This window comes from Barbus barbus (genome assembly GCF_936440315.1).
Source record: "Barbus barbus genome assembly, chromosome: 26".
NCBI lineage: Eukaryota > Metazoa > Chordata > Actinopteri > Cypriniformes > Cyprinidae > Barbus > Barbus barbus.
In genome coordinates, this window is record NC_136754.1 from 29375887 (window position 1) to 29426790 (window position 50904).

The window sequence follows — 50904 nt, forward strand, 5'->3', positions numbered from 1 at the left end:
AACCAAATAGCAAAAATATGTGCAGTGCCACAATGCCAAATATGTAAACCAGAGAAGCACACAGCTAAGAAGCAATGTAAATGCAAAACAGAACAGAGATAATAAGAATTTATTTATAGTTATTGAATCAGAATCAGAATCAGAATGAGCTTTATTGGCCAAGTATGTTTACACATACAAGGAATTTGTTGTAGTGACAGAAGCTCCACAGTGCAACAGAAAGACAGTAACAGGACAGGACACAGGTAATAAAAACAAAATAACAAGAAATAGCCAATAACCAATGTACAAAGCAGCAAAAAAAAAAATAATACACAATATATAATATAGGCGACTATGTATGTACAGGAAAGCGCTCATACAGGAGGTGTGCGTCATGGCTCAGAGGGTTTTTGTTGAAGGCTCAAAAATCATTCCACCATTTAATGTCACTTACTAGAAATGACTGTGGGAGTGTAAATTTTCTAATAAGTGACATTAAATCTGGTCATACAGTTCACTGAGCCCAGAGAGCCTGTTAGACGGTCCAGAATCAGTCCAGAATGCAAGCGTCAAGAGTCTGGAATTTGTCAAGGGAAGCTATAGATATCCAATGGAGAGAAACCACTGCTGAGGCTTAATTGTGAGGAAGGGCTTGAATATAATCCTTATAGGTCAAGAGCAAGTGGAGGTGGATTCGCAGATGTGGGATGAAGTCGATTATGACTTTACAAGACTGCTTACTAGGGATGCACCAATGTATCGGCCAATAATCGGTATCAGTAATCAAAACTCTTCTGCTGTCAGTCCTCTGTCGAGTGTGTCATGTGTTCACGCCTCTTGTGTCCATATTTGCTTTGTTTCCTGTCCTTGTGATGTGATTATTAGTAATTCTTGTCCAGCTGTGTTCGTCTCATTATCTATGATTATCCTGTGTATTTATAGTCCTGTTCAGTTTGAGTTCGTCTGGTCTACTCGTTACTCCCCGGTGTTCCTGTCTGGGTCTGCTTTGCCTTGTCTTGCCCTGCCTTATTTGTAGTAAAGACTGTTATTTTGAGTTACATCCTCATCTGCGTGTTCCTCGTTCCTCCCTGCTGTGTGCATCGTGACATCTGCGCTATCAGAAATCCAATAAAAACAGTCATGATCCGGACTAATTATATGCTGTCAAAAGAACAACAAAAGAGCACAGAAAAACCTGTCGGCCTGCAAATGCCTCTAATGTAGACTGTAGGGCTGTCGATTAAAAAAAACACAATCCTATTTTTTTTTAAATAGTGTTGTCAACGCTAGTTCTATTTGACCCTATAATCACCCTTAGTTCAAGCCGGGGTTGCCATGTCCATGGTTTCTCCCTTCACCAAATATTATTTGTAGCATCTCTCATCCAATAATCACAAAAAGCTTTGTTACTTCTCATAAGAAATACAGTCTTAGCTCTCAAATAATGTCTATTACTGTATCGCAAAATTCAAACAATAAATCCAGTTTTTGCTTCAGTTAAAGCAGCAGTCTCTTCCATGTTAATTCAAGTTACAGCACAAAATAAACATGAATGAACATCAGAAGATAAAGTTCAACTTACTGAAATGTATCAGGTCTATGTAATCGCTCAATCAGCATTTCAACCACAGAAAGATGCTTACAAAACAGCTTGTGAACAATCTGCATTCATGGCCATAGCCAGGGTTTGAAAATTAGTGAGGTCTGGGGTGGGGTTAAGCTAATCTTACATCTACAAATACAGCTCATTATATACACCAAACACTTTAAAAGAGACAGAGATGTAGATGTTTGTGAAAGATGTTTTCTCTGTTTTGGAGGGATGAACAAATTAAATTATACCATAGTTATTGTGTAAAAATTTGTGAATATTTTACTACAGGTTAGGGGTGGATAATTTTATCAGCTATTTATTAATCATGCAACAATATACTACTATACTTTAATACTATATTGAATGAAATGGACTTCTTCATGGCTAGTGTTTGCATATAGTTCATTTAATTCTGTAACTTGATAACGACAGATAATATCATGATATTTTTTGTGTTTGCCTTACCGAATGTGCTATCCTGTCAGCAATAACCTGTCCGTGGGCTTTTTTGATTACTGTCAGTTGAACTGTCAATGATGCAGTGTTGCCAGATATTGCTATAAAAATGAATAAAAACAAAAAATAATAATAATAAACCAAAATTATTTAAAATCCTTTGCAAATAAGATAAAGATATCGCTGACCCTAAACTGAAACGTCCCACTTTATTAACTTTCTAAAGTGTCAAATTAAGAGTAAAAGAAAATTCTCTGAAGCCTTGTTCGCTCCGGCAGCATCTGGCAAAGATCATTTCATACCGCGGACACTAAACATTCTCGCAAACTGTCTAAACTGAATTATACATGCAGACACTCATATGAGGACTTTTAATGAGCAAACTAGTCATTCAGAGAACAAATGTTATTTTTGAATGTGCTGCATTTACCACAATTCGTTAGTTAGCGATAAAAAACAGAGGGAGCCTATTTATTGATATTTATATATGTATATATACAAACATTTAAGTTTTTATTTGATTATATCTGAAAATAAACAGCAGTTGAATAAAACAGTTAAGGCTTTGTTTTAAATTTTAACATCTTATATTATAGCAGTGTGCCAAATGATAGGGTTCCATGCCCAGTATTAGCTGCGAGAGATTTTTAGAGTTAGAAATATGTCAGACTACTGAAGTAAAGTCGGCAGCAACTTCCAGTTCACCTGGACTTTAAGAAAACCAGGGCATGGGTATCGGCAGATGTTATTCTGAATAATCGGTTATCGGCTGATAAATGTAGTATCGGTGCATCCCGAGTGCTTACAGACTCTGAGGAACCCTCATATCCAACGGAGCATAAACTTCCGTCTCTCTGGCCGCTCCTGCCATCACCCTTCTGGCTGGATACACCGCCCGTCTAACCTCGTGAACCTCAGTGGACTGCATTATTTCAGGGTTAACCATTTGGGTGGATGGATGGAGTGCCTGTTTAACCCTTTGAGCCTCCATGGACTGCATTATTTCAGTGTTAACCATCTGGGTGGATGGATGGAGTGCCTGTTTAACCCCTTGAGCCTCCATGGACTGCATTATTTCAGTGTTAACCATCTGCATCGCTCCTTGAGTTTGCAAAGACCCTTTTGGAGGCTGCTTCTCAACAAGAACCACACTCTGGTAGTGCTGCGTTTCATGTTTGGCAGAAGCACCAGAGCTCTTCTCCTCTATAAACCGGTTCTCCTGAAGGCCTAGGACTGGGCCGGACGTCACCAGCAGAGTAGGCTGGGCTTCCATCACATAAACGGGGGTGGTCGGGGAATAGTACAGCGTAGGCTGCTGGACTAACAGGGTTTGGTCAGGAACCACTACTTTATCTTGGACATAGACTCCTGTTGAAGACATACTGCTGGTCTGCTGCGCTCCTGCGGTGTGAATGACGGCGGACGAACTTGCTTTCTGCTGAGACTGTAAATGACTAGCTGTCCCTAGTATGGTGACATCTTTGTGTGTGGCGGACAGGACCGGTTTGGAGGTCACAGGGACAGTCGTGCTGATTTCAGCCTCTATTGTAGAACCACTACAGATCTCAGCCAGAGTCTTGAACTTCAGATCAAGGTCATCAAGAAAAGAAAAGTCATTGTCTTCGTGTAAGAGACCGCAGATATCTTCAAATGAGCCCTTGTATGATTCCTGACCCTCGTAGTCGTAGATCTTTAGACTGTCTCCCTTGTCTTGCTTCTTAGCCACATGAATTGCTCTCTGTAGTAACACAGGAAATTATGTTGCATTTATTGATTTAGAAACCCTTGACCCATTCATATACACCAGTGACCCAAAAATACATAAAAAATATATTTTTAAAAAATATTTCTAACCGTACATACTGTATTACATAATTTTCTATTTGTGTTTTACTGGTTTTTTTTTGTTTGTTTTTTTAAGTTTAAACGTCAAGTTTAAACATATCATTCTGGTCTTTAATCTTCATAATGCATTCAAAATCTGTCTATTTTCACATTACGTTTCCGTTTGGACCTGAAGAATTGTTATAAATGGGTTATAAAATAGTCATAGTATTTTCCAATGAAAACCATATTGTACCTGATTAGCAACTTGTAATTAATGAGTGAATGTGGAAAAAAAAATCTGTTTTGAATGTTACCATGTTATTACTGCATTTACCTATATATATTATATAAACAGTATTACTGTGGATTAGAATTAATACAATTGAATTAAATTCCTTTGAATTTATAACTCATGATTGCTCAAAACATTCAAAAATAAATAAATAAATATTAGACTGAAAAGTATTCAAACAAAATAAATTAATTTTACTTCCATAAACTTTTACTTTCAGATGACAGAATTGTTCATGCTACAATGGTTCATCAATTGGCATAAATATTCATATACATATGCATGTGTACATATTTAAAATTCAGTTCCAAAAGTGTGTGAGATATGGGGAAAAACATATTTTACACTAATATAACTTCATACATAATTTTACAAAAAAAAAGATTTGACACCTAATGGTGCTCCATACATACCTGGGTCCAACATTACCTGCATATGAAACATGTAGCTTTTGTGTGTGTGTGTGTGTGTGTTGGAATGGTTATATATTTTAAGAGATAACTGTCAAAAAGTTTTGGTCGCTTACTAAAAGTTATGTATGATTTAGAAATATTTTTAATAATCCAGGTCAAAATGAACTTAAATGCATTATGAGAGTTAAAGCGTTCTGTTCTAGTGCTTTTTTATGGCATGGTATCCAAAAGCATGTTATGTGCACCTGGTATTTGGAGTCTTCCATATGCATTTTGCAATATTAATATTAATACACAGTCGATTCATTTATTTTGATTAATGATCGATTAATTGTTAGTTTGCATTTAGCTATGAAGACTTGTGCTGTGTGAAACTGATACTTACTTGAGAATAGTAGTTGCCTAAGAAAGCCTCAGACAGTGCAAGCCCATCAAATGTATAGTCTTCAAATCTGCCACGTTCTTCTATTCTTTGTCCATACCTGTACCGCCCGTCAATCTGACTCCTGTGGTGATGAAATGCACTGTCATGCTGGTTGTAGAACGAGGTCCAGTGTGAGCCTTCTGCTCCAACTCCACCATCCTTTACTCCACCCCACACCTGAGCTCCTCCTACAGCGCCCACATTACTGCGCTTGTTGTCCTCCAGCTCCTTTGTCATCTGTAAAAGAGCCATATCCTGGGGGACAGAGTACAGCATGTTTTTATGTCTGCAGGGCCATAGACTAATGCTCAGTCAAGTGCAAAATACATGTAATCATCTTTGGAAAGTAAATAATTTTAGCAAATTACTTCAACTTGAAAAGCAACTGCAACACGATACATTAAAATTCAGCAGTAAGAATGATAGTTTGACCAATACAGATTTAAACAACATGATAGAAATGAAAGACAATAAAACTACTACTATCTACCAAAAAAATCAAGACTTTAGACCATCAGAACCAAAAAGCACATTAGTGATATGTTTTTCCAGAACAGCATCTAGGGCCTGTTTCATAAAGCAATTTTACCAAATAAGCCAAGCTTATTTCAGTTAGTCTGACTTATTTTGAACCAAATCAACTGACAATAAGTCAGACTAATTGAAATAAGCTTGGTTTATTTGGTAAACTTGTTTTAAGAAACAGGCCCCTGGTCACACATGTGCAAGAATCCTTACATAAAGCCACCACAATGGAAGAAAATCTGAACATCAACAGAACGTCTGTGGAGGTAACCGAAGAAAACTCATGCTTCTTGAGCACCTTTTTATCCCCCAAAAGATTTACATCACCAACAGAAACTGTGTTTTGATTATAAAGTCTCTGAACACAGACATTTGTGACCCTGGACCAGTCTTAAGTCGCTGGGGTATATTTGTAGCAATAGCCAAAAATACATTGTATGGGTCAAAATTATCCACTTTTCTTTTATGCCAAAAATCATTAGGATATTAAGTAAAGATCATGTTCCATGAAGATATTTTGTAAATTTCTTACTGTAAATATATGAAAAGTTAATTTTTGATTAGTAATATGCAGACAAATATTGTCCTATCCTAACAAACCATACATCAATGGAAAGCTCATTTATTCAGCTTTCAGATCCAGGGTCACATTTGGTTAATTGTCCTTGCGATGAACCTCAACATTGCAGCTGAAAAATACCTATAGAAATTTGCTTTAAATATTTGAATAAAGACTATTTGCATAAATTTGTCTGAGTGCCATTTAATTAAAAAATATATATGTGTCAAAGACGAGACGTGTATTGAATTACATTTTATACAAAAGTGATTTTATATACATAGAAAACATTAAATTCAAGTAATGTTTCAGGGTCCCACTTTATATTAGGTGGCCTTGACTACTATATACTTACATTTAAATTAATAATTTGGTACAATGCACTTATTGTGTACATAAATGTTTTTACATTGTACTTATATTGTTAAAAATACCTATATGTAGGTACATCTGTCATTAATTTCTGTAATTACATTTATAATTACACTGTTGACCCATCCCTTACACCTTAACCCACTCTTAAACCGACCCATACCACCAAACCTGTCCCTAACCTCACCCGTATCCCACCTCAATAACAGCAAAAGTGTTTTACAATACAATATGAACACAATAAATACATTGTACTTATTTTTTGTTGCAAGTACATAGTAGTTAAGGCCACCTAATATAAAGTCTGACCTGTTTCAGTAATGTTTCAAATAACTTTAAAATAAAATGCATATACATACATAACAAGTGATTGTACTAAATGTTATGGTATTTTAAATTATTAAAACATCTTGCTGATAAATGGGTAAATGTGGTTTGAAGGACAGTGACAAAGATTAATGGAAAAAAGACTGATGCGGGAAAAAAATTAAAGCAGCATTAACCTTTAATAGTTTTGATACTTAAAAACTCATTTTTGTCTTGGTCCCATAAATAAATACACAGCCTATAGGCAGGTGTGTAATAATAGTTGTAGCAGTTTGTGTGCTTGACAGTGTAGTTTTCTGCAGCACTCTTTACTCGTCTAACACAAAAACACACAAGAAATGTAAACATAATATAATAAATAATAAATGAGTGTAATAATTATGTCACGAATCCGGTCTGTGGCCTTCTGCCCGATAGCCACCAGAGGTAGCCTCTCCATCATATTGACTCTCACACCACGCAGCACACTGAACTACAATTCCCATCATCCATTGCACTGACGACACATATACAGCTGATTGCACTAATCACGCTCACACCTGCGAACTATCACACAATCACACACTCTACTTAAACCATGGACTTCCGTATGCTGTTCACCCTTCTGTGTTTTGTAAGTCTAAGTTTAGTTTGTTTTGTTTATAGTCTTGTTTCCTGTTTTCTGCCCGTGTTTCCTGGGTTAACCCTTTGCTTTGGACTCTGTTTGTACCCCTCTGGACTACTGCTCGTGTACCTGGATTATCTCTCTGCCTTGCCCCTTTGGACTCTGTTTGTATAATTAAAAGTTTGCACATGGATCCGCACGTCTCACGTCTTGTTCACATCATTACAAAATAATAAACAACAACAGTTAAAAGGGTCCAAGTTTAGAATTTGCCAAAACTGAAAATACAAATGCTGCTGATTCTGTCTGTTAAATATAAACAGAGTTAAAACGTTTCAAAATTTTCAGTAACATTTGAAATATTTGATATTTTCCATGTGTCCTCAGAATGCTTGTGTTGTTTTGATGCTGTACTGACAAGATACAGGCTAATTAGTCGTTATGGGCCACGTCCAAAAACAAACTGATAAAGATTTAAATGCATCCAAATTCCTTAGAAAATATTTTGCCAGAGGCATTTCTAGATGATACACACCAAAATACATGTAGATCAGAAAAAGGATGACAATCATGTTCTGGCATAAATGGAAATTAGCATTTGATTTGGGAGAACTGAAGTATTCAGAGGAAAAAATTATTTCTATTCTACCCTGTACAGTTCAAAAGAATTGTAAAACTTTAAATTAGCCTTTTATAGTGCTAACGTGCCCAATTATCACAAAATTTGGTACACAGCCTACACTCTAAGAAATGCTGGGTTAAATACAACCCAGCGCTGGGTAAAATATGGTCAAACCCAGCTATTGGTTTGTTTTGACCCAGCGGTTGGGTTACTATCAAGAAGGTTGTGTTAAACATTTAACCAACCGCTGGGTCAAAACAAACCAATAGCTGGGTTTGTCCATATTTGACCCAGCGCTGGGTTGTATTTAACCCAGCATTTCTTAGAGTGTAATGTACACATTCTAGGTATCCACCATAATGACCAGCTATTAAAAATTCAAAAGTTTAGGCACTTTAGCTACTAAACTTTAGCTTCTAGACTGCTGCTCTTCAAAAACACTCTAAGAACACAATAGGCAAAGCTAAAAGAAGAAAGAAAGGGCCTCTGGAAGATGTGACATATAACATAATATCAGATTCTGAACTTCCAAATCTGTTAAATTCTGCCTTGTACTGTAGTGTCACATACCTTGTCCTCCCCCTGTCCTTCAGTGTTATATGCGATGAGATGCTCTTTAGTATCAAACTGTATGACCTTGAAATCTCCCGCAACTCCTCCTCCACAAAGACAGAAGAGCAGCAGAAGCAGCAACACTGCAAACACAGTCAACATTCATTCAGCATAAACACCTTCCACAACCGCACACGATTCATATAAAGCCATGCAACAGCAGTCAACAGTAATTCAAACATACTAACATGCTTTACTTGTAATATGTAAACTGTATCGATATGTATATTTAGATTTCAAAATCCATAATCCTTACATGGAGGACCAGATCTAATCAGTATTTTGAGCTTATTACTCAAAGCAATGTCTGCATAATGAAGATAATACTATACAGTATATATTTCTCTGGGGAAAAAATAAATATTTTAAATACATGTTGTAAACAATTAAGTTATTTTTTTTTTTTTTTACTGGGTTTCAACCTTCATATACCAGAATGCATTTCAAAATTTATTTCAGGGGCAAGAAAATACATTTTTAATCTTACAGCAGAATACATTTGGGCTGAAATTAGATTTTTAATGATTCATTACTGTTAATTCATTTTTTTTTATAAAATTCTTCAAATGTGTTACACTGTATGTTCACACGTTATAGAAATTTTTTTTTTTTTCTTCAAATGTGAAATATATTTCCTTGTTTGGAAATATATTGAGGGCAAAATACATTTTAAATGCTTTTAAAGAAAATAAGCTTAAGTCGCTGGGGTATATTTGTAGCAATAGCCAAAAATACACTGTAAAATTATAGATTTTTCTTTTATGCCAAAAATCATTAGGATATTAAGTAAAGATCATGTTCCATGAAGATATTTAGTAAATTTCCTACCATAAATATATTAAAACTTAATTTTTGATCAGTAATATGCATTGCTAAGAACTTAATTTGAACAACTTTAAAGGAGATTTTCTCAATATTTAGATTTTTTTGCACCCTCAGATTCCAGATTTTCAAATAGTTGTATCTCCGACAAATATTGTCCTATCATAACAAACCATACATCAATGGAAAGATTATTTATTCAGCTGTCAGATGATGTATAAATCTCAATTTAAAAAAAAATTTACCCTTAATACTGGTTTTGTGCTCCAGGGTCACATATTTCAATAAATATATTTTCAAAAATATACAAAATGGCCAAAAATATATTGGTGAAAAATACATTCATGCAAATATATTTAAAATTATATTTTATAAAAAAAAATGTTTGTTTTTTTTGTTAGTTTTTTTTACAATTTTTTTGAAAATGTATTTTACAGTAAAATATATATTTATAATATACAATATAAATGCAACACTTTTGTTTTTGCCCCCATTTTTCATGAGCTGAACTCAAAGATCTAAGACTTTTTCTATGTACACAAAAGGCCTATTTCTCTCAAATATTGTTCACAGATCTGTGTAAATCTGTGTTAGTGAGCACTTCTCCTTTGCCGAGATAATCCATCCTGACTCGAATTGAGGGGGGGTGGCATCCCCCTGGTCGAAAAAAAAATTACTAAAAGCATCCCCTCTGTAAAACCACCATCCCCCTCACCATCCACTTTGGATTATTAATTTTGTGTATTACGTAAAACTTACCATGCACATGAAATGTTAAAAATTCTCTACTTATGATCATTTACGAACTAATTAATGGCGATTGGCCAATCAGAACTTGGTACTATAACAAGCTGCGCACAAGTGGAAGCAATTTCTTTATTTTTCACGCAAAATGGTTCAAGCGCAACTTTTGAAGTTTTTGAAGACAACAAGGTATGATTTTTCCTTGATTAGAATTTAAAGACATTCTCCTGACATAATGTATGTGTGACTGTGAGGGACTGAGAGACGATAGGAGAGCTGACATTATCCAACTTTTAAAAAAAAAAAAACGCGTCTTGAGAGTCCAAAAAGCATTCACTGCACGATGAAGCCCATTAGAATTCAGTTAGAATGCCCTTATAATTCCAGCAATGAAACAATGTATGTATGTATGAGTTTTTAAGTTTTTATATTCATTGCACAAGCAATATACTTTTCTGTATATCACCACATGTGCGTGAGGCCGCGAGCACAAATGTGCTATTAGTTTTATACAACAGTGCATACCAACACGGTGTTTCATTCCATGAATGAATCAGTTTTTGAACGAATCGAGTGAGCCAGTGATTCAACGATCCATTCAGATGGTCTGTGTCCCAATATGCATACTATACTATGCATCCTAAATTTTATGTGATATTAGTAATTTTCAATACTATTTAGGGCGGAAGGTATGCACATTGGGACGCAGGGATGGTCTCACTTGTTTTGTTTCTATTGAATCAGCCGTTTTGAACAGATCATTTGATTTGAGTGATTCAGAAAGTCATTTATTAAAACAGGGACTTGCTGCCACCCACTGGTGGTTTTATTGTCATATTTATTTATCCATGATGGACATAAATCAGCCAAGGTGTCAGTACAAAAACTAATTCAGCAAAATATTTTTTAATTATCAATATTAAAATTCCTCTATTTCAGGCCCCAGAAGGAAAAAAAAAACTTATAAATAATAGTTCATTTAAATTGGCTGTTTTTTTTTCATGAAATAGAAACCTTTTTAAAAATTAGACACATTTTGTAATCATTGTGTAAATTTAACCAGTTACACTACTTTAAAGTATTGAAAAAGCATTTTAAGAACACACATTTGACTTTTTAATGCAAGCATTTCTATTTTGGTAAACAGCACATCCTGACAGAAAGAGAGCTTCGGTGTTTGCACTCACACAGGAGCAGCAGCAGTCCCAGCAGCATTAGAAGAACACCAGATGCTCCAAACGTGGAGGAGATCTTTTTGGGCAGGCAAACTTTAGCTGCGTCACACGTGCAGACGTCTATCTGAAGCTCCTGACCAGCGCAGATCTTCCCCTGCTGGTCCCACACGTCCACAAACACACGGTACATGCCAGGCCACAGTGTCCTCTGAGACCTAAATATCGCCGTAGTGCCTGAAAATACGATTTTAAAGATGACATAAGACTGACACATGATGAATGACCTGTTTTCAAGACATAAATCCAATCCTAAAATCGAATAGAACAATTTTTTTTTTTGACTCAACTTGCTGTAGTAACTAATTGCACAGCCTCATTAACGTTGCCATCTTAAGCCCTATTTAAGGGGTAATGTGATAATTACCAGAGCTTCTCCAGGATTGTAATACTGTCTAAAACTGTGCATTCATGTGCTCAAAGATTAGTGTATTTCACTTTCAATAAAACATCCTGAAAAAAATAACCCCAGGCTGGTAAACAATCTAAGTGGTTGATGTTCAGCCTGTCAGACCTTTAATATCTCTGTGTCTCAACTGCTCCGATTGTTTGGAGCAGAAGTTTGTAAAAAAAAGACACCAGAAAATCAAATGGGGTATAAAAATATAGTAAAGCATTAAAACGTGAATATGTTTTAAGCAAAATGCATAAAAAGTGCATTCTTATGCACTGGATGCTGAATCCAGTTACTTATTCACTAGTCTAACATGTTTCTAAACATGTATGTTACGGAAAATGCACAAAAATACTATTTTCAACTTTTACATGAAGAATATATTTTCCAAAACATATTTTACTCTAAAACTGTGAGGAAATCAAAAAGCTGTTTTCCAAATTTGAGGTTGATATCTCAAAAAATTAACTTTCAGTATGATTTTGTTTGGACAAATTAAGTAAAAAAAGGGGTTAATTGTGCATGCAAGTCATGTCGAAAAGATCAAATTTATGAACTGAACACATGAACGCCACCACAAAATTGTGAGAAAACATGTCAGACACAATTTGTTGAAAATAATTATTTTGTTGTTGCTGTTATTGTTTGGGGCAGAAGTTGGTAAAAGAAAAGACACCAGAAAATGAAATGGGGTATAAAAATATAGAAAAGCATTAAAACATGAGTATGTTATCAGCAAAATGCATTAAAAGGGCATTCTTATGCTATGCTAATTTCTCTATATTTGTCACGAATCTGGTCCATGCTCTTCCGGACAATCACCACCAGATGTCACTCACTCACCACATTGACTCTCACACCACACTTCTCTGGACTGCAATACCCACAATCCATTGCACTGACGACACGCAGCTGATTACACTGATCACACAGCTGAATTCACTGATCACCCCATCACACACACTATTTAACCTGGGACTTGCTCTAGCTCAGGGCCGAGTATTGTTAGCGGTTATCACTCACCAAGCGATAGCAACTTTACAGAGCCATAGTCATTGTCACAGTCTTAGTCTTGCCTTGTGTTCCTGCCGTGTCTGACCCTGCCCTTGTTTACTGGATTTATCCTTTGCCTCTGCCGTTTGGACTCTGTTCGCTCCCCGTTTGGACTATTGCTCCCATTTCTGGATTATCTCTCTGCCTTGCCCCTTTGGATACTGTTCGCTGATCGTCGACCCTCGCTTGTTCCACGGATTGCTCTGTCTTGCCCTTGCCATACCTGTTTGCCGATGTCTGACCCTGCCTGTTTCTGACCATGTTTTATAATAAAGCCTTGCACATGGATCCGCACGTCTCACGTCTCGTCAGCCCCGTAACAGAATACTCGGCCACACAAGGATCCAGCGGCTTTTCAAGAGGACATTGGCCAGGTATGGACTCTGCACGACTGTTATTAACCCTCGAGCAGGGCACGCGACCGCTCGAGGATTATATTCAGGAGTACTTAGACCTCGCCTATTTTTCTGATTTGCCGGACTTTGCACTCATAGACTTTTTTTGTGAGGGCATTAATCAGCCGCTCAAGTCTCAGTTAATCCGCGAGGGTCCCCGTTCATCTCTCAGTAAATTTATGGACTATGCTTTGCTGTGTGTGGGCTCTCCGTTCACTGTGGGTGTCGCGGAGGAACGCAGCACCTCACTCACTCACAAAATGGCGGCAGCAACAGCACCCCTTCACGTCATGCCTGCCAAGCCAGAGTCTGCTCCCGTCATGCCTGTCAAGCCAGAGTCCGCTCGCGTCGTCGCTGTCAAGCCAGAGTCCGCTCGCGTCGTCGCTGTCAAGCCAGAGTCCGCTCGCATCGTCGCTGTCAAGCCAGAGTCCGCTCGCGTCGTCGCTGTCAAGCCAGAGTCCGCTCGCGTCGTCGCTGTCAAGCCAGAGTCCGCTCGCGTCTCCGCTGCCAAGCCAGAGTCCGCTCGCGTCTCCGCTGCCAAGCCAGAGTCCGCTCGCGTCTCCGCTGCCAAGCCAGAGTCCGCTCGCGTCTCCGCTGCCAAGCCAGAGTCCGCTCGCGTCTCCGCTGCCAAGCCAGAGTCCGCTCGCGTCTCCGCTGCCAAGCCAGAGTCCGCTCGCGTCTCCGCTGCCAAGCCAGAGTCCGCTCGCGTCTCCGCTGCCAAGCCAGAGTCCGCTCGCGTCTCCGCTGCCAAGCCAGAGTCCGCTCGCGTCTCCGCTGCCAAGCCAGAGTCCGCTCGCGTCTCCGCTGCCAAGCCAGAGTCCGCTCGCGTCTCAGTGCTCCAGCCAGAGTCACAGCACGTCTCAGTGCTCCAACCAGAGTCACAGCACGCCTCCACCGAACTGCCAGAGGCTGTTACCACAGATTCAAGGTCAGTCCTTCGAGTTCTGATATCCAGTGTGATGGACCCACCACTGATGTCGGTGCGAGTAGCTGGCATTCCCAGGGCCTCAACCTTGGCTGTTACAGAGACTGTTCCCCTGACCTCAGTGCTTCCCGTTATGGCGGTTGCCATTTTGAGTGTGTGGGCTGCACACTGTGCTCCTGAGGCCTCTCCTGTCCACGAGTCTGCTCCTGAGGCCTCTCCTGTCCACGAGTCTGCTCCTGAGGCCTCTTCAGTCCACGAGTCTGCCCCAGAACCTCCAGAGGAGGCGGCGTCCACTGCAGAACCACCAGAGGTGGCAGCTTCCGCTGCAGAACCTCCCGAGGTGGTGGCGCCCACTCATGAACTCGCTGTTTGCCCTGTCACGGCCACGGAGGCCATCCCTGAACTCGCTGTTTGCCCTGTCACGGCCACGGAGGCCGTCCCTGAACTCGCTGTTTGCCCTGTCACGGCCACGGAGGCCGTTCCTGTACTCACTGTCTGCCCTGTCACGGCCACGGAGGCCGTTCCTGACCTCATGGTCTGCCCTGTCACGGCCATGGAGGCCGTTCCCGAACTCCCTGTTTACCCTGTCACGGCCATGGAGGCCGTTCCTGAACTCACTGTCTGCCCTGTCACGGCCATGGAGGCCGTTCCTGAGCTCACGCCCTGTCCTGTCACGGCTAAAGAGGCCGTCTGTGAACTCACGCCCTGTCCTGTCACGGCCAAAGAGGCCGTCTGTGAGCTCTCGCCCTGTCCTGTCACGGCTAAAGAGGCCGTCTGTGAGCTCTCGCCCTGTCCTGTCACGGCTAAAGAGGCCGTCTGTGAGCTCTCGCCCTGTCCTGTCACGGCTAAAGAGGCCGTCTGTGAGCTCTCGCCCTGTCCTGTCACGGCTAAAGATGCCGTCTGTGAGCTCACGCCTTGTCCTGTCACGGCTATAAACGCAGTCTATGAATCCTCGTCCTGCCCTGCCACGCCCCCTGAGATCATGAATGCTCTCCCTGTATTGTCTGTCTCTGCTCTCCCTGTGTTGTCTGTCTCCGTTTCCCCCAGATCTCAGACTCTGCCCTGGTTTCCTGCCCAGTCTGCTTCCTGGCGAGGGTCTTATGCTCAGGTCTGGTGGTCCTCTGCCCCGCCATGGTGGTCTTCTGCTCGGGTCTGGTGGTCGTCTGCTCCGCCGTGGTGGTCTTCTACTCTGGTCTGGTGGTCATCTACTCCGCCCTGGTGGGCTCCTGGTCCGTCTGCTCCGCCCTGGTGGGCTCTTGCTCTGTCCTGGTCTCCGGTTCCGCCGGGGTGTCCTGCTCTGCCGGTTCTGCCTCAGTCCCCAGTCTTCCCACTTCCTCACGGACCTGGCCCTCCGTCCCTCCCCCTGTTCCGCCTCCGCTCCACCGCCCTCCTGGATTATTTGGAAGCGTCTGGAAACCGCTCCTTGGGGGGGGGGCTATGTCACGAATCTGGTCCATGCTCTTCCGGACAATCACCACCAGATGTCACTCACTCACCACATTGACTCTCACACCACACTTCTCTGGACTGCAATACCCACAATCCATTGCACTGACGACACGCAGCTGATTACACTGATCACACAGCTGAATTCACTGATCACCCCATCACACACACTATTTAACCTGGGACTTGCTCTAGCTCAGGGCCGAGTATTGTTAGCGGTTATCACTCACCAAGCGATAGCAACTTTACAGAGCCATAGTCATTGTCACAGTCTTAGTCTTGCCTTGTGTTCCTGCCGTGTCTGACCCTGCCCTTGTTTACTGGATTTATCCTTTGCCTCTGCCGTTTGGACTCTGTTCGCTCCCCGTTTGGACTATTGCTCCCATTTCTGGATTATCTCTCTGCCTTGCCCCTTTGGATACTGTTCGCTGATCGTCGACCCTCGCTTGTTCCACGGATTGCTCTGTCTTGCCCTTGCCATACCTGTTTGCCGATGTCTGACCCTGCCTGTTTCTGACCATGTTTTATAATAAAGCCTTGCACATGGATCCGCACGTCTCACGTCTCGTCAGCCCCGTAACAATATTACCTTTGTTTCTGTAACTAGGAATTACACAAGCTTCAGTCTGGATACAGCCCTTACAAAGACCTGAGATGACCGAACATCTGAGAAGAGATGATGACAAACCCCACAAGACCTAAGATTATGCCAACCCTCAAACAACATACAAAACTACCAAATTTTGCATAGCATGACATTAACTAACTGCTTGATTTTTATTGTACATTTCTGCCATATGGACACCACTGATAAGTGTTACTTACTGATGCTTTCTATTACACCTAAATGCAATGCTTACGTGACACTTCCTTCATGCATCAGTATCTACAGCATTATTCTCCTGAAGAGATTATGAAGTGGTGTGTCTCGGTTAACAAACTCAATTCTGTAGCAAAATCCTAGTCCATTTTTCACTGTACCGTATTTTTATGGATCCTTGAGCTTCAAATATGGGACAAAACAGATATATGAGCCAAGCATGAATGCCAGTTATGCTTATTTCAAGTCTGTATTTCTCAGTCATTCTCTAATATATGCCATGACATATTATCACATCCCCATGAGTTCATATATCTTGGCTGAAACAGTCTATGACGTTTCCACAAGTTAATATGATGTGGCCACAAGAAGTTACAATTAATTACCGTTGAGAGACTCGATGCTCCATGACTCCTTTGTGCTTATGGTGTTCACTTTGAAACCAAAGGGTGCTCCATTGGGGAACTGATCTTTGTCCACAGCCGTGACATAAACCACCTGATCCTCATAGCACAGCGTTTGAGACTGACGGGTCAGCACAGGACAGTGGTCATTAAAGTCCTTTACTTGAATGGCAATGGTTCCTGTTGCAGTTTTAGCTGGGACATCTATAACAGAAATTGCAGCACATAAAACTATAATAGTTTGAAACTCTTTTATAAATGCTTTTAATAATAACCGTTGCAATTATAACTGATTTACATACATGTCATCAGTGCAGGGTAGATTAAGTCTGTTACTGATTACAAATTACATGATAAAAACTGTAGTTAGTAACATAATTTGGACTACACAAATGTAGTCTAACTATTTTTAGATATAACATATTGATTAAAAACAACAACAAAAAACATGACATTGCATGGCCAAAGTCTTCCAGGTCTGAAATATTTTTGTCCAGACTTTCAATATCAATAATTAGTGAAGTTATAATGAAGACAAAGTACTTCACAGCTATGCACTGGCAGTGTTTAGTAACTTATTAATAAATATTAGTGTATATAAGAGGTAGGTTCATTTAGAAAGTAAAATTTAAAAGAGAAAAAAGAACTGGGGTGAAACAGTAAATTATGAATAATTGTGTGAATAATATTTAATCATATAATCCATAAAAAGTAATTGGAATCTGATTACAAGCATTTTAAATGTAATATAATTTAATTACAAGTACTTAATTTTGGAATCTGATTACATGATCCAGATTACGTAATCAGTTACTACCAGCACTGCATATCATAAAATGTAGTATCAGCACAGGCTCACTCACCATTAGTGATGCAGATTATATGAGCATAATATGTGCCATTGATCAGAAACTTGGACTCATAATCTGGTATTTTATTGAGTCTTATATCAGCCGTCCTCTCATCTATAATCAGCCAGTTGTCAATGTCTCGTCCTTTTGCATACCTAAAATGAATTAAACAAATAGTTTTATTTCAACATCTGAACAAAACCACATTCTTGAGTATGTTTGTACAATGTCTGTAGTCTCACCTCACGTTATTAGCTATTAGTAGCGTGTCGCTGTCTATTGCTGAGTAAGTGGTTATGACTTTACTTAAAGTAGTGCTTGTGCTTTCTTCAGAGATGGTGATGACTTTGACGGCGGGTTTGAAGCGAGGGCCCTCAGGCTGGTTGACCACACTGATGTGGACGGTGTACGTCTTGCTCTCTGTTACGACGACTGAAGAGTGATACTGTGCCTTGTTAGCGACAGACACCTGCAGCTTGATTTCCTTCAGCTCTTCATAGTCCAGCTCCTGTAAAAGCAAACAAAGGGTGAGAAGCAGGAAACGGGGGATGCAGGAATGCAGGAGACTTCCTGCTGGAAGTTTGACGTATCAAACACACATTTATTCCTGTTCCTTGAGGTCCACTTATAAAGAATTTTACATCAAAAGTAATCATCATTTAGAAATAAAGGGTCATTTTCTACCCTGTTTTTGAATCTTTGTTTTGAACACTATTTAAAAGGGCATGTTACTTTTAATCCTTAAAGTAGTCATATCACCTTTCTCTTTGGAGTGTTACAAGCTGTTCGTGCATAGATAAGATCCCTGAAGTTGCAAAGACTAAAGTCTCAAAACCAAAAAGCAAATGTAAGACTCTGCAATGAAAGAAGGCGGTACTATTATTCTGGCTGTAGTATTGTTGCTGCCGCCAGCGCCATGCTCTGGAGACGCTGTGTTTCATTGTGAAAGTGAAAGTGCTTTGTTTGGGCTTCCAAAAGAGGACACAACTAGAAGAGATCAGTGGTTAAGTTGTATTTACAACACTGTTCCAGAACAGTTCAACCCAAATATTAGAGTGTGTGCAGCGCATTTAACGGAGGACTATTTCCTGAACCTAGGAGAGTAACGTTAGCCTACAATGCTGGCTTGCACAAAGGCTGTTTCTATAAAATGGGGTAATTCCAACTTTGCAAGGACAGTTTTGCTACTGACTATTCAAACGAGAGTTTTGAGCAGTGTAGAGTAGTGCTTGTTGTTGGTCGTTTCTCCGATCACAAATGCAGACATGGTAATGTTTACGCGGCTTGATGCAACACGATGCATAAAAAGACAGTATAAGTCATTATAATCAGTAATTATGTCCACACTATATGCAACAAATACCTTGTTAATAATAAGTTTTATTGTTTTTGTGTCGTCGCGCCGGGACACGGCATCACAATTCAGTAAGGGGCCTCGCTTCTCAGAAAGATGAGCTTTGTATCTATGCGTTTCAGAAAGGCAGGGCATAGAGGAGCAACAATAATGTACAGTATGTAGAAAATAATGTGTTTTTTTAACCTTAAACCGCATAAACACATTGCATTACACCAATACACAAAATAATGTTCTTTTTAGCAACGTCATATGACCCCTTTAAATATAAACGCCCACTGCAATGATTGGGTAACATGTTTGCTTATGTAATAATAAAACTATTGAAACATGATTAAGATTACAGTTTCTCAGATCAATTAATTATGATATAATACTTTCAAAAAATGCAACACGTTTAGGGCCAGATTTACTAACAGCTTGCGCCAGCGCAAACCGTCTTTTGTTGTTAAAATAGTACTGTCAGGATTTAGGCTACTAAAGACGTGCAGTGAAGAATTAGTGCTGAAAAGATGTGGACACAGTTATTTTTGCACCTGACTTTATTGAATATGCATTTGTAAGAGTTTCCCTTTCAGACACAAAATTTATAGGAAAAGATTATTAAAACGAATCAAGCAAAGCGATTTACTAACATTTGCGCTTGTGTAATTACTGGTATTTGTCATTATATAATGCCCCAAAAAACTGTCTTAAACTGTTTTGTGCTTGAAATGGCTGCATTTGTTGTTTCTAGCAGGAAGCAGAGAACAGAGAGCGTGTGGAAGAAGGAAGAGGAATTTTCCCACATGTATTAACGGAGCACATTATCCAAATCAAAACATATCCTTACGCTAATTTGCACTGTGCTTTGTAAATTGCGTTAGTCATTATTGAAATTGTCACGGTGCACACACGAGGGAGGACACAGGAACACGCATACGAGGATGTAACTTTAAATCATAGTCTTTACTAACAACATCAAGACATGGCAGGACAAGGCAAGGCTGACACAGACAGGAACACCGGGGAGTAACGAGTAGACCAGACGAAATGGCACAACACAGACAGGACTATAAATACACAGGTAAATTAACGGACACAGCTAGGCACGAATAAACTAATGATTACATCAGACAAGGACAGGAAACAAACCAAATAAGGGCACAAGAGGCAGGAAACAAACCAAATATGGGCATAGAAACACAGGGCACACGTGGAAACAAGACACACACAACAGAGGACTGACAGAAATAAGATGATGCATCTGTGTTCTTTAATTTTCGTGTTGTCAGTAAATCACCGGCAGATAATTACACGCCCATCGGCGCTGTTTTGGAATTGCACTCTCAGGCTAAATTACCCTGTTTAGTAAATCTGGCCATTAGTGTTGGACCAGGTATGGAGTACCATTAGGTATCAAAATACTTTTTGTAAAATTATCTAAAGTTATATTATTTAGTAAAGTTATATTAGTGTCAAAACCTTTGTAAAAAAGCCGCTTCCGCATATCTCACACACTTTTCAATTCAATTTAATTCAAGTTTTTGTGTATAGCGCTTTTCACGATACAAATAGTTGCAAAACAGCTTTTACAGAAAATGTTATGTTTCTACAATATATATAGGAGTAGGTTATTAGTGATGATTATGACTGAAATGTACAGTAAAAATCACGCAGTTAGTTACAAATTGCATGTACTCAAACAGATGGTGAACACTATTAACCGCAATGATTATGGGATTATGGGACTGAGTTTTGTTGATGAACATGAATATGTACGTCTATTGACAAACCACTGCAGCATGAAAAACTGAATGTTTATGCAACTATTTATTTAACTTTAATATTTCTGTTGTTTTGATAGAAATACATATATATGATTCATACATTTGGACTGTTTTTGAGCAATCGCGAATTATAAATTCAAAATGATTTAATTCAATTAAAATGGGGTTAGTACTGGTAATTTTCAGATTATATGTTCGTATGATTTATACAACAAATATTTATCATCAATATCATCTATCTATCCATTTTTTATTTAGGTTTACAGTATGTGCAACATTTAAAACTTTTCTTTTTTTTCATATTCACTCATTAATGAGAAGTTGCTGATCAGATACAATATGGTTGTAGTTGAAAAATATTAAGTTGTTACTGTTTTATAATGATTCTCTGGGTCCAAACGGACCCGGAATGCAGAAATAATACACGTTAATGAATGAACACATTATTGATTATTGATAATGAATGCATTATGAGGTTTAAGTATGTTATTTTTTTGTTGCTGTGGAACATTTTTAAAATGTGGGTACAACAGAGACTGAAAATGTCAGTGAAAACTTGTTCTAATTGCAGTCAGTATATTTGACTTCTGTGAGAATGATGCTGATTCCCTCAAAAGAACAAGAACAACAAGAAAGCAGAGGAAATATTAAGAGTAGCCTCAGGGTGGCGTTTGCTTGGATAGACACTCGTGCAGTTCTTTCAGTGCCAGGTACACAGCTGTGATAAGGACACCAGAGCAGCCAGCACAGAAGCGTTAGATATCCCAGATCAGTAGAGCAAAGCCACACGGCAGAATGAGCAAGTTCACCCTGTCCAGTATGCATGGAGAACCACAGCAGCTTCCTCCACAAGTTTCTCTGAAGCAGATTTATTTTGTGTTGGAACAAGACCAGCGTCCTCAGCTTGCGCAGATTGTTGTCCAGTGATTGAACATTTGTCAGCGGCTTATTTGGCCCCATAAGCATATTTCAAGTCTTGCACAAGCTGAGTAACTGCCACTGAAGAAAAGGCAGTGCTAACACAGCTAACTATTCAGCTTTTAGCTAATGTTAGAAAACAGTTCATTTTCAACATCCCTGACCATTTCAGTCTGCTATTAACAATCTGAGCATCTTATTTGTAAACTGGTACAGGTGTGCGTAGGAGGCAATAAATCAGATATGAAATTGAACTAATATGTATAGAAGTCTCCTCTACAAACATGCAATAATACAAATCAAAAATTCTCTTTACATCAAATAATAAATCTGTTAATCTTTTATCTTGACCTGTTGAACTGATTAAAGCTGAATAAAGAACAACATCGTTGCCTTTCACAGAGCTGCTTACAGCTGAACTGATCTTGCTTCAATTTGATGAACTTCACACAGTTACTGATCTGAACTGAACCAACACGGAGCTGATTTTAGATCAATATTGACACTGTTTTCTTTAGATCTGCTTTACAGAAGAATCTGAACGGTTGAGTTTCAATATTTGATTCTCTCAGAAGAAAAGGTACATGAAGCAATCCATGAAAGGGTACAAGAAAATAATCCACAACTGAAGTAGGTGTTACTGCATTCGAAATCAAAGGTTTTAAGTAAGAAAAAAATCCAAACAGCTTTCTGTTATGAATACACTGCACATCTCAGATTGTTTGTTTAAGTTGTCAGAATGTAATGCAGATTTTGCAGAGACACTGTTGAAGGATACTGCAGTCAGGCTATTGAACGAAGGTGCAGTTAAAACTATATTCATCTTGACAGCTGTTGTGCAAAGAAAAACAAAGCAAAATGACAGACTGATCAGTCTACCTTATTGAGAATCAGGATGCCTTCGTTGGTCTTGTTGTCTGTGGTTATGGAGAAATAACCAGCTTCGTTTCCTGACACGATTGTGAAGACGGCCAGCCAGTTTTCAGTATAGATCAGATCTGCGTCGATCACTTGAATCCTCACCACTTCCACATTTCTAGTGTTTTCCTCCACACGGCACTCATACTAAAAACCAAAGTGATTTCATATATATTAACCAGATGCACTTTCATAAACAGCTAACTTAACTATTGTCTTAAATGACAAAACATTTCATATCAATTAAATGTGCAATATCAAATAATAATGCATGTGTTTTACAAGTACTGTATGTGCATAATTATTTTTCCCAACAACTCATAATAAACTAAAGATGTGTTAAGTCTAGTGCTGTCAAATGATTAATCGCATCCAAAATAAAAGTTTTTGTTTACATAATTATATTCTTGTGTAGTGTGTATATTTATTATGTACATATAAATACACACTCATAAAGTATATATTTTGAAAATATTTATATGTATATATTTTTATGTAATTTATATTGTATATACAATATACAAATATAATATTTTTCTTAAATACGTATATACATGCATGTGTGTGTATTTATACACAGTAAACACATATATAAACTTTTATTTTGGATGCGTTTGACAGCACTAGTTAAGTCATTTGGTATGTTGGTGTGGTAATACTCAAAAAATAAAATCTTACAAAGTTTTTCTTCAAAGTAGGAATGTTGTCATTGACGTCAAGTATCTTGATGACAGCAGTTCCTGTTCCTGTATTTCCGTTCGCATGTCCATCCAAATCGGTCCCTTTAATAATCAACGTGTATGTTTCATGTTTCTGTGATGAGAAAAGCACAAATATCAGTCACACGTGGAAGTATATGTGCAATACAATTTGGATTGGTAGCACTTGCGTTTTGTGGACCAGATCTCAATATTAACTAGCATGCACATTACTAGCATATTGGCTGTTTATTAGTACTTATATAGCACATGCATTATTCTGAATGAACATATTCTAGATCCTTTAATCCTATGCCTAAATTTAACAACTACCTATAAATAAGCAGCAACAACAACCTATAAACAACGTCAACAACAACCTATAAAACATCATGCAACATCAATTATGTTTCTGTAAAAACTCGCTTTGCATTTCCTGATGGAAAAATAAATGCATGCAGTGCAGCAATGAATGAATGAATGAATTAAGGAAATAATTAAGTCAACTCTGTGGCAAAAAAACAAACAAACGTAGAAGAAATCAATGTTCAGAAAGTCAGGAAATGGGACATTTTCAATCTTTAATCAAGAGTAAATAAAAAAATAAAATAAATAATACCAAGGCTGAAATTAACTACAAAACTGATTCAAGCTAAATTAATTACTGTTTGCAAATGCAGTAATATTGAAATATTAGCGACTGCATACCTCTCTGTCGAGCGTGTTGTACATGACGTGTATCCCACCAGTTTCTCGATTAATGAAGAACATGTTCTCGGGATGCTGTTTGACAATGCTGTAGGCGATTTTTGTATGCATAGTTCCTTCTTGATCTGCGTCTGTTGCGGTGACCGTTGTTGCAAACTCGGCTGAAAAATGAAATGCGGTAGACTTAATACAAATAAACTTCATGAAATGTTTAACTGTATTCAATAGTGTCCAAACAATCTGTAGAGCTGATTTTGTCTATATATTGGGAAATGTGTTTTGTTTGTTTTCCTTTAGATTAGGAAACACATACTCATTATTAAGAGTGTTCCCTTAATAAACTCACGATTTGCTGCTTATTGAGTAAATAAGGTACATTACATGTGAAACATTGATGGACAAACCAAGCTTATTGGAAAAACTTGCCTTTACCTATATTTGTGCAAAACTTCAAAAACACACCTACACAATTCACAGCAGTTTCCATCTGAAATGAACACTAGTGGCAGTAAAACACCAACAGCATTTATTCCTATTGTCACAAATTATGATTACGGGCAGTGTTGGGTGTAACACGTTACTAAGTAACGCGTTACTGTAATTAAATTACTTATCCACTGAAAAAGTAAAGTAAGGGATTACTGTTCATTTTTAGGTAATTTAATTACAGTTACTTATAAAGTACTTGCGTTACATACAGTAAATAATTTCAACAGTTCTAAAAGCAATATTGAATTTGAAATCTAAATTTACCGTCTAAAGATATTGAATGCAGCGGCTTTAACCCTCCGCGTGCGGGTGCGTTCACTTTCAGATTTTCCTGATTCACAGAGAAACCTTAAATACTCAAATCAGGGCCGGCACCAAGAGGGGGCATTCGCGGGCAGAGTTACGGTGCCCCCCACTTTCCATCCTCTCCCCTTCTTGCTGAACGTGATCGTTTCGAAAGCGAAAGTGAAACCGGTAAAACAGCGCACATAAGAAAGCGATTGCACGCTTTAGCGAGCGTCAGAAACTGCACGCAATCACAGATTGCACGCTTCCCATCCCACCCCGAACCCCCCCACACACACACCACCACCACCACCCACCACACACACACACACAAAACGTGATTTGTGCCCCCCCCCCCCCCCCAGAAATTCAAATGCCCCACTGATGGAGGTGCCCTGGCGCCGGCTCTGACTCAGATACATATAAGACTAAAATCAATAGAATCTAAAAATCTTGAAGTGTCTACTTGACACTTGAACGAATTCAAATTAAAAACTAATGTTTCTGATTATGCAATCCGTATGAAACTAAAGCAAGGTACAGTCTTTCCCGTGTCTGAGCTCATTATATGCAGTCACCTGCGCGCATATGCCCATAGATACAAAAAAAAATGTAAAATATTAAGAAAAAAAAAATCATCTAATATTCATCATTTTTGAAAGAAGACCTGCTATGAGAAATTTACCTCATAAGAACAGCGCGATCTGACATTATGCAGCAGAGAAGATCATTTTTGTAATTTATTCTTTCCTACATTAGTTAACGTGTTATTTTGACATAAACCTGTACAGATTTTACTAGTTGGGCTTTTCCTGAACATCTTGCCAAACTGAAATGTATTGTTTAACTTTTAAGCCTTTTTGTTATTCAGATATTTTGCAGAGTATTTCTATTTGTTAACCAAAGGTGGTTACATTTTTTTTCATAAAAATGTTTAAGTATTACAGTTGTTTTAAAGCTAAAAGGCTAAACTATTCTATGTTTGACTCGAATTGAAAGAATATAGAGTTTAATTTCTATTAAGGTTTATAGGGATTTTAAGATGTAGCCTAATTAGCGATTTGAATAATTAAGTTACTTATTGAGTAACTAAGTTACTTTTCAGATAGAGTAATTAGTAAAGTAATTTAAATACAATATTGATTAAGTAATTAGTAACTGTAATTAATTACTTTTTGAAAGTAACTTACCCAACACTGATTACGGGGCAGATTATCTGATGTGTAAACTAATATATTTTGACATTTGCATCACGCTAACAGTTCTATATGTACAGTATGTGCTGTTTTGTCTGTAATCTCTCTATTCTTGTTCACCTGGAACAGCATTGCACGGGAACGAGTCACGATAAGAAAACTCATCGGCTTGTCAAAGCATGCTAAAATGGCATGTTTGCTTTAGCAAAAGTGTTTTCATCTCATTTGTTTTTTCTAACATCTATAGGTTGTGTGTTATTTTTAACGATACGATACGACACGACACGACACAATAGAGCGCCACTCACCCAACCTTTTATTATCCAAACGGCCACAATACATACAGCAACCAATCTCTCAACAATCTCTCTTCTATTCATTATTGATTCAGTATTGTCTCATGTCATCAGCACGCTATAGGTGAAATGTCCACTCCTAACAAAAACTCTGTTAAAATGTCAATTAGAAAATACACTGGAGCAGATAGGCTTCATCTTCTGTAATAATGACATACTACACTAGATTTACTACTAGGGATGTCCCGATCGGGTTTTTTTGTGCCCCTGATCCAATCCAAGTCATTGAATATTGAGTATCTGCCGAGTCCTGATCCGATACTTGTTTATTCCTAGTATTAAAAGTGGACATATGGTTAGAAAGCATGAAGCTCACAGTGTCAGAATGCCAGTCACAAAGCACAGCAACGCATTATGACAACGATGTCTCAGATAGTCTGACAGCAGATCAAAATGATAAATTAAGAGTGATCATTACAAAAGTGTGCATCAGATACATTGAACACGGAAGCACAAACATATGTGACACGCTAGAACAGACGTCACTGGTTCTCACACATGCATTTCTTCATTTAGATTTAATAGCGGCTGAATGCAAACATTTGAGCATATTCTTTTCTTTTTGATGGCGGTTGGCAAATCTATTGCAAGGCGAATACTGTCACCTACAGATCGACCCCGGTCCCGATCCTTGAGATCGGTTCAGGACATCCCTACTTAAAGGAACACTCCACTTTTATTTTGGAAATAGGTTAATTTTCCAAGTCCCCAAGAGTTGAGTTTTACCTTTTCGAATCCATTCAGCCGATGTGCATGTTTTGAACAACAGCTCACTACAGCAGATTCAAATTATAATTCATCTCACTCTACTTATATTGTTACTACTGTTCTATTTTTGTCATTGAAAACAGGAGGTTAACACTAATAGGAACTGCTTTGTTCTACCTGATTCTTATCCCTATTTGTGAATAAATATACATAGGACCTCCAGTAGAAACAAGTACATAAGGCACTGTTTTAAGATGAGTTTCATTCAATCCAATCACAAGTGGTTGGGCAACAAGACAAATTTACACTCTGTGATCAGATTTCATGAGGATGGTCTCTGGTTTCATGACTGCATGCATCATGCAATATGCTGTGTGTGTGTGATACTGTGCATTGAAAAAGTGAAAATGAAAATGAAGTGTGAAAAACGGTACTGAATTCGTCATTTCTTCCAAATACAAATTTCAACCAGATCCGATAAGCCAATGAATTTGAATGTTCTTATACGCTCTGCTTAGGCGTCTGTTGTGAATGAAAGTGCCATCGGAGCATGAAAATGTGGGCTTTATCTGTGTGACTGTCCTTACATGCCCAGAGCATGACGATTCCTGCTTTACAACCTCAAAAAATAGTTTATTCATTGTGTTTCACAGTCCATGTTCTGATGATTAACATGTACAGTACAGAACATGTGAGTAAGGCAACATGTGAGAACAGGTAAGTATCATATGTAACAAATGGCAATTACTGTTGAATATAAGCAGGATATGATTGTGTTCTGTGCTTCTGTTTAACTGTTGTATTTGTGTTTCAGTCATTTTCAGATGATTTTCTTTTTTCTTGAAAATATTCTGTTTGTCAGAATTCATGAAAATTATTAAGAAAAGTACCACTTCTCTGGCCGAAGCTAGGTTTGCCTTTGATTGCAATTAAAGACAGTTGACTAAGACCATGCATCGGCAATTGGAGGTAAAATAAACTACATTAAATTCGCCCTGCTGACCTTTGAGTTTGACTATGGAGTCAAAGTCTTCGGCCTCACTAACAGCCCGGCAGTTTTTCAAGTCCTGGTTAATGCTATTCTTGACATGCTTTACTGTTATGTACACTATGTGTGTGCCTCGATGATATCTTCATTTTTTTTCAGAGCTGAGGCTGAACATATTCAACATGTGAGAAGAGTGCAGCAATGTCTCCTAGCCGTGTCTGGAATATCCGGTTATGAGCTAAATTACACAGGTGCAACCATCAGGCTTGCACTCAATGCAACTTTTTCTTATCTGAAATTCATCATTAAAACCAAAAGATTTAACTTTTTTTTTTTTTTTTAACTAGATTTCAGTTTTGTATCAAAGAACACAAAAAGCCTGAGAGTCGCATACCACAGTTCATGAACATTCAATGCCAGTATTGCACAGGATTTTGTTATTTTTATAGCTGAGTGGTTTTTGCATTTGTTATCAGTGGTGCGAAGTGACAGCAGTGACAAATGACATGTTCTCTCCAGCACTCAGCTCTCAGAGTCGTTCTGTAATCAGCCTCAGCTCCAGACTTTTTCCAGTGTTTGGGGAGGAGAGGACGGACATTAATATGAAATGCGTGCAACTGGCACAATGAAGAGGCAGACAGACAGACTAGGGATATCAACTATTTGACATGTAACGATTTAACATGTTAATTTGGTGCAATTAATTATGAACAAACATAATGGGAAAAAAAATAATTAAAGCTGCAAGCAGCGTTGAAAGGGCCCTTGCACCCGGGCTCTCTGCCACCCGGTGGCTTTAGGAAAACAGCAAACGGTCAGCAATATGCATTTAAAGTGCATTTAAATATAGGAGAAATACATTTATATGTGCCAAACGTCCTGCTGCCAGCTGGTGGCACTATGACTGGATATGGGCATGTAGATATCTTCAAGCCAGGACTTTGATGAAACATGACGTTTGGTGCAGATTGAACATGATATGTTAGTATAAAACAAGACATTTCCTGTTGCCAACAGGTGGCGCTATGACTAAATCTAAATATTGGCACGGGAATGTGTTCAGAACAGGACTCTTATCAAACATGTGAAGTTTGGGGGAGATCGGACATTGTATGCCTGAGTTATAGCAACTTCCTATTTCATGGCGAAACATCAAAGTTCATCAGGCCGCCACAGACACAATGAAAACTTAAGATCTTCGCAATGTAACGTCACACGGGCTTTAGATTACACCGACCAAATCTGGTGTTGATCTGTTTAAATCTCTAGGAGGAGTTAATTTATATATGACGCCTGAAAATAGCAAAAACGGAAAACAAGATAATACAAAATAACAGACTTCCTGTTGAGTTTCGGACTTCATACTGGGAATTTTTTTGTAGGTATTGGTGTGTTACATGTGTCTACCGAATTTTGTAGATGTATATATGAAACACAGGAACTTCGTTGAAATTTTATAGGTGCCACTATTGAATAATAACCCACCCCAGGCCAGTTTAACTGTTGCATTGCATGCAGTTACTGATGAACATGATGCATGATGACTGATTGTGTGATAAATGCAGTTATATGCCCCTAATATTCAAGATATGAGGGCAAAAATGTCCCATGTATGAGGTTTGTCTTAAATGTATATCATATGTAGTTTTGCAATATTATTAGTGCTGCAACATGCTTTTTTGTGATATTATGTGATATTGATTTTATATAATTGTACAATAAAAAATATTTTAATATTGTTTTACTTTTTAAACACATTATTGTCTGGTTTTACTCAATTTTGCAAACGAAAATAGCCACAGCAGAACTGTTGTGCATCTATGAGCAACACAGCCGTGTTTCGTTACTGAATGAGTCTGTGGTTGATAATGAATCGAATGAGCCAATGATTCAGTGATTAATTCATAAACACATTGGGCAATGCATCTCGAACAAGCCTAAACACTTATTTTGGCTTTTTCTGAAACGGAAGTCTGCATCCTCCGGAGGTCGTATTTGTAAGCGGCATACGTCATCAAGCCTGGTTTATTTCATTAACTGACATTACATTTGCGAGCATATTACAATAATTTACACTTAACTAAGAATAATGGTCCAATTTATAACTGTTAATATTCTAAAATAAGATCTTTATGATGTATGCAGCCTACAAATGCGACCTCCGGAGGATGCAGCCTTCCGTTTGAGAAACAGCCTTTGTTTCTGAATGAATCAGGCGTTTGAACAAATGATTTGAGTGATTGAATGACTCACTCATTACGACAGTGACTTGCTACTGACTTGGTTTTAGTTTCATATTTAGAGTATCATTTAATTTTTTCATATTTCAGTATTTTAAATATTATCATTATTTATGCAATGTTGAATCAAAATATTTATTTCTAAAGCTAATTTTTGAAATGTCTATTCAATGCTTTTCTAACACAATAATGACTTTAAATGATCTTTTGGCGAGGAATTTCTCAGCCAAAATTGATGTGATTAATTTGAGATGAATTAGATGAATTAATTGCCACATCATGTAATTAATTAAATTAGATTTATTATTTTGTTGTCTATACTCTATAGTTTGTATGTCAGTGTAGTATAAGTTGTGTTCAGTAGTTGTGGGTGACTTGTCAGACGTCCAAAAAGGACAAATCATGAAAGCACGTTAAGCAGAAGCATCTGTAACCGTTACAGTCCAATTGTTAAGTGTTTTAAGAACAACAGCCTTTACGCTTATGACTGTGTACAAAAAGCTTGGCAAGCTTTCATCAGCATAAAAAAATAGTGGGCGAAAACCTAAATATTCACCTGGCAGAACCTGTTTGCACAAAGTCAACAACATACATAAAAGAGTTGCAACTGCTAAAACTGTAATCACAGACACAAAGCTGGCTTGAAAATGATCAAATCGCTTTGCATAGTTTAAAGAGATATATGTATAAACAGTATGTATGAATTGCCAATTAATGTGTTTGTGATTACGTGTGTGTGTGTGTGTGTGTGCATGTTTATGTGGTTTATGAAGACACAAATTTGTATAATGACATGCTATGACAGAGGTATTACAATATGAAGGTGGTTTATGAGGACACTGCCTATGTCCCCGTAATTCAAAAGGCTTAAAAAACATACTAAATGGTGTTTTTTTGAAAATCTAAAAATGCACAAAGTCTCCTGTGAGGGCTAAGTTTAGGTGTAGGGTTGGTGTAGGGCAATAGCACACACAGTTTGTTCAGTATAAAAACCATTACGCCTATGGAGAGTCCCCATAAACCACAAAAACCAACATGTGTGTGTGTGTGTGTGTGTGTGTGTGTGTGTGTGTGCAACACAATTACAACAACTACCCATGTAGAAATGTGGCCTCATCTGCATTTCACATGCTAATATAGAATTAACTAAAAACCCAACTTGTTCTTTGTTTTTTTTGTTTCACAGAAGACATTAAGTAATAATTTACAGTGCAAGCTGGAGAAAGTAAGTGAAGCACTGTGTGAACAAATTCTCTAAAAAATTAACCAGGAACAAGTGATTGACTGAAGGAAACGAGCGTGATAGTGAAGGTTTGACAGGTCCGCCGCCGATTAAATCGAATTAAAAAATGCATTTTACTGGAACATGTCAGGAGAGCAGACCCAACACAAGTTAATCAACTAAAGAATCACTTTACCGAAAGATTACCAAGTCAGCATCTAGATTTTAACTCGGTTTGCATGACCTGGAGAGAGCTGTGCAATCAAAATTATCCTTAAATATAGATGAACACATTTGGGTAAAACTTTAGAGTACTGTTCCATCATTACTAAATAACTACAAATGAACAAATCAAGAAGACAATAATATCATTCTAGTAACTACTATTAACTAACAAGAAACTAGTCTTTATTAGTTATTTAGTAGTTAGTAATAATTAGCTAATCAGTAACTACAATTACTAAGAAACTATACAGTTTAACTAATAACTATAACAGGTTAAAATAAACATCTTAACATTTAACCATGCACTTAATCCAGTAATATCAGATTTATGATTTGGGTAAGTGTGACATCATTATTACAAAACATTTCTAATCATCATTCATCCCAAATTCTAAAGAAATTCCTATACAACATCTTACAGAAACTTCAGTCGTTACTAGGGAGTGATCAGGTATTGTCTTTGTTATAGTGCTCTACGTAATTAGCTATTTCTTTTTAACTGTTTTTTGGACATGATTGACTCTTTTAACCTCATACAGCACATATGTAGACCTAGTCATGATGACGGGGATACCTTGAACTTAATCAGAGTGTAGGTGGAAGAAGGACATGTTACAGGTTTCATGTCACATCTTGCATGACAGCTATTTAGATGATTTATTCTTAAAGCACACAAGTAATTATAATGTTTTGTTCAATATTAATTCAACTCTTTAACGTCCTGATCTGCCTACAGAAATCAGGTTTCATATTTTGCCTGTTCGGCCACTTCTGATGTCTTTGAACAATTCACACCAATTTATCTTTAGCCTTTAGCTGAGGTAGTTGGCCAGTTGAAATTTGCAAATTTTGGTTGCAATGTTATCCCATCAAGATTAGTTAAGCAGACTTTTGATATTGTTGGTCCCAGTATACTGAATTTAATTAATATAAGTTTTAAAACAGCAGTAGTTCCAATAAGTTTTTAGCATAACATTGTACAGCTGATCCAGTAAAAATTGGATCCATTTGTTTTGTATGACTATTTTTATCCAAAATTCTAGAAAAGGCCAGACTTTTTGCAGTAAATGGTGTAAAGCAAATCATGGCACAGAAACGGCATTGTTGAACGTTTTAAATGATATTTTAATTTTGGTGCTTGGTGATTTTAGTTTTATTACACCTCAGCGCAGTGTTTGACACCACTGATCATGATATTCTTCTCTAGAAAAGACCATGAGAATTCAGGGCATGACATTTAAATGTTTCAAGTCCTTAATTTTTAATGGGACTTTCTTTATTTTGGTCAACATTACTCTAAAACGGCTCTAGGGTCTAGAAGTGTTCCACAAGGATCCATGCTTGGCCCAATCTTGTTTTCATTATATATGTGTTACATGTTGATCTGTTTTAGTTTCGTTTCTCTGTCTTCCTTTGGCCTGGTTTTCCTTAGTTGCCCTGATTAGTTAATTAGTTCCACACCTGTTTTCTGTTCCTCCCTGATTATGTTTAGTATTTAAAGGCCGCTTCTCAATACCAAGTTCGCAGAGTCTGGACTTCCGTCCTTTCGAGTTTGGACTTGCCAAGTTCGACTCGGAAGAACGAACTCTCGAGGACGGGAGGACGAACTGAAATCTGGGTTATGGCCCGTATCAAGTCCGCACAAGTCACCTCTCGATGCATCCTCGGTAAAAGGGGCGGATCAAGAACACATCCGGGGATTTGAACTGGACTTGGCTAGATGTGAACTTTGAATTGGAACAGTACTTCGGCAGCGACTGATGACGTTTCACAAGTCCACAAGAACACAAGTACAGACAAGTACGCATATTGAGAAATGGCCAAAGTCTGTGTTCATCATTCTTCCTTTGTCTGCTGTTGTTTGATTTCACGTTTTGGATTTGTGTTTGGTTGTGCCTTTCTCATCCTGTGGATTATTAAAAACTCTTACGAATATACTCCTTTGACGTGCGCTTTGTTTAGCACATAACTATGCAACCTTTAGGTTCTATAATTCATAAGCATGGAACATCTTTTAATTTTTAAGCAGATGACATTCAGGTGTACTAACCTTTGCAGAAACAAGATAAGTCACTGTTAAGGTGTTTACACAAAATGAAATCTTGGATGTCACAATTCCCTGAATTTGAATGAAAGCAAAACGGAAATAATCTGGTTTGGGGCTCCCCAGAATATTGTTTGAGGGGGCAATGTGGCTCCCTTCTGGAAATTTGTAGGTAAGAATCTAAAATTAGAATCAAATCAAAAATTTGATAATTCTCTGAAATTTCATATACAGATCAATTCAGTAGTCAAATCTTATTTTTTTTCTATCTGAAATCAATAGCAAAGGTTAATCTGTTTATGTCTTGTAATTTTGAAAAAAAAAATATTCATGCTTCTATTTCTGCAAGAACTGGACTGGATTACAATACATTCATTGTATATGGTGTTAGCCAGTTATTGGTAAATTGTCTTCAAGTGGTCCAGAATGCAAATGCCAGACAGAAACAGCATGTAACAGCTATTTTATCCTCACTTTTATTGATTGTTTTGTATAAATATCTTGCCACATTCTGTTACGTGTGTGTTCTTCCTCAGTTTCCTATTCAAGTTCAAGTTCAAGTTGAGCTTTATTGTCATTCTGCTACATGTGTGGACATATAGTGGAATGAAATGTCGTGTCTCGCAGGACCACGGTGCTACATACTAGTTAAACATAAGATAACAATGCAAGTATAAGAAAAAACAAAAAAAACAATAGAGCTTCTGACTATAGACAAAAATAGACCATCTGACTATACATATACTATAAATCCTATAACTACTATACCTAGTTGCATAGACATACACAAACTGAGACTGTTCAAGAACTTTACATAAATACTGTACATGAAATTGTGAGAAACAAAAGTTAGTTAATTAAGGCTAAGTCCGTTCACCTGTGTTTTGTCATTATCTCGTTCACTCCTTTGTTTCTGTTTTCTTTCTAAGCATTCAGTTTGGTCATTATTTTTGTTGAGTCTTAAAGTTATGTTAACATTATATGGATGTTGATTTCTTGTATTCTGAAACCCTTGATTCATTAAAAGCCTGTTTTCCCTTTACCCGCTGTCTCCCGAATCCCTTGGAGGAGCGTTTTGTAAAACATTCATATTTATTGCATATTCTTCACATACATAAACCATCCAGAACCCTCAGGTCAGAGAGTCAGATGACCTTAGACATTCTAGAATTAGATTGAAATTGACCGGGAGTTTGCAATGGCGGCTCCAAAGCATTGGAATAATTAAATGCTACATCTATAGCTCCTTCTATCTTGTTATGGTATGGTATTATCATTTAAAATTCATACTCAGTATTGTGCAAGACTTGCACAATCAGCTACAGGAAACACTGGTGTGATATGTATTAGTATTTTTTTCACACACACCTAGTTTCACTTTAAAAGTTTAGAGCTGTTTCTCAATTTTCACTTTCTCATGGAGAAACCTTGAAAGGCTACCTTGAAAGAACAAACTCGAATGGACACAGAAAGCATCTTTGTGAGAATTGAGATGCACTGTGATCTTGCTCAACTGAATGTGCGAGCAGCAGCCAATGTACAATAAATACAATATAACATCACAAACAAATGTCATAACCTATTATAACGCATTAATATTTCATCATTACGGATAAACTTTACTTTCATATTATTCATATATTTTTATTTTACACTATGTATTTGTAAAAATTAGTTTGCATATGTTACCTATGCTTTGTCAATGTTAAGATTAATTTTTAATATGTCAGTAAAAATATTGCAGACTTTCTCCAGGTCTTTATTAATTTAATTTATGCAAAATTGCCATTACGTATTTGCTTACGTATTTTATTCATCAACAGGAGGCTCTGTTTGTGTTCCACAGAAAAAATCATATACACCTGTTACGGAATGTTTAGGTGGAGTTTCCCCTTAGAGAAGCATGGCAGCAGTATCTACATGTTATTGTTTAAGGATTTTTAAATATAGTATGTTAGACATTTGTGACTTAAAAAAACAATGGGTCATTTTTTTCTGTCCATCAACAAATTTTTACACCTCTGTAAATTACAATTTAATTGACTACTTAGAATATTGACACTTTTTACAGCCTTTCATTTTGGAAAAAAATAATTTATGATGTTTTAAAACTTTTACAGCACATGCCGAATCATAATGTCAAGCCATGGAAATGTTATGGTACATGTTTGTAGTTATAGGGCCTGTTTACACCTGGTCACTTCATGCGTTTTCTCCGATCGGATAGCTGTTCGATCGTGAAAAGACCAGGTGTAAATGCACTCTGAAATATTTAGAACACACATATGCAGATTTTACTCCTCCCAAAATGTTAAATAATAAACGTGTGAGGGAACGAGTAGCTGAGTATCTCTTCAGCGAGCCGACACGCAAACTGACGCAGATGTTGTGTGCTCAACACACAATCATCTTCATTAAAAGTAGTGAGGCTGACTTATCTTTCCAGTGCTGATGCCGTGCTCTCTCCTATTGAGGTGTTTGATCTTAAAATTACTGATAATTAATAAAATGCAGCACTTATCTGTTGCATTCGTTGATGTGAACTCTGGTAAATTTGCATGCAGCGTGGGAATTGAACATTAGATTTATATCCGTTTTGCAAAGACACATTTACGTGGCCAAGTGTAAACGGAAATGTTTTAACAAATAAAATAGATATCTGGTCAGAGAAAACACATGAAGTGACCAAGTGTAAACAGGCCCATAATACCAAGCCATGGAAATGTTGTTACATATTTATACTTTAGATACTTTTTGGCTGATGATACACGGGCAACATTTTGAGCAATGTTGCCGTCAACGGGCAACTGATCTAAATTATCCAGATGGAAATTTGTTACCCATTCTCAATGGGAAAGTGCACAAGCAACATTGCTCAAAAGTTGTATCATCAGCCTAATAAATGTGTATCACTGTCCATCATGTCCTCTGAAGCTCTTGCTGTGTTTTTATTACGTTGCTTCAGATACGTACAGTACTACAGCGGTTCAGAATTCAAATGTTAGGGGAGTGTCGCTAAAAGGTTAATGATTTATTGTGTTGGAAATATCACCAAAGATTTGCAGAAATATAGGTAGTGATTGCAATGAGCCTGGGTAGGTTAATTTCATGATTGTATCAAAAGTATGATGAATGATGGCAGTACCTATTGCGCTCTTCTCATAAACAGCTCCGGTTGTCAGGTTAAACACAGGAGGACAATCGTTCTCATCCTCCACCTTGATTATCAAATCAATATCTTTCTCTGCATTATTGCCATTCCGAAACTTGGCAACCCCTCGGAGCTGGAATACAAGAAAATCACCAAACATGTCACAAATTACATAAAAGTCATAACAGCCATTTACTACTTTCAGTATAAATTCTTAAAGTCACAGCATAGATTTATATATTTTTGTATTATGTAATGTGTATTTTATGACAGATATCCATATTTCCCCTCCCTTATCCTTCTCTCATAACCCTTCATTTTCTCCTTGTGATGTTTTCTAAAACTGTATTCAAGGAGAAAAATGCAATACGAAGTACACCAAACACCCGTTCAACTAAACACAGATGGGAAATAAGTATTCCTGATAGAGAGGATAAGCCAGGCTGTGCTAGAAATATCATGAAACCATGTCAGAACTCTTCTGTACGACTCAATGCTGTTTCTCTGCTCGGTCTAAGCATGTGAACTCTGATCAACAAGCACAAACTCTCTCTATTAATTTCTGTAAGCTTGCTACACTCTTTTTAAAGTATGATAAGTTTGTTTTTGTCGTCTAGTGATGGTCATGTTCATGCAAGCCTGATCTGTGCAGGTGATATGCAAATCAACCGACATTTATGAAACATTCTGGCTCCATTTCATTTTTGGGTGAACTATTCCTTTAACACATGCCATGTTTCTAAATCCACCGAGATTTCTGAATGTGCGTGGAGCTGGTTTTAAATTTAATTTGAAATAGAGAGAAAATGTGAGTGCAAAGTTATTAATGAATCATGATTTCTCTGTGAAAACAACACACACACCAACTCAATGACATCTATTTAAGCATGTGCTATGGCTAAGAAAATACAAGTTACAGGTTTTTAGTATGAGCTGCACCTCATTTAGTAATCGAGTCATTCAGGCAGAATGTATGACATTCATGACTTCATGACAATCCCACATCCAGCTCTCCTGTGAAAAGTTGCTGCTAGATGCTATCTCGAGTTCTTACCGACTCATCGGTATACGTCCATAAGACAGACACCCATGCAATAAATGTTTATAATCGTGTGTAAAAGATGAAAGAGCTGCTCACATAATAAATGGGAGTTTTCTCTCTGTCTAACACTCCATGGATCCTGACCAAGCCAGTCTCACTATGAACAGTGAACAAGTGGATGGGTGGCTGGTCAGCACCAGATCCAGTCAGTGAATATATTATACTCGACCTGGTCTCCTCATCTGAACGGATCTGCAAACAGATACATTTTACACTTTAAAAAGAAGCATCTGTTAAACAATTTCTTTTTTTTTTAGCCATGCAGTATTACATTACTAGAGTTTATTCATACTAGCACATGATAATTCATTGCAGAAGATTGGGAAAAGTGCTTAAAATGTTTCAATCTGGAGAGATTGACTAAATATCACCTTATTTGCTCTATTTATAAATTTTCAGTTCAACTGTTCATTGAAAACATCACTCACTATTGTTCAGAAAGGTACTGTTGCGTGTAAAATAATAATAACAGTATTTAAAGTGCCCTATTATGCCATTTTTAAGGTTGCTAATATTCTTTATGAGTCTCCTAAAACAGGTTTATGCATCCAAGGTCAAAAAACAGTTTAGCTTTCTCAAAAATAGCTTTAATTTGACCTCATTTCAGAGAAAACTAAAAAATGAAGATTTTACTTTGGCTATGTATTCCTGATGTGTATAATCGTAATTTTCCCTCAGTTTGTGTGGTGGGATGATCCACTCTCTCTTCTGTCTGATTTTCTTCTGTTGTCCTTCAGATGCTGAAGTGTTCAGTATCTACACAAACACAAAAGCACTAAATAATGTGAGAGAGCAGTAAAACAGGTAATAACACTCATACAATATGTCAAATTTACAGCTTGATTGCATGATGAAATCTTCTGCTCACAAGACAATTATTACCATGACTTTCCCCCATAAATCCAGTTTCACGTTCATCTCAACCATGCTCTCGAATTACTCTGTTGTCTTCTTGTAAACAAGTAGCACTTATTTTTGAAAAAAAACAACAACAAAAAACATTGTTGGCTAAATTGTTTGCGATGTTGAAAATAAAGCCATGACTGTAGGAAAGCTGACATTTTAAAATAGACAAAAACAAAAAGAATAAAAGTGTTAATAAACTTTGTGTTAGTTTTAATAAGAATAATTCCCTGATAAATGCCTAAAGTTGAATCACCAGCATATGAAAAGAATTAGGCTATACTTTTAAGGACTTCCTCTGTAATTCCCACCCTGTAAAACTATGCTCTCTTCCTCTGGCAATCTGGTAATGCAATAATTGAACCAATAATATCTATCCATATGAAAAAGAGTCAGTATTAAGTGGCATCTAGCCTGTATATACAGTTCTTTAATTAATATGTTCCCAGAGTTGATTAAACTGCTGGCTATCACACATGAGTGTGAGCATGAGCAGCAGAGAGCGCAAACATGAACACAAAACAGCACTTTACACACCTAAAGCAGACTGAATTATCATCTTTAACACGCACTGATGAACAAGTGCTCAGAGAGGGTTTAGAAAACAATCATATGAAAGAAACTTTGAGGATGCAGACAAAAGTTTAAAGATTATATACAAGTCAATATGAACTCTGGAAACTTTTCAGTGTTTTCGCTCACCGCCAGAATCAGCGCTCCGAACAGTAAAATACCGCAGATCTTCGCCATTCTGCTGCCGTTACTCGCGGAACTCTGACACGGACTGAAGAGCGGTCAGCGGCGGGCGGAGCTTCTGAGGAGCGCGGAGGGGCGGGAGACACTGATAATAACACCACAAACAATGCACTGCATTCACGCAATGACTCTAAACCTACTATAAATACAGCCTAAAACATTTACTAGTATTTCAGAAAATAAATTAGACTTGCTGCATTACCCAGCTATACAATGAACGTTCTCAGAACTAACTGGCCCTCAAAGTTATGAAAAACGATTTTTTAATAGTCAGACTTATAGCTTTAGGCTACTAAAACATCGTTTATTAAACGTTTTATGTTTTAAACGTTTTAACGTTTAAACGTGTTCATCTAACGTTTTTGTTTCAGAAAACATTACAAAGTAACATTCCCATGTTTGCAAAATTCTAAACTGGAATGTTCTCATAACGTTCTCATTTTTGAACATTAATGGACATTTGGAATGTTCATTCAACACTGAATGGGAACGATAGCAAAACATGATCAGAACATATTTTGTTAGCTCATCTGAGTATGCAGCATTTTAAATAATTAGCCTATAAAGATTTCAGCAGGTCGTTTTATTTTTTTTTACAATTCGTCGTTTTAGTTCGGCTATTCATTGCTTTTCGTTGACATTCTTATGTCCTTGGTACTAAATCACTCAAATAAATGACTCACTTTAGGCATTAGTGTGGAATGCGGGGTTTAAGGAGAATTGGACAGTCTTTTCCCCTCATTTTTGCTTGGACATAACCTTCAGGAATGTCTAAAGCATGTGTCTGTTCTGTGTATTACTCTTCTAAAGGTTCTTCTCAGTGCTCTGATAAATCTCCAGTTCAGACTTTCTGATTGGAAAACAATAAAACTAATTCCAAGGACCTCCTGCCTAAAACATAAATGAGGATACTGTAGCCTATTCATGACTGTTTAAAAATGGTAATTAAATACTGTGAGGAAATTAGAATTTTTATTTGTCATTTTACAAGCCAAAACAAATTACTGTATGCACAAATGAAATCTTAAATATTTACTTAATATCAGTATCTTAACAGTATCTATCTTCTAGCTATATACAAATATCAGAGAAACATTTGAATGTATATTTATTTATATAGATTATTCACAATAAATATCTTTCAATATCTTATTTGTGTTTGATAATTTGCCCTTACAGACTCAAAGAAGAGGTCTGTCCTGATTTCTAAGTTGAAATTTTAAGTAGACTTCAAATTTAAAATGGAATATTTAACACCCAGAAAGTTGAAATGAACATTTCTCCAGTGTTTATATGAGAATCACCATTAACGTGCTGAATCAAGCCAGAATCATTTCTCAGGTAAACATTGCGAAAGTGTTAAATAAATGACAAACTCCTGTTTTGTAACATCAACTGAGGACACTGAATTGCTGAGAAGAGAGCTACAAAATTAGCACTGAATCAAGTTTAAAATATAAAGCATGTTCAATTTTACATTTACTGTATAATCAAATAGTGTTTATTATACACTGAGCTATTTCATAACAGTTGAAGTTTTCGATTCGCCAATCCCATCCCGTAAACCACTTACCACATGAAAGGAAGTCAAGATAAGGCATCTACTTGCTCTTAAAATATTTTTTTGGCCAGATTGACTGGAAATGAAGCCAAGGATTTTGCAAGTATGAGGGAGGAAATGAGTCAATGTGAATATTAGGAGACTATGAGGGACCGAGTTCAAGCTAAAACTGGTCACATTTTTTAAGCGAATGAGTTGCATTCCCATTTTTTATTCACTAGGCTACATAATAGACCATGAAAGCTATGTGAGGTCTGCAAATAAATGTAGAGAGACCCTCTGCGTCACAAACAATGTTTTATTTCATGAAGGGGAGGGTGTCTAGGAATTTTGACCAAATCCTGCATAAAAAAATACAAAAGTCGATGGCTGTCGTCAACTGTTTGGATACCAACACTTTTCCAAGTATCTTCTTTTGTGTTAAAAAAAAAAGAAAGAAACTCATGCAGGTTTGGAATAACATAGGGTGAATAAATGATGACAGAATTTTCATTTTTGAGTGAACTATCCCTTTAAGACCGAGTAGATCTGTGGTAAAGCATTAATCACAACACAACACAATTTTCCACTTTAGACATCCTGCTAAGTAACTTTGCAACTACATGTCAAATAGCAGCCATTAGAGTATTAGTAGACTGTCTGTTTATATCTGCTGTCATATATTTTGATGGTAACACTCAGTTTGACAGGCAACTTTGCAAGTACGTCAACTTGTTCTACTAACCCTAACCTGAGAGTCTATAGTCTAATGAGAGTTATTGACATTGTTTACACTTCTACTTCAAAATAAACTGTAACCCAATAAATCTTTGCTGCACATTTAAAAATACTGAACATCTCAAATGTTATGAAACATTATGATTTACCTTTGTTCAAACCCCCCTGCTTTTAATTAAACTTGGCATGAAATGGAAATAGTGAAAATAAGAATGGTCTTTTTTGATTTCATGCATGGTGACTTCCAGACTATGTTCCTGTACTCTCATAAAAATTCACCATGTGTTTCTTCTCTCTTTAAACAACAAGCTAATAATTCCCTCCAATCAGTTAGTGAAGATAAGAGCTCCAGCAGTAACACTGAGACTTTCAATAGCAGCTCTGTTTCTGCTCATCTTGACATTGAAATTGACATTATTTTTATACTGTTACAGATGACAAGAGTGTCATTTGTTCATGCGGATGATCAGATTCAATGCTAAACCGTCACTGAGCGAACTAACAGGCAAATAAATCCTATCAGTGTTGGGATTCCTGAATCAAGAGGTTTTAGTGCAGGGAATCCAGCAGGGTGGATGAGACGACAGGCAGATTGCACGGTGTATGAGAATGATAAGACGGTGGGAGGGTTAGTCATGAACACTTGTGTTCTGTGGAAAGGTGGGAACTCAGTTTATACGTATGTTGACATTTTGAGTTTCTTAGTTTCTATGCATGACTACGACTGTGAAGTATGAGTCATGAGGAGCTGCTACACCCAGTTCACTATAACCAATGTATATCAGACATAAAACTCTGGCAGCTGGTCATGTGCTTTTGTATTGGTTTAAGAAGAAGAGCGACGTCATGTGTTTCAAGCAATTGTGAGCGTTGCATCAAAGTTACCTTCTAACTTTCTAGCCTACACAAAAAAATGTTTTAGGATTTACTTTCTTTCACAAATAATTACAAGACTAACATGTTGAATTAAATGTGAAATTTTAAGTAGAAATAATGTTTTCTTGTATTGACCATGTAAATTGATCATCAGTTTATTTGTAACCATACACAGTTGTAATATTTAAGGAAAGAAAGAAAGAAAGAAAGAAAGAAAGAAAGAAAGAAAGAAAGAAAGAAAGAAAGAAAGAAAGAAAGAAAGAAAGAAAGAAAGAAAGACAACTGCTTTTTCAAAATATCCCATACTATGGAAGCTGCTCTCAAAGTAAAAATAATAAATAATAAAATAAGAAATAGGCTAATTGTGAGATGTAAAGTTACATTTCCGAGATATAAAGCTGTAATTGCAAGATATTAAGTTGCATTGATTGTAATGTGTCTATTTTTGATAATTGCAGCTTTATGTGCAAGAAGGTCAGAAGACATTCACGTTGGTGGAACTTGAGTAAACAATAGTCAGAAACAACTTGTGTGTGTTGTTCTGTGTGTCATGTGGAGTTTTTTCCAATTGTTTACACACTTTTGCTGAATCCTTTAGTGCACGGTCCCAAAACTCTAACCATAGCAAAAGAAATCACTGCATTCAAAACTATTTTGTTTACTGTAACATGGCAAACAATCACTACAGGTCTGTTGTATAAATACATATAAAGTATAATGTAGATGGTAGGTAGCTCATTTCTAAATGTACAGTTGATAGATGCAATTGTTAAAAAAACAACAACTTGTTTTGCCTTCTTTTTTTGTTAACTGTGGATTGCGAAACAAAATTAGTGAAGTGCATTACCACCACCTGCTGCTTGGTTGGTGCAGAAACACTGTATTTTTCTGTGTATCTGTCAGCCTCATGCATGGCATCAGATGAGTCACTCCATGTCAGCTTCACTATAGCTACAAGATATAATTGCATTGTTTAAACTATCTTTAAATAATAACGGTGTTGTGAAATTCATGATCAAAAGCGGTACAGCTGAGGAGAAAGCCACCAGGTCCCCTTGGATCACGAGACCAGAGCTTTTCAGAATTGCTGCTGGGATGCGGGCTGGAGCAACTCTGGGAGGGTTGACGAAAGATGACCTAAACACCAGAGGACACCAAGTTACATCAACGACAATGCGTCCCAGTGCATCTAACAACGTATCTTTTTCTTCTTTTTTTCTAACAATGTATCTTTGACATCTGAATGGCCACATGATGATGCTACATAACTATTTTTCCCCCTCCTCTTTGCTTCCTCTGCTGGTGACCTTTGCGAATGTTAATAAGTTGAGTAACATTTCCCCCCACACATTTTCCCATATTTGACCAGTTTCTGTCAGAGATGAACAAAGAAGATGGGGAAAAATTAATCCTTGAAAACAAAATAACTTTTAGTTAAATGAAAACAAACCCCTTTTTTTTTAAAGACAATGTAAAAATAATTGCATTTACATAACAATTCTGCTAGTCTTACTGCACAGGGGGAAAACAACAACAACAAAAAAACAATTGCAGACTGTACATAGAAATGCTTTTAATGTTGCTATGTATAATATCATCAGTTTAAACTGAAATTAAATACTACTGGTGCGGTAAAATGCCAAGTTACATAAGGTAACTGAATCAGAATATTAATTTTGCACCATGCTGCACACATGAATATGGGAAATGTAAATGCATTTTACACATGACAGTGCTATTTCGCACATTGCATTTTAACTTGAATTTAACCAACGCTAGTCAAGGCTGAGCAAATGGCATTTGGAATTCCCCCTCTGTGACCCTCAGGAACAAACCATTATTAGTAACCAGAGGTGTGTCGGTGCCCTTCTAGCGTGTATATTTAGTGTTAACCGAGGCATTATGCTTTAAATACCAAGTGCTGGATCATGCTACTGAGTTATGTTTTAAGCGTCTTGATTCTTGGTTCAGTCTTTCTGTTTTGAGTGCGATGAGGAGACGCGACGCCCCCATCTGTTCCGCGCGCAATGGATCGTTCTGATTTCGCAGCTAAGCGCGTTTGTTGTCGCTCAGTGTGTGTTTGTGTGTCGACCGTAGCGGTAATATCTACTAACGATTAACGAACATGTCTGTGGCGTTCGCACCGCACCGGCAGCGCGCTAAAGGCGATATAACTCCTGCCGGGATACAAAAGGTAATTTAATTTAATATTTTTTTTCAAGCAGAATGAAACCGAGGGTAACTGCGTTTGCATTAACGTTAGTGGGCTCGGCTAGTTAGCTGCAACGTCTCTCCCGCCAACTCTCTCATAACACCACAAACAAAACATTTTAGAGAGATGTTTGTCGTCGTGTTCAACCGCTCCTGCAGAATAAAACACGAACAGGTCGCTCTTATGATCTTGAGTCGTTGTTTAGCGTTTAAATCTGTTTAAATCGCCTCAGCTTTGCGGTGTCTTTGTTAGCCGCTACATGCTCGGCTCTCTGATGAATCACAAGAGAGGATTGTGTAAAAGCGTCGCAGTGTACACGGTCAAACACAAAGAATTGTGCCAGCGATTTATAATTATTAGTATCATTACCGTACACCTGATTTTATTATTAATCGTATGTTTTGTTACAAGCGCGTATGCTAATTGCCGACTTCTCCTTATATTGATTACGCGGGTCTGATTTGATCAGCCCACCTTTATTCTTTGGTTTTCATTATTCCTGTCAGATTTGATTAGTCAAACATTTGTTTGTCGATGTGTTTCTCTGTTTTTAATTCCTCGGTCGAGCTTTATGATTCAGTTTTGTGATTCGGGTCTGGTTTGGTCAGTGAAGCTGTATTCTTCGGTTTTCTATTAATCATGTCTGTTGATCGGTATTCCCTGCTGCTGGAATGAATAATAGGGTTTACTTTAATGAAAGGAAGTATTTAAGGTAACAGGTTAATTAATGTGTCATCCAGCGGCATACAGCACTGATTTGCAGGCACCTGATGACCAAAAACTGTTGCTCGATGTGTTGTTTTCGCGAATTTGCAGATTTTGTGTGTATGCTTGTTTCATGACCTGACTCCTGACTGATGCGTAAACCAGCACTTTGATTCTTTCAGATCAGTTTGATTCAAGTTCACACTCATGTTTTTGAGCTATTCATTTAAAGGATCAGCTGCACTGGGTTTATACATGCAGAAACAACCCGATAGAGAGGCGTTTCTTGCCATTATGGTGTTATTGCATGATACACAGTCCTTTTATTGCATTACATTCAGTACAAACTTGGCACTGAAGCTTGTCTCAGCTGCAGAGATACAGGACACATTGAAATATAGAGAACCGTAACAGGTACATTACAAAATAACATGCATCTGACATTACAAAAAAAAAGATTAATTTCCTCACAGCCACTGGAAATAGGCATGGAATAAAAGCTTGATCTTGGATTGTTTTCACAATCACAATTAATAGGAGAATCGGTATTTCTATGGAGCACTACTGCTAACGGCTTAGTTTCCCCAAGTGTTTGATGCCATGTTCTTCTTCTTTTTTTTTTACTTACTGTGTTTTCATTAATTAGGTCTGATTTGATTAGCTACGTTTTAGCTTGATTAATGATTATTGGCTCATTTTTCCTGCATTATTTTTTTTTTCTATCTTAATGTTTTATTAACTTTGTGATGTTTCATTTGCAGTTGCTGGATGAAAACAATCAGTTGATTCAGTGCATCATGGATTTCCAGAGTAAAGGGAAAACAGCCGAATGTTCGCAGTAAGTTCTCAGTCATGCATATGCACAGTCTTTGATGTTTTTCATTTGTTTGTAGATTTTTTATATTTTTTTAACTTTGTTCGTCACTTTAAAAAAGTGGACAAAAATGTCTGTCAAAAATATGAAAGAGACATTATATATTTTTTTTTTTCACATTCACTGACAGATTTCTTTACCAGCATCAGTCCTGATCATAACTACCATAAATATATTAATTTTCAGGATTTTAACCCTTTAAATGCCAGTTTGTTTACATGATCCCACTGAACACAAAAATCCCAACAACTAATTTCATATAAAAAATTTTTAAATAAATAAAAACCTTACCATTCTAAAACACACCAATTTCCATATTCTTATATTTACATAATTTCTTTTTTTTTTCTCAGCAAAATCAGAAAATAGAAAAGACTGAATATTTGCTCTGTAGGTCAAACCTGGGAAAATGGTGACACCAGGTGGAAAATAAAAAGTTAAAATAAAATAAACATTTTGAAGCCTTGCTAACGGAGTGAAAGTCTGTTAACAAAGAATGCATGATTTATGCTTAATTGGCACAATGATTAAATATTGTGGTTTTAATGGGTTTCACTGGAGTCATTTTTGTCCTTAAGGTGCAGAGTGGAACTGTTTTTTAGTACCTAGTACAAAAATAGGAAATTAAATATTGGAATTTCAGTGCAAAAAACACATTTATGCAGTTTGCATTGACTGCCAAAAATTATTAGTTCACCCAAAAATGAAAATTGTCATAATTTATTTACCCTCAAGTTGTCCTAAACATGTATGAGGTTCTTTCTTCTGCTAAACACAAACAAAGATACTTTGAAGAATGTGGGTAAGAAAACAGTTGTTGGCCCCCTTTTATTTTCATATTCTTGAAACAAAAAATACTATGGAAGTCTGTGGCTAGCAGCAACTGTTTGGTTACAACATTCTTCAAAATAGTGTTCAGCAGACGAAAGAACAACATGAGGGAGAGTAAATGATGACGTGAACTGTACCTTTAAGATATACCATACCGTAGTGTTTATATCACACATTTCACATTCTCAAATGATGTAGGATGCTGCGTTATTCTTTTCCCAGTTCCCTCAGTGATCAAAGCTCTTTTCTCATTGCTCTCTGGCAGCTACCAGCAGATGCTACACAGAAATCTAGTGTATCTGGCCACAATAGCAGACTCCAATCAGAACATGCAGTCTCTGCTTCCTGCCGTGAGTATTTATTCCGTCTCCCTTCTGACACATTTATTGGCTTTAGCTAAGGTATAATAAAATGGTAAGAAACCAGAATGTATTTATATTTAATGTGCATAATTTGTATGATGTCTCTCAGCATGGGTTTGAATTGAACTTAAGATTAGATTGCCCTTGAAAAAAGGGAGCATGTATGTTGGTGTAGGTTGACGCACAGGAAATTATAAAGTATAAGTAGGAAATTGAATTTACAAAAAAAATAGCAGACTGTTATTTTGGCTAACAGGAATCATTATTAAATTGCCACTTAAATAAAACTGATAAATGAATGGATAAATAACTGAATGAAATCAGTGGCTGAGCAAGTGTCTCTGTGTTTGTCTATAGCCACCCACTCAGAACATGCCCATGAATCAGAGTGGAGCGACTCCACAGCTGCCCCACGGTCACAGTATGCCGTCAGACGGGCCGCCCGCACCACACATGCAGAGCCAGATGAACGGACAGATGCCAGGTACAGTCAGACCAGGGCACTCACCGTTAAACTCCAGCAGCTGAGGAAACCTCAGTCACTCAATTTAAACGGTTGATTCATTCAGGAACAAAACACTGTCATGTTGCTCAGAGACGCAAAACAGTGCTGTGGCTGTGTTTGGAGTTATTTTTGTTGGTTAAATAGAGCAAAAACAGGCAATATGGTGTTTAAAACGCAAGTATGTTAAAGTTAACTTTTTTTTTTATTGAACTGTTATCATATTTGTAATCACAATGATTTTTGAAGCAAAAAAATCGGCTCTTGATCTTCATGTGATTATTTTTTAACTATATGAAATTATATAAATATTAATTTTCTGCTCCCATGTCTTGATTTTTCTGATCTATCGTCATGCATTTTAATACTGAATCATGTAGTGAAAGAACGCACTCGCACGTGAGCTAGTAGACTTTTTTTACGTAATGTGCGTGCACTCTGTATGTGTGTTTTGTTTGATTCTTGCAATATATACTCGTTAAACAACAATTACGAAATTATCGCAAACAGTATATATATGTATATATAGCACGCCCCTATGACAAAGGCTATATCACAAATAAAGGCAGTTATTATTGTTTTTGGTATTGACTTTTTCAAGTTACTTGTCCGATTGGGCAAGTAAATTTCTCTTTCACTTGCCCATCCAAAACATTCACTTGTCCCGGACAAGCGTTAATGTCGAGCCCTGCTGTGCATATATGTTTGCATCTCAAAAAATGTGTTTTAGGGATTCATGACCCTTTAATCTCTGTCTGCTTCTGCAGGTCCAACCCACATGACCATGCAGGGCCCCGGGCCCAACCAGACACCCAGCATACCCAGCGGCTCCATTAACATGCCGCCCAGCAGCCATGGCACCATGGGGGCGTATAACCACACAGTGCCCTCCTCGCAGGGAATACAGTCACAGGGGCAGATAAACATGAGCCAGGGGCAGCCCATGGCCAACTACGGCCCTCGGCCCAACTTGAACATGCAGCCCAGTCAGGGTACTCATCTGAAAACCATGTTTTAACAATAATATCAACCACATAATCAAAAAAACAGTTTGCTATGAGTGCTTGTGTTTTCTAGGGCCTATGATGCACCAGCAGGCTCCTTCCCAACAGTACAACATACCCCCTTCTGGTGGCAGCGGGCAGCATTTCCAGGGGCAGCAGAACCCCATGGGCATGATTGGTCAAGGCAATCACGTGATGGGACAGAGGCCCATGCCTCCCTACAGGCCACCACATCAAGGTATGCTGAAATCTCCTTATAAAATATTGATTCACTCAGTTTTTGGTTGTTTTAATGTCTGTTTGGTGTGTTTTCAGGACCTCCTCAGCAATATCCTGGTCAAGAGGAATACTACACGGAGCAATACAGCCATGGAGGACAGGGGGCGCCAGAGGGTAAGATGCCTTCTCTTGCAAAATGATTTGTACTGCTTCAGTAGAGCACAAATAATCTTAACCAAATCATTCCTGTGGTTGGTGGGTAATGTTATGTCCATTTTGGGACAATATGATCTACATCCACTGCCGAATAGGCCACTCCGGTTTAACCTTCACGTTTGTTCACAATTAAACCCTACAGAGTAGCTGCCTTTTAATTTAGGGCCCCATAAAATCAATATTATTTTTACCTTCAATTCTGTGTTTTCCTTTCTATTTTTTTTCTGGGTTCTGTTTTGATTTATCATACAAAATGGTGTCTAACGAAATGAATAAATACAATAAACAATTAAATGTATATTTTAAAATGTAATCAATTGGGATGCAACAATTCACTCAACTCACGATTTGATTTGCGATTTTGATTTCACGATTCGATTTTCTCAACAAAATGTTTTTTAAACAAAATGAGGTTGAAGACAAATTATATAGTAAATAAAAAGGTGCCCTTTTATTAGGCTATAGCTGCACATTTCTTTGTGAAATTAAAATATAATTTCACCAAAATAAATTTAAATTTTAAAACAAACCCCAAATTAAATAAGTTACACAAATAAAAGAAATCTCTTCATATAAACAAAATGAGGCTTTGTCTGCTCTTTCCATTTAAAATGAGAGGCAACCACTGCATTTCAATCATCATCCAAACAAAGATTAGGGCCCTATGAAATCCGTTTTAGTTTTTCCTAAATTCAGTTTTTTTCCGTTTGAATTTTTCTGGACTCCTTTTTAATGGTCAAATTAAATTTTATTAATCAAAGCATGCCTAATTAATTAAAATCATGAAACTTTTACAATATAACATTAATTTATTAAAAGTGTAACAAAAATGACATGTTTGGGGCCATATGAAATGTTTTATATTTTTCTCACCTTGTTTTTTTGTTACCAAATTCTGTGTTTTAGGATGTCTAATTATTTGAATGCATTTTTTTTTTTATTATTTATTCTTACAGTAGCCTTATGAAATGTTTTTTCCCCCCTCAGAAATTTTGTATTTAAATTTTACTGGTCATCAGATGACGGCATAAAACATCGATTTAATTTATATTTTAATTAATGCAAATTAAACATTTAAATTTTTGGCAAATAAAGGGGAT

At 37.3% G+C, this 50904-nt stretch overlaps 2 protein-coding genes across 3 annotated transcripts in view; one reads left to right on the forward strand and one right to left on the reverse strand.

Moving 5' to 3' along the window:
• Window positions 1-2834: 2834 nt before the first annotated feature.
• LOC306846520 (desmoglein-2-like protein) lies at window positions 2835-39749 on the reverse strand (the record flags this gene model as incomplete). The annotated part of the gene is made up of 14 exons (XM_079379953.1): window positions 39672-39749; window positions 38700-38822; window positions 38103-38258; window positions 36959-37097; window positions 24061-24221; window positions 23333-23467; window positions 22616-22801; window positions 17938-18203; window positions 17708-17850; window positions 16827-17048; window positions 11363-11584; window positions 8568-8692; window positions 4950-5243; window positions 2835-3770 (listed from the first exon to the last, which is right to left on the reverse strand). The coding sequence occupies exons 1-14, from the start codon at window positions 39717-39719 to the stop codon at window positions 2835-2837; spliced, it is 3156 nt and encodes a 1051-aa protein (XP_079236079.1). The 5' UTR covers window positions 39720-39749.
• Window positions 39750-44704: 4955 nt separating this feature from the next.
• Window positions 44705-50904, forward strand: part of LOC306846356 (protein SSXT-like) — an 11126-nt gene continuing 4926 nt past the window's right edge. The window contains exons 1-7 of one of the 2 annotated variants that reach the window (XM_079379677.1): window positions 44705-45073; window positions 46558-46634; window positions 47767-47851; window positions 48221-48347; window positions 49133-49357; window positions 49443-49607; window positions 49685-49762. In XM_079379677.1, the coding sequence (XP_079235803.1) occupies window positions 45005-45073; window positions 46558-46634; window positions 47767-47851; window positions 48221-48347; window positions 49133-49357; window positions 49443-49607; window positions 49685-49762 (826 nt within the window). In that variant the 5' untranslated portion in view covers window positions 44705-45004. The remainder of the gene's footprint in view (window positions 45074-46557; window positions 46635-47766; window positions 47852-48220; window positions 48348-49132; window positions 49358-49442; window positions 49608-49684; window positions 49763-50904) is intronic. The other variant, XM_079379678.1, reaches the window with a different exon arrangement.